The following is a 61,428-nucleotide window of genomic DNA, read 5'->3' on the forward strand; positions in this document are numbered from 1 at the left end:
TTTACACTAGAGCTGATCTGGCACAAGATTTAAAATTCTGAACAGAAAGAGAAAATCACCCAGAACTCTTTCTAACAAGCCTCTCTGTGTAAAACCAGTAAGATCCTCTCTCTCTCTCTCTCTCTGTTTTTGTGTGTCCAGGAGCGAAACTAAGCCGGATTTAACCTTTGTAGAGAAAGGATGGAGCAGCAGAGGAAATCGAGGGATGAAGGGAGAGACAGAGGAGAAAAGGCCGACGGCTGGAGGATCTAGCTCTCCTCAGAAAAGGATCCACCTCAGCCTGCCTTCCGCTCCTCGGAGAGGAGGGGGATTTGTGGGGAATTACATGGAGAATACAGCCAGTTTCATCGCTCACGGAGGGCGACTGCTTCACGCTGATGTTTGCTGAAACAAAACCCGTCTTCAGCGTCTCTGGATTATCAGTCCTGAAGGAGGATTTGAGGGATTGAAGAGTTTGGAAATTTGATTCAAAGGTTGTAAAGACACTTGGAATTTAATGTAAGAGCCACAAACCCTGGAAAATCCATTTCATTGATAAAGTTTGAGAGGGGAACCTGGAGTTTTTCTTCAGAGAATCCGTGTGTTTTGTGAGTAGGGGCACTTGTGAGAACTACAACACCAAATTCATTGGTTATTTTTGTGTCTTTGGATAGAAGAGGAGACTGTCTGAGCTTCTACCAGTCAAACACACCATCATTTAACTGAGCCAAAAAAGTCTAATTTGACTTTTCTTTTTCAATGAAAAGCACAAACAAGCTTGAAGAAGAGGATTTTAAGGAAGTTCTGGGCTGACAGCATCTTTAACCTTCCTGTTTCTGTCCATCTCATTTCGTCTCCATCTCGTGTTTCTTTGGACATATTTGTTTTATCTTTCCTCTTTACATTTTGCCCCCTTTACCCTCAGCAGTGTCTGACAGGGATCCCGAGGTATATAAAGCAGGTGTTGATGACAGATAACAGCTGCAGAGAGGCAGAGGGAGACTCCCATAAAACCAGATAAGGGATGTGCAGTGACAGGAGCGGCAGGTAATACAGGCCGAAGGTGCCGGTGTTTCCACAGAGCCTTGGCTGCCTGTCATCTTTCTGCAGGCTAATTCCACAGTCTGTGGGCGAGGTGGCTGCTTTTAAAGCCAAACCTCTGTTCTAATCTGCAAAAGCCTCAACAGAGGAGAGAGGAAGCGATGCTTCGAAACAAAGCAGCCTGTAACTAAACAGCAGCGTTTCCTAACTTCCAGCTTTACATTTAGAGAGACAGTAAACGCACCACAGTCTATTAAAAGGATCTAAATGAAATACATCTGCAGCTAATGTCAGATGAAGAGCTTTTCAAAGAGAGCGTTAACAAAGAAAACTGAGGGAACCAGAGTCAGTAATCTGGGATCATGTGCAAGCAAATGTAAATATTAGCCTTCTGTAACAAATATAGTGGCTGATCCACCCTTAACTGAGCCAGCGATCATTAAACTGACTGATGCACTGATTGACGCAGATCTGTCAAACAGCTTTTGGATGAAGGCGATAAAGATAAGTCAGAAGAATGCTCAGAGTTGGAAAGAAAAGCCGAAGCTGAACCAGGAGGGTCAAAACAAGCCCAAGTCTTAACATCTTATTAGTCCGAAAGATCAAGAAGAAACAGAAACATGTTTTTACAACGTCAGCTAAAGAAAAGACACCAAACCAACATATAAAAGCACTTTTTGGCTCCAAAACGTGAAGAGCCCACATTTAGCTGCTAAAATCTACAAACAGAAACAAGAAGCACAAACGTTTTTTTAATCTCAAATGAAAAACTCCACCTGCTCGATACTGAGATGAGCAGCTTGGTTCTAAATCATTTCTTAAGCACAAACTTAAAAAAGAAAAATCCTTCCTAAGATGCTAAAAATGCAGTTTTGCTCTTTATCAAGTTTCCCTGAACAAGCATGTTCAGTTCAATAAGCACAAGCTGTGTTCAGATAATTAATAGTTTTTCACTTAAACAAACACATTCAGGTGCTAAAAAGTGCATATTTGTATTATTTCAAAGACGCTTTTGTATTAATTCAGAGCACAAGTAAACAACTGACCCCTGAAGTCCATCTGAAGTGCACAGCAGTGTTTAAACTGGTTTGATTAACAATTTAGTATCAGCTAAAAAACGAATCTTCATATCTGAGCTGCTGGTCTCTGATCTGTTTGGCCGTAAAAACTCTCTTTTGTGATGAATTATTGAGCTGAGCTCTGGTAGCAAATATGAATATTTGCATTAAAATCAGTGATCTTCTTAGATCTTCTTTGATCCCACCTACAAACATAAACCTCACTGATCAGATGCTCTGCTGAAGCCTTCCCTTTTATTCTCCTGTCAATTTGGGGAGAAAGGAAGTCATTTTAAACTCCGACTCGTGTTCAGATGAATTATTGAAGTGAAGTGAGAACTGCTAGAACATCTCACAGCCCGGGGAGTGTTTCTTCTTCTTCTCCTTCATGTCTTATTAATCGTCAGTGGCTTTGTTTCCTCTGCAGCGTAAAAACAAACCTCCGGAGACACACAGCTAAACATTTGACTGAAGGTTTTCAACATTTCAGTCTTTTATAAAGATTATGGGGACATTATAGCGTTGAAAAACACCCACTGTTGGTTTTCTTTTAGCTTTAATCAGTTTTATGGGAGCAGGTGTCACTGTGATTCACACTGAGGGATCTCAGCGGAGCAAAGGCTACGAATTCTGTCAGGAAAGTTATTTTTCCCTCAAAAAAAAACTTTTTCAGATGATTTTTTAGCAGTTTAGCAGGAAGATGGCAGTCATTTTGTAACTGCAGTAGAAATAATACAAACTCCATCATTAAAAGACTATATTGTTGTGTCTCTGTTACTGGAGACCAGAAGCAGGAGAACTACATCTGGAGCGATTTATTTGTAACCAGACAAGTGAAGTTTGGTCACAAAGACATAAAAACAATCATCCGTCCCTCTGCTTTCTTTTGGCCAAACTCGACTCCCAGTGTTGTAAAGAACACGTTAGCTGAAGGCAGCTGCAGGCACCTGAATCAGACCCACCAGGCGACACACTGAGGAAGCACACACACCTCCATCGCTCCAGGGGCTACACTCCTCCTCCTTCATCCCTCCATCACTCACAACTTTTCTAAGAAGCCCACAAACTGTTTTCTATGTTTCAACAGTTTTGAGCACAAACCCGAGAGCTCGTGCCTCTTCCTCCTCCTCCCCTTCCTCCTCCTCCCCTGCAGGGCTGAAACAATCTGCTGCACATGAATAAAAATTAATTTTTCACCGTGATGAAAAGAATCAGCATCTCGCCTCGTCTCCGCCCGCGGGACAGCAGATAAAAGCTGTTTACTGCGAGGAGCTGTTAGAGCAACACAACCAGTCCTTTTGATGAGAAGAACAACAAAATGAAGCTGAACAAAGTCCTGCGCCTTTTGTCGCCTGTTTCATCATTGTTTTTGCCTGCCAGTGCGAAACATTAAGAAACGCAGAGGTGGCTTTCGCTTCTGTCTTCAGAGTGACAGAGAAAACAGCAGGAAGTGAACTCAGCTTGACTCTCAGCTGGGTTTTTATCAGAAGTGACACTTTTCTAAACAGACACAGATTGTTGACAAAGTTTGACTGACAAAAGCCTCCAGATTAGCTCCAGTAAACTTCACGAAGCACATTTGGGGATTTTTAGAAGTAGTGACTTCGTTTTTTGTGGTGAATTTTCCTCTTCTGAGTGAAAAGAGAGACAGAAGTAACCTGTTTTTGTGCGTTTGTGCCAAAATCCCCCATAACAAAAGACTGAAAATTCACTTTTATAGTTCTTTTTGCAGAAGAACCACTGAAGCTGCACAGTTAATAGTAGCGTTTACATATTTGAAATAAACCTGAAAAACTGCAGAGGCCGTTTTTCTCTCACTTGAACTTTCTGGATGAACTTTATAAACTGCTCAGAGTGATTTATGAAAAGAACAAGCAGGACTCTCCTTATATGAAGGATCTTTGTCAGCAGGGAAGGAAGGAATACAATTTTCCCCAACACCAGCATTGTGATCTGTGTGAAGCTCCTTCTGGGTCAAAGGCCAGAGGCTGATAAACGGGCAAACAGCCGGCAAAGACACATCTGAGGACATCAGATCTGAAGGTCAGAGGTCAGACCTGGATTATCAATAAAGAGCGTCAGTCGTTTTCTGCAGAGACAGACGACAGACAGATAAACAGACGACAAGAAACAAGAATAAGAGTGTCGGACGTCATCATGGGCTGCAACATGTGTGTGGTCAAACGTCCGGAGGAGCAGTACAGGATCATGTTCCAGGTAAGAAATCAGAGTCGGGTGGTGGAACTTTTCTCTGACCAATCAAGCGCTGCTCTTATGTTACAGGAAAGATCAGCCAGAAAAGAACAATTCAGCCATGTTTGGACCCCAAACCTTCAGCTCTTGCATTGATTTATTTCCCTTCAGGCAGCTACTGGTTTCACATCATTGCTATAAGAGACTCGAAACGTTTGCAGATAAAACATTTACCTCACTTAGACCTTTATTTTTTGATCTATTTATTGATTTATTTTTGGTTCTGGTGAAAGTCTGAGCAGCCTTCTTCAGAGCTCCTCCTTCACTCTCTAAGCTGGTGCGTTCAAAGAAACAACTGGCTGCTGAATGTTCTCATTATTGAATAATCTGTTGATCGTTTACTTAATTAATCATCAAAACAGCTGATATTTTGCTGTATTCAATGATCGACCGATCGATTAATCAACACATCGCTGCAGGTTTAGTCAATAACCAACCACTCTGCACACTGTGCTTCACAGTAACTGTTTGTTTTAACACACTAAGATGTACTATATAAGCACAAGGACTTGTGAATGTAGAGTGAAGAATTTAAATTGAATTGATGATTATAATCATTGTTACAATATAAGGCCTTAACACCTGATTTGAACTCAGGGCTACTTACAAATTCCGTCCTGAAGCTAAGGTGGTACTGCAGGTGTTGCCTAAGGCCCCTGTCATTTCAGTTTACGTCTTCAGAGGTGCGTTCAGGATTAACCACACACTGAACCTGCAGTCTTCAGGCCCCGCAGGGGTTTACCTGCTTGGTGAGCAGCCTGGAGCAAACACAGGGATGTGAAAGCAATCATCTGGGTTTCAACCAGCTCTGGCTCACACACACACACACACACACACACACAGGGAGACTTTTCACAAGTGCAATGCTAGTTTTAATTCATACAAAGTGAAACCAGCAGCTACCTGGAAGGAAGGAAATGAGTCTGAACAGGGCTGCAGCCTGAGGCCACGTCCTGGCTAATATTTGGGTTTTTGTACAATTACTTACTACACAAGCTGCTTTTATGACTAATTCTGGTAATTTTCTTTTCCTCTGAATAATTTGGTAAAGAAAAAAGAAATGCTGGGGGACAAATAGTTAGAATATTAGATTAAAAAAACATGTAGGTGTGTTTAAGAGACATTGATGACCACAAGAGAGGAGGAGGAGGTGAGGCAAATTCTGCTTTTGTGTGTGTGTGTGCGTGTTTTTGGGGAAGCTACGGCACCATTCATCACCGACTTCGGTCTAGTTACTCTCTGTAAAGGTCATCATGTTATTCTGCAGGGATTGCTGAAAGTCACAGAGGACACAACTGAAATCCTGCTCGGCTGTCATGCTGGTTCGATGCAGTGTGATTCTGTGTGTGTGTGTGTGTGTGTGTGTGTGTGTGTGGACGCTCATGCTTCCGTGCATTAATGCTTATTATTGTTAATCACATTGACATATGTGCTTAAATCAATCCACACACTGTTCACTCAGTATATTTACATTTTTGAACATTTACATTTATTATCTCTGCCGGGTGCAGGTCCACAGGGTGTGTGTGTGTGTGTGTGTGTGTGTGTGTGTGTGTGTGTGTGTGTGTGTGTGTTACTGGACCGATCAGCCTAATATTTTTCGTGCACATTAACGCCGGTCCGCTGAATGAGCTCTCACAGTTTCATCAGTGACTGACTGGCTGTCACTGACCGCCGCTTAGCCACCAGTCGGCGTCACAAACGATCAAAAACAGTTTGACAAGCTTTAACTCTTCTGCTCAAAAACTGGCATCCATGGAAACGTCTGGTCTCACTCAGCTGCTATGTTATGAACCATGAACGTCTTCGCAGGATCTTTTTTCAACAACTTTATTGAAACAGTTGCAGTGGATCCAGCTACAATTACAAACATGCCAGGGGGGACCAAAGGCTGTGATAGAAAGGATGAATCCAATAAAAGGAAATAAATATCTTCGCTTGCAGTGGTTATGTTTCGGTTAGTTCATGGTGAGACACAGCAGACAACCAACTCTGACCTTATCTCTACTGTTCCTTTAGTCCTCCCATCACTCTTTCTGTGGACATGATCCTGATTTCCATTTCCCCCCTGCTGAAATCCGGGAGGCGACATCTGACATGATAGTCCTTCTTCTTCATTCGGCACTATGAGGGGGGGCAGAATTAAAGGAGAATGTCAGTGAGTTTGTCAGACACAGGTTCATCACGGTCAGTCCTCCACAAAAATCTCCACGCATGAGCTGTTTTTAATGGTTTGACACCTCTTTGTTATGCCAGGAGGCGAACAGAACCAGAACTCACACGCACGACTCAAAAGTATCAAAATAAACTTTATTAAGAAAAGACAAAACAAACAAGCACGGTGGCAAAAGCTAATACTAAGGAAACAAAAACAACTCCATAAAAGCAGGAGCGAAAAACAAAACTAAATACAAAAAAACAGAAATACTCAGGCCAAAGGCAATCTATACAAAAGTAACAACAAGAGGAGCAAGACAAAGCTTGAGAAAAGTATCAACACAAAGACAAAACTCACAGACACAGATTCAAGACAAGAGCCAAGGAAACAGGAATGCTGGTTGACAAGACAAAGGTACATGACGAACTGGCACAGGACAAGGGGAGACGGAGACTAAAATACACGAGGTAATGGGGAACAGGTGGAAACAATCAAGGCGGGGCCAGACAATCACAGAGGACAAGACACAGGAAGTAAACGAGAGGAGGACAGGGAATTTCAAAATAAAACCGGAAGTGACAAGAGACGAGACAATAACTAAACTCAAGATCATAACACTCTTCCAGTAGGTCATTCAAATGGTTTGGTTCAAACTCAAAGATGATGATCAAAGATGATTTGGCAGGGAGAGAGGCTCTGATTGTGCAACACAAGAAGACGACAGAGGCTTCAGCAGAATGAAGGAGATGTATAAAAGACAGAGAACGTGAGATATGACACTGACGTTCCTGCTGCAGTCTAAACTCTAAACTACCAAATACTCTCACTTTTTTTATAGGCAGAGCAGAGAAACTGGAGACATTAAATAACATCGTGGTAATAGAATAAAGATGCTTTTAATAAGGAGAGATCGCTCTCTAGGCAGCAGTTACGCCGGCCACAGACAGGAGCTGGAACATTTCCTGAGCTCACTAATTCCAGAAATGTGTCACTGGTGGAAAAAAAAACCCACACCTCACTCCCCTACTGGGGGCCAGGGGGCATTTAGCCCACCCATTTGGTGCAACTTACCCACTGGAGCATCTGTCACCCCTATCAGCAGGATGAAAATGCTACTCATGACTATTTAGGAATAAAAACTGCTCAGTAAAGGATTACTGTAACTGTAAACTGTACTGTTCTACTGTAAAAGAAACCAGCAGGACACAAGCAGTTGTTTCCCATAGCAAGGTCACATGATGTGTGACTCCTACATAACCAACAACCAACGGACCAGGAGTTAATCATAGACCTCACTGGAGCTCTCCGTGGTGCTGAACCCTGGTTTCTGCTGTAGCGGGTGGAGCTCTCCGTGCTGCTGAACCCTGGTTTCTGCTGTAGTGGGTGGAGCTCTCCGTGCTGCTGAACCCTGGTTTCTGCTGTAGTGGGTGGAGCTCTCCGTGCTGCTGAACCCTGGTTTCTTCTGTAGCGGGTGGAGCCCTCCGTGGCGCTGAACCCTGGTTTCTTCTGTAGTGGGTGGAGCTCTCCGTGGCGCTGAACCCTGGTTTCTTCTGTAGCGGGTGGAGCTCTCCGTGGCGCTGAACCCTGGTCTCTGCTGTAGTGGGTGGAGCTCTCCGTGCTGCTGAACCCTGGTCTCTGCTGTAGTGGGTGGAGCTCTCCGTGGTGCTGAAACACCTGTCGCTCTCATACTTTCCCATTAAACACTAACTGAACCTCCTCTGCTCTCACACCTCATTTTAAACACGCCGGACCGAGTAAACATGTGATGACTTGTTTGGAAGAATCAAACCTAAGTGGCTCTGTTGTTAGCTTAGCTGCACTGTTCGTCAGACTGCTCTGATCTTTTGTGAGAGGAGGCAGAGAGACTTCGTGTGAAACTGGATTCTGTGAATGTTCAGCAGGGCGTCGCTGTGAAAGAAAAAAAGAAGCAGGAGGCTGAACTCACTGACTTAATAAATTAAGTCGGTGTATTTTAATAGCAAACTTTTGAAACGAGCTGGAGCTGTTGAAGCGCTCCGGGAGCGACGAGATGTCAGGAAACTCGTCAGGAGGCAAAGCAGAAATGTGTTAAAGCGCTGACCGCACATGTTTATAGAGGAGCTGCAAGCCTGAGCTCACACACACACACACACACACACACACACACACACACACACACACACACACACCTGGGATCCTGATTGATTTGAGCTCCCAAGGAGATACGAAGATTCCCTCAACCCTCTAAACACACACACACACACACACGTCCATAAATATGCCTATACTATATATCTCCCCCATCTCTCTCTCTCTCTCTCTCACCCACCTTGTCTATTTTTTATATTTCTGTGTTCCCGTTTTAAAATGTGACAGAAACTCTTTGACTGCGCCGCAAATCATGTTTTCATGATTTGAATGTAACTAAACATCTTTTGTAATTACATGAATGGGATATTTCCTCTGAGTCCCAGCAGCAGAGGGAGAGTGTGAGGAGTGATTGTTTACATCCATAATTTATGTGTGTGCACTTCTGAAGCCAAACACACACACACACACACACACACACACACACACACACACCAAAGACTTAAGCGAGTACAGCAGGGCAGTCTGGGGGAACCCGACGCTTTTTAAACTTTGATTACATGACTGCATGAACTGTTGTGCAAGAGTAAAACCGCCCAGGAGGTGTTGATACACACACACACACACACACACACTGCTACACACACTCTGCTACACACACACTCTGATACACACACTCTGCTACACACACACACTGCTACACACACTCTGCTACACACACACTCTGATACACACACTCTGCTACACACACACTCTGCTACACACACTCTGCTACACACACACACTGCTACACAAACACTCTGCTTCACACACTCTGCTACACGCACACACTGCTACACACTGCTACACACTGCTACACACACTCCGCTACACGCACACACTGCTACACACACACACTCTGCTACACACACACACACACACCGCTACACACACTCTGCTACACACACTCTGATACACACACACACTGCCACACACACTCCCTGCTACACACACACTTCCTGCTACACACACACACACTCTGCTACACACACACACTCACTGCTACACACACACCCTGCTACACACACAAACTCACTGCTACACACACACTCACTGCTACACACACACACTCCCTGCTACACACACACTCACTGCTACACACACACTCACTGCTACACACACACACACTCACTGCTACACACACACCCTGCTACACACACACTCACTGCTACACACACACACACACACTGTTACACACACACTCCCTGCTACACACACACTCTGACACACACACTCCCTGCTACGCATCTTCTCCTCATGCTCGTCTTTCCTTTCCTCTCCCTCCTCCCCCTGTCCTACACACAGAAACACACACACACACACAGACACACACACACACACACACACATACAGATGGCATCCTCTCTCCTAGCAACAGTTATACTGTTATCATTCCTCAGTGTGCCAAACTGGTTTCACCACACACACACACACACACACACACACACACACACATACACACACACACACACACACACACAGACACACACGAGTTGTGTGACGCCCTCTCACATGGAGCCAAGGTGACAGGGGGCATTGTGTGTGTGTGTGTGTGATTAATGAGGTCTGTAATGGATTCTGATGACCTCATGAGATTTGAAGAGGAGATGATAAGTAACACACAAACACACACACACACACACACACACATTCAGGCTAATTTTAGACGTAGAATTGCACATTGCTGACAGAATCAATAGAAAAATGCATTTGGATGCAGACGTGTCGGGTTTGCAGGTTTGCTGCAGTCTTTTCATTTGGGGGAAAAATTCCCTTTTGTCCCAAAGCCGCTTGATTCCACTTGGTGAACACACAGGTACAAGTAGGACAAAGAGAAACGAAGGAACAGAGAGTGAGCTGTCACACAAACACACACACACACAGACATTATCTTCTCCTCAGAGGGTCACAGAACCTGCATGTCTTTGGACTGTGGGAGAACACGTGGGGAGAACCGTGGGGAGAACAGGTGACGGTGCTAACCACAGCACCACCACCTGTAAACATATACACACATGTATCATATCACTGGACACTAACTTCTATTAAATGAACACTAATAGCACAATATTTAATATGTTTTACTGTCCAAATGACTCTCAGCTTAATGTCAAATTAAAAGCCATCTTTGGGTTTGGGTTTTTCCAGGACCTGTTGCCGTGACAACAGCTCCAGATAACTTTATTTAAAGCGGTTTAGAGGAAACACAGTGTCCAAACGATACAGATAACAGTGAGTCATTTGACTTTTTTCCTTCTTGCGAATGGGATCCGCTTCCTCACTAAGTGTCCCGTTTTGGTCAGCAGGCGCTGCCAAGCCAGCAGCAGTTTCTGTTTTGTCCCACGCTGTCTCAGAGCATTTGAACGTCTCTCTGGTGGCTTTAGGCTCCGTCTGTCTGTCTGAACCTGAACGGCTGCAGGGAGGCGAAGGAAACCTAAACATCTGAAGTGAAAATCAAACGTCTGGAGTCGAGTGAATTAAAGAAGGTGTGTGTGTGTGTGTGTGTGTTGAAGCTGAAGTATAGAGGCTTATTTAATTTCATTTAATTTCCTCGCTGCCTGGGCCTGTCTGGACACACACACACACACACACAGATAAACACACACACTACACACAAAACACATGAAACCACACTCCCCTCTTCTTCTCTTTCTTTTCTTCTCCATCTATTCCTATGCTCTCTCTCTCTCTCTCTCTCTCTCTCTTTCAGCCTGACTATGTTTTGCTTCTTCTAGTTTTCCCTTTCCTCCTCCTCCTTTCCTCCTCCGTGTGTGTCTTTGTCTACATTATTGGTTTTTCTGTCCATTGATCTACCCGTCACTCTCCTTTTCTGTTTTCATATCACTTCTTCTTCTTCTCTCCCCGTGTACCCTCCCCCCCTCTCTGGCTGCTTCCTCCTCCATTCTTGCTTTCACCTGGTCTACAGAATCTGCATCTTTCTCCCCCACCTCTGTTTTGAATCTTCTGCCATCTTTAATGTTCCTCTCCTCTTTTTTCTGACAGCCTCTCTACCCCCCCCCCCCCCCCCCCCCCCCCCCCCCCCCCCCCCCCCCCCCCCTCTCCTGAGCTGGTTCATGTGACACTTTTTGTTGTTGTATATATTAATATGTATATATATATATATATATATATATATATATATATATATATATATATATATATATATATATATATACATACACATATATATGTATATATACATATTTCCATGCCTCATATTGCAGTGATATAAGTGATAAACACATTTACTCAAGTAAAAATTCAAAGTACTTGTGCTTTACTCTGTTTGCCTCTCCACCACAGCTTTAATTACTGGTTACTATCCAGATGGTCTTACTCTTCCTGTCCTGTGAAAACCAAAATCTGGTGATTTTTATTTTTTTTAATCAGTATGTTTGTGTTAAACTGAAGGGTGAAATGTTCCTTTATCGGTTTATTGGCTGTCGTTCTGAGATATGCGGCCTTCAGAGGACGGCGATGTGATGATCCTATGGTGATCTTATCGACTGCCGACCACCTCTGATCCTGGTTCGGTTTCAGGTTTCTTCCTGTTAAAGGGCAGTTCTTCCTGTTAAAGGGGAGTTCTTCCTGTTAAAGGGCAGTTCTTCCTGCCTCTGTAGCCTAATATTATATCTGATGCTGCTCATGTGGGTCTCCCTCTTAATCACAGAGTTCTTTATGCTCTTTATGTAAAGAGTCTTGAGATAACACTTGTTATGAACTGGTGCTATATAAATAAAGATTGACTGATTGATTGACCATGATTCATTGCTGTAGATTAAACTAGCCAATGGGATAATAAGAATAAGAACCACTTAATTGATCCCGAAGGAAATTGCTTTGCCAGAGTATGCAGTTGGCTCAACAATACAAACATTAAATACACATCCAAAGTACAAGTGTAAAAAGTAAAGTGTCTCAAGTGAAAAGTGAAAAAAAAAAACATAGTGCCTAAAATTAGATAGAATATGTACAGTTTTTGAGTAAGGACTCAATCATTTTAAGATGATTGAGTCCTTAAGTATCCCTCCTGCAGAAGGAGGAGGAATTATAAAGTTTGATGGTCACAGGCAGGAAAGACCGGGATGTGAAGTAGATAAAAATGAGCACAACCTTGAACAACGTGAACACGGACAGGGAACATTTTACTGCAACATGAGGACTTTTGGTACTTTAAGTGCATCTTGCTTATAATACTTAGATGATTTTGCTCAGGTAAGGTTCTGAATGCAGGACTCTTACCTCTGGTAATTATTTTCACAGTGTGGTTTGACTCGAGAAAAGGATCTGAGCACTTCTCCCACCACTGACACATGATGCACGGTGTCTGCAGGCCGCTCGCTAGTCAAACTGAATGCTTTTGACTGACAGCGGCAGTCAAGCGCTGTCACAAATTGTTATTCAGTCCCAAAACACTAGCTGGAGGTTATGACTCAAATAACATTAACAACAACTGCTTGTGTGCGACTTTCCCAGCCTGGATGTTAATGTGCTGTGTTACAGAAGTGTTTGTCTTTTTCGCTTTGTAATCAAATACAAACGGATCATTTAACGACAATTAAAAACTCATGAAACTGGAGTGGAATTTCAGGAACGGAGAAGGAGGTTCGACTTGTGCTTTCTCAGGTTTATGGTCTTATGATTGGCCCTTGGATCCAAAGAGCACCTGCTTTTTAGCAGAGTAGTACACGTGTGCAGAGATCCTGGTTTGAGAGTGAATACAAGGATATAATTAAGATTTAAAATGCTTCATTGGAGCAAAAGGTTTGTAGATTTTTGTTTTTGTGTCGCTGATACGAACCTACAGTCTGACAAGCCGTCACAACACCTGATTATGTTCAGTGACAACAGTAAAGAATGATTTCTCTCTGTAGTCCTATCATCTGGTCTCATCAGTCTACCTCTGTCTTTTTCCTTTTCTCACAACCTTCCTTCCCTCCTCTCTCCATCATCTGCTCTCTTCCTCCTCTCTTTCATCTCCCTCATCAGTCTACCTCTCCACCCTCTTCTTGGTTGTCTCTCCAACACATCTCTACTTACTCTTTCTCCCCCTCTAGTAGTCCCTCTCCCCCCACCCCGTCCCCATCCCCATCCCCATCCCCCGCCCCATCCCCCCTCCCTCCATCTCCATCACCCCCTTCTCCTCACTTTGCTGTCAGATTTGTCTCAATGGGATGCTGTTGCTGCGGTAACCGGGGTCATTAAGGGAAGCTGTATTTATGCTTTCTCATAGTGGAGCTGGCAGATCTGCTGTAATGAGTGCACACACACACACACACACACACACACACAGAGGCAGAAAACCCCAACAGCTGCTTTTGTAGACGACTTTACTTTATCGCTGGCACCATTTGCAGAGAGAGAGAGAGAGAGAGAGAGGGAAGAGACAGAAGACATGGAGGAGAGAGAGCGTCGGGCCAGATGCTGAAGTTTGTGTCATTAAGTAAAAATGTGTTCAGCCATTAAAAACATTTAGAGTGAAAGTAAAAACTAAACTGAGCTAAAACTATTAAACTATTTAAACTGGAGGATTTATCTGAATATCACAAATATAGTTACTAACACACTGAGGTGAAAAAGGGTTGTTCAGTGCTGGAGCCAGGAAGTTGAAGCTTAGCTTAGCTTAGCTTAGTTTAGCTTCCTGTCTGCATGCTATGCCAGGCTAACCACGTCCTGACTCCCCCACAACAAATGAACCAGTTCTTTGCTGTGTGCTGGCACATAACTGATATTCGCCACAAAAATCGAATAAGAACCCAAAGAAACTTGAATTTAGAGACAAAAACTACATTTAATCTCTTTACTTGAGATGTCTGTCATCATACGGGGGGAGATAAGTGACACAACATGACACTTGTGAGGTGTCAACCTCACATTAAACTGAAGAGCGTTGGAACAAAAACAGATGTAAACTCTTTGCTAATGCTGTGCGGCTCACCTTATTTTCACAGACAAATAGTTCAACGGCACAAGAGAAAAGAACAAATCCATCCTCTCACATTACACATCGTTTGCTTGTTCCTCTTTAAAAGGACTCACGCTCTCTCCGAGTCATCAAAACTGCATTAGTCTTAATGAGCTGTAGGCTCATTAGGCCGTCAGCAGCGGAGAGAGGCAGCACTCCGGAGACAGAGCCGGCTCGTTTGTATTCAGCTCTGAGCCGAGCACCAGTTGGTTACACGCTGTTACAAATCCCATGCTGCACTGCTGCTGCATCCACAGGAGGAACTGTTAGGATAAACACTGAAGTCCTGATCCAGAGAGCGGGCGGAGAGCGACTTCAGCAGCTGGGTGGCAAAATGTAAAAGGACATTTTAGTTAGTTGGATGAAAATGAGTGCTGAGAGCTTTATTTGATTAGCTGAGCAATAGAATTGATGATTATCTTTAATCTTTTGCTGGTTTTCTTATTGTCCTCTCTGTGCTGAGAGGCTTCAACCCCCCCCCCGACAACCCTGTAGATACTGTTCAGATAATGGAGATAGTTGGATGGACGTTTTTAGTCACTGCACTGCTTCCCTTGTCTGAAATCTTCGCCATGCACTGGATTATGCAGGACAGAGACAGATAGAGCTGATGTGGGCATAAAGAGGCTGATTAATTTGAGTACAAGTGGTGGAATGTAACCAAGTATATGTAAAAAGTACAATTTTAATGTGCTTGTACTTTATTTGAGTATTTTGATTGAAGGCATGGTAAACGGTCTGTACTTGTGCGGCACCTTTCTAGTCTTTAACATTCACATTCACACAGCGTTCACACACTGATGGGAGGTTGTCAGTCCTGGCATCACGAGGGAAATAATCACTCACACACTGAAAACACGAGTCTTTTATTACAGATGTAGCTACTTGACAGTATATAAAGTGGCAGGAATTAACATTATTCTGCATAATGTACTTTTACTGTTAGCGCTGGACGCCTGCACTGTGGTCTAAATACATCTTCTCCCGTTGATGTTTATAGAATATGTATTGTAGGAAAATGCTGCACAGACAGAAATGCGTCCACAGACGTGCTCTCCATCCAAACATCCGCATTAGAAAGAGACGCCATCATCTGTAATGGCAGCTCAGATCATCAGACAACCTCAGGGGGGAAATGACGGCATGGATCAGTGTATTTGCTGTGCAGTTATGAATCTTAAACACATTTGTGTGTTAGTATGCTGATTACTCACAGAGTTAAACCGTGCGTGTTACACTGCCTTGTTCAGGAGAGACAACATTAAGCTCATGAAATTAATGACAAAACCTTTTGAAAGCATTTTCTAAAGCTTTGTGGGACGTTATTCTGTAACTATAAGAAAATGCTCTTGTGTTCCCACTGCTGGAAGCGCTGCCCATGAGCAAGGCACCGAGCTGCTGCTGTGTAGCTGCATGAGCGTGTTGTGTCTTCTCTGATGCCTATGATGTGCAGATGATGGGAGGAAAAACGTCCGCTGACAATGACTTGTTGCATTTTATACCTTTAGGAACGCTTACCTCACCGTATGGTTTCCCTCAGTAGCAAGGCCCAAAGAGGTCTTGCCCTAATATGGAGGGATGTATAGAAATTGTCCCTCTTGGGAAGTCACCACATCCTTATATGGTACTATTCCTCTTGGGAAGTCATCCTGCAGCACCCTGACCGTATATGTTAACACATACCATGCATCCTCTCTGACTCTCTTACCTAAACATTCACAGAGAAGACACACACATACATATAACATAGCAGATGAACATAACATATCAGATACCACAAGCGTAAAAAATTAGTACAAGTTAATGATTTTCACAATCTGAATCTTCAAACTGAACGATGGCGGTGAGGCATGTTTATGCTTTGTGGATTTACATAATAGGCTCGCCACTGAGAACAACCCCGTGAAAGAAATGCGTTCTGTAATATCTGTCAGTGTGAGGCGGAGACGTCTCACACGGCTGAAAGCTAATAACACGCCATTTAAATGATGTATGTGGTCATGTGTACATGCTTTGTTTGCGTTTTCAAGAAATGAAATGGTAATTATGGCCATGATGGGGGGGGGGGGGGCTGAATGTGAATGACAGGCTGAATGTGGAGAGCTAAATTTGAATATGGCTGTTTGATGGACACATTGTGCAGAAAAAGAATAAATAGCAATATTCTTTCTGACTTGCTGTGTGTGTGTGTGTGTGTGTGTGTGTGTGTGTGTGTGTAGAGCAGACAGTAGACAAATAAACTGCTTTGCTCTTGAGACGCTGTATTGAAATTGCTGTTTTCCTGCAGTCCGTGTTGTGGAGCTACAAAGGCAGACAGCAGCAGGAAGAGACGTGCATGTAGGTGTTGTGGATTACTGTTGCGTTGACGGAAGCGTCGGTGAAATGCCTGGAAGGTGAAATGTAAATGTGTTTGGATAATGAATCATAATTAAGAGCATTCGGAGGAAACTCTGGAGGGTTCCAGCAGGTTGGAGATTGTAAAATCTAAAGCACAACAGATGTGTTTCTCCTCTGTGTGAGAGCACCTGAGAGTGGGCGGGCTGTTTTTTTTCTTTTGAATGAATGTATTTGTGTGTGTGTGTTCTTTGATGAGTCTACAGATGTGCACACACTTATTTGAACTATTAAATCTAAAGCCTGTGTTTTTCTTCCCTTTATTGTGGCTGCATGTGGCCTTGTGAGATAAAAACCCTCTAACAAAAATAGTCCAGTTCATCAGGTCAGAGTCACTGATGGTGAAATAGGCTGAAGCTAGATTTTCTCTTTTCACCACTTCATCCAGATCAGGCTTTTTAATCTATTCATGTATCTGTGCAAGCAGAAATCAGCTGGTTCCATTTTGTCCCTAAATCAAAATCAAAACCTCTGTATTTGTTAGGGTTGACTATAGTGACACATAGTTTTTATATGCACGTGTATCTGATTTTGCTGCCAAAGCCATCAAAGTCCATTTAGTCACTGCTGTGGGCTTTCAGTCACCTGATCTTCATTCAGCAGATAGACCTTTCTGTGGATGTTACATTTACATTTTTACAGGGCACTTTTTAGTCTCCATGTCAGCCTTAAAGTTGAGTTACAAAAAGTTCAGTGACAGATACTGAACATGAAACATTACTGGTGCGTTACAAGCGCTACTCAGTCATCTTTCAGTTGAAATACTCTTCATATTCCTGTAAAATGCTTAATGACGCACTGCGAAGGCATTTTCAAAAGAATCTCGGTCTTTTCTTGCATCTTATCTTTTTTGATACATTTCAGTTTTTGTCTCACTTGAGGTTCTTTTATGCACACTGGTGAAAAGGAACAAGCAGATGGAGTCTGTTCAGATATGGTGACTGTAAGTGTTCTTATCCAAGAGGACGGATGATGAGCAGATATTGTAGGTCTTCTGACTCGCTCTGAATGAAGTCGCCCCACAGGGGGCTGCCTGGCCTTTGTAGTTCTCAGTGATGTTCTCATCTGCTCTCTGCCTCAATCCTCAGCTTGACTTCCATTAGACTCTGAAAGTCCAGCGGATTGATGGAGGTGAGAGGTGAATGGAAAGAGAGACTGAGAGATTGATAGTGGAGCGATCTCTTTCTAGTGGTCGTGACTCCTCTCATCTTTTCTCCCACTTTCATCCTCCCTGTCTGGTGTTTTGCATTTTCATCCTCCCCCCCTCTCTCCCTTTTTTTCCATTTTCTCCTTCTCCTTTATCCCCGTCAGGATTCAACCTTCATCTCCTCTTTCTCCCTCTCCTCCTCTCTCTGACCGCTCCCTGTCTCCTCCTTCAGCTCCCCCTCTCTTGGGTATGATTATTATAGTATCTCTGCTTTCCCCTCGGCATGCTGGGAATGAAAATGGATCCCTCGTCCCTCTTTCTCCACAGTGTGTGTGTGTGTGTGTTGATAGATGTGGTGGAAGTGTGCACTGATGGAATGAGTAAATAGTTAATGAGCAGGGAGGGGAAACGTGTTGAAGCCCCAGGAGGCAACGCTGATAGAGCCTCCGTCATATTGAACACATGGCACCAACGATACAGGACAATAAAAATAATCACCATCGGCTCCATCTGTTCATGTGCAGGAGGGATGGGAGCGGTTTGAAGCAGCCGGCCTGTCACCTTCTGCTTCAGCTGTTTTTCTACTTGTCGATACTTTTATTTGAATCAATGCTGCCGTCTGTTTACATGTCAGGTTTTATTGTGAGCCGGCTGAGAGGCTGGTGATGGTTGTGTCCGTTTGTTGGTGCAACACGTTGCTCCAAAGTATGTCTCAAGGATCTGAGAACTGGTTTTATTACTTATGTTTTAAACTACCTGAGTGGATCAGACTTGTGTGATGATTATGTTGACCATTAGGAAAGTAGTAACTAGTAACGTTCCCTCGTCTGAATGTCGAGTTGATGAGAGACCTGACAGAGTCTCCGGTCTGTGATATCTCAGGCTAAAGTGATTCAGTAAATATATATTTGTAATATTCATTGGGTGTCAGAATGAATTTCCCAGGTCCAATAAGGGTTGGGTCCATCATTTTTGACCTATAAAAACATTTCTTTTCGAGTGCAACGTTTTCCTGTGGAAGGAGGATGAATCTCAGTACTGTGCTTGAATGCATCCTGTGTGCGCACATGAAGCACCGACGCTGCTGCTCTGCTGATGTGCTCCTACTGTGTGAGGGGACCATGACAATCACGATCCAATTTCATGATAATTCATAGTTGAATAATTGTGGAGAAATTGCACTCCAAACCATAAATGTGAGCCTCATAATGATGCCAAAGGAAAAGTCAGAGGATCACTAAAGTCAGTAGGATTCATCGTCTGTACAACATTTCATGGCGATCAGTCCACTAGTAATATAATAATGGGATATTTCAGTCTGGACCAAAGGAGTCGACCGCCTGACTTACCAGCATCAGTGCCATCCCTACAGCTGCACTGTTTCACTGGTTCAAAGTAATCATTTACCAAAATAAACGGGCTGCCAGCACTTTAATAAGCTCATAATAGGCTGCTAATAAAGAAAATGTTTACAGCTTCATTAGCATATTTGATCTCTTTCACTTGTCTTTGAGACACTGAAACTGCAGGATCCATGGATTATAAATCAGTCAGCATTAGGAGTAGTAAGAGACCAGCAATTTACCTTGACTTTTAAATTATGGACGCTTGAGGAGAGACTCTATTACCCTTCATTACTGGACTATTGATTACTACACTGACCTGCTACAAGCAGAGCTGTCCTGCACTGAAGCGTCCACATTTTGATCCATAATTCTTCAGACAATATTGACATGACATCAACATTTTCATGTGTTTTTTAGGAATCAAGAGAGCGTTTCTGTATTTCTTCTCTACCTGTTTGATGCTGACGATCAATAACCTTCATCCTGTTCGGCCAAATAGAAAGCACCATTAGGTGAGAGCCGGCTCTTGTTTGGAAGATAGCAGATTATTTCCAACAGAAGTCAACAGTCAGCTCTTTTCTCCTGTTCAGTTATTAATTTCACACTTCACTTAGCTGTGATTTCAGTCGTGCTAATGTGGCAGAGCCCAGTCGGGACTCTTATTGTTACCGTCCCTAAAACCACACATGCACACCAGTATAATGAGCAGGATGGCAGCAGGCGGCCGGGGAGCGTTGTAATTACCATGCACGGGAAAATCACGCCCTCGCAGTCAATTGCCAAATCCACACAGACACATAAGCACAATGATCCTGGTGTAGTGAATATTCAAATCTGTCGGCCCCATCCATTAATCCATCTATCTGCCGATCCATTGTCTAAACACAGATGCACTCACTTACAGCCGCGGCCGCTAACAGTGAGGCTGTTACCGTCAATTACAACAGAGATAAGGCTCCTTGTTAAATATGCTGAGGGGGATTCGTCACTGTGGAACTTTCTTAACCAAAAGAATCGTGTTTGTCTTTGCCTTCGTCTCACCACAAAGGCCCAATGACCAGGCCGCTCTGAACACATGTGGACGGCAGCTCAGAGGTCTGCGGGCAAGTGAAGCGATTCTCCATATAACCACACAATAAGGAACACACACACACGTACACACACACACACACACACACACACACACACACACACACACACACACACACTCTGTTGTCTCCCAGAGAAATGTGTTTTGTCAGGGTGGAAAGTCCAGGCCGACCTATTTAATGGCAGATGAAACACAATCAGTGACCAGACCACAACAGGCCTGATAGATGATTGTGGTTATTGAGTGGGTATTGACTGGCTCAGGCCTTATGCTCACTGACACACACACACACACACACACACAGTCACACACACACTGCCAGACGACCTGCTGAGGACATGTAATGCATAACAATCAGCTCTGAAACAAAGGCAGGGAGGAGGAGAGGTGTGTTAGACAGAGCTGTGTGTCTGTGTGCAGCCATGCAAGTATTCATGAGCTAATGTATGTGTGTGTGTCACCTGGAAGTAGCAGGTTAGTGCGTGCATTCAGGGCCTTTCTACATGTCTGATGTGTGTGTGCTTGCAGTCATTAACTGCATGCTTGAAAATCTAATAAACACACACACACACACACACACACACACACACTCATAAATAATTACCTCCATGTTCATTTGCGAGCGTGTATTTCTCTTGGTTTTGCCCCCTGAGTGATGGCCGCACACACTTGCTTGTGCTTGCAGCTGCATTACGAATGCTGCTGCGTGTGGCCGGCGGCTCGTCGTACATAAGCTAGTTATGAGCTGTTGATTGAGGCGGGAGAGAAGCAGAGGTCACAGAGCGCCCTGTGAATTAGTAAGAGTTTCATCTGACGTGCCCCCGCGGGTGTTCGTCCCGTGGTAACATGGAACTATACTGGAGTCTGGGGAACTGATAATAGACTGTTCTTAAATAGATCTCGCATATGAATCAGCTAAATGTCTTGGGCCACCAGAGGGGACGCACAGACTGTAAGACAGACACAACACTGATGTAATATCCTATCAGGTGTTTAGGGCTGTCATGAGAGCAAACAGTTGCTTCTGCATTCGTACTTTATGACGTTTAACTGACTGTATGATCCTTTTCATGCAATTCCTTTTTAAAATGCATTCAATCAACGGAAGTCTGTGGAGTTATAAGAAAGAGTGCAGCCTGTATGTGTGAGGCAAAGTCTCAGGCATGTAAGTTAAGTTTCTCCTAAATTACGAGCAAGCTGATGAACGATATCATGAATGACTCAATGAAAAGCACGCGGTAAACAAACAAATCTAAAAGATGTCCTGTCTCTGTGTTTCCCTTCTCCACTCCAACATCTTGCTCTCCTCCCAACCTCCTAACATCATCTGTCTCTGTCTCCCCCCCTCTCTCTCTCTCATTAGCAGAAGGGCTGGAGTAACTCCCTGCGGCCGATGGACAGACAGGGAAACATGAAGGTAGGACACACTTGGATGTTTCCATCCGTCAGCTCTCAGTGATCCTCTCCACTGACTCTCCTGTCCTACATTGTCCTATCAGTCATCTTTAATAAGGTTCCGCTCCCATAAAGCTGCTGATAGATAGAGAATATTGCCTCCCAGACTGTCACCTGTGCTGCGTTTAATCACTGATTTATCTGAGGGAGGTTTGATAAGTGTGCAAAGTCTTTTGGTTCTCTGTCATATATTCTCATCTGCATTAAAAGCCTTCTATGCTCGGTGGCTTGATGCTCTCGCTGTTTGCCTCAAGACCAAAGTATGTCACACATTTATACCTCTCGAACAGGAAGAGTACAAGAATAGTTAATCAAAAAAAGTACTTTACAGATGTTCTGCTCGAGTAAAAGTAAACTGCATTACATTAAAAAAAAGAGGGTGATAATATTATATGAAATAACTGGATATTTAAAACACCTTTAGGCTACAATACAAAGTTCATTAAATGAAATTATATGAATAATAGATTCCTTTTCTATAGTAGGACACATGCAGCCTGTGCATGCAATTGATTGCCAGTTATAAATCATCTAGAATCTAAGAATTAACCAGAAGAAGAAAATCAGACTTAGATAAAAATGAGCAACAATGAATAAAAAGAGCTACGGACACAACAACAACAAGCATTACTGGGCTGCAGAAATAAAACAAAGGTGGATTGTCTTTAACTCCAGGGAGACCACAGATCTCTGAATGATGCAACCACCTTGATTCATTATTAGTCAGCCTGTGACCTTCCATTCTTCTTTCACTCTCTTTCACCTCTGGTTTTTTTAATCAGATTCCTCAGTTGTCTGATTTCTGAATTCTGCCTTGAATCATCTTTGTTCTTCTGCTAGAAGGATTATTCTTCAGGCCTCACCTCTCGCTGCATTTGGGAAACTTTTGCCCATCAGCAGCTGGTGATGTAGCCACGTTGGTGTTCATGTTACATCGCTGAAACAAGACATGATATATATTATGGATCAGCAAAAACATCTGCGCGCCAACACAGGGAATGCAAAAGTAGTTGAGAAAACAAAAATCCCAGCTCATCAACATCGCCTATTTTATTGTTTCTCCACGTGGACTGTCTTCATTCCTTATTCACTCTTTGCTTGTATGTATGAATTCTGCTCTCTTAACTAAATCTTGTAAATCTCAGGTCAGAGGACGTCGGCCCTCTCAGCTCCCACTAGACAGGCCACAAAACTCCCAAGAGCCAGTGCACCAGCCTGGGTCGGTCCGCAAGAGTCACAGGAGGAAAGGTGAAGCATGTTTTACCATTCAGCCGGCGCTTTCACCTCCTTTCATGGCACACAGGTGCTGCTTCTTTCTTCTCTGCTCTCTTTAAAGCTCTGAGAGCTGCTGTCAGACAGGAATCCTCTTTTTCTCGTCTCGTCTCATCTTTAATATCTCTCTTCACTACTTCTCACCCAAACCTCCCTTTATCCTCTATCTGGTCTTTCCCACGTTCTTGCCTCATTACATCTCGTCTAATATTTTCCTTCGTTTTTCTCTTCGTCCCACCTATTTTCGGCTTCTGTTGCGCCCTCTTCCTTGTCACATTTCCTCATCCCTTTCATCTTTTCCCTTTCATATGTCCTACCCTAACTCTTCCTCTCATCTTTTCCCTCTCATAACCATCAAATAGCTCTGTGTTATCATTTGACTTTTACCATCTTTACTGATGTAACTGCAGCGTTTTATCACTTCTGCTTATCTGCGTCAGGATCAGTCTCATGTAATCTGTTTCCCCTCCAGCCTGGTGTTTTTTCTCCTTAGTTCATTCAATCAAACCTTTGCATAGATAAAAATATATGCACACAAGATGCAGTAAATACAGCTTATTTAGCTTTATGGCTTGAGTTTTATGTTGTTTTTGTTGGCCTCATATATTTTACCTATATTTAAAGTCCCCATCGTACTGGAGCCTGTCATAAACCAACAGCTGCTCCTCCAGTTCAAGTTAGATAAACCTCAAATACTGCAAGTCTGCTGGACAGGATGTACTAGAAGGAAAGCTCTTTAGAATAAACGAAAAGTCTGATGAAATCACATTGTAAACCGTCTGAGATGCTGATGGTTTGTAGTCTGGCGCTCTGTCAGAAGAGTAACGTCTCCATTTCCAAATACAGTGCGTCACGGCTTCAGTTAATCGACTGTGGACTGTGACTGTAAAGGCCTCAGTAAAACTTTTCACGTGTGCAGCTGAGTGTGACATGATGAAAGGTTAACGCAGGGCAGGATTAGAGCTTAGAAACGTTTACTGTGTTTTTAAGGGTTCAGTGTAAACTCAGCACAGTTCTGTGTCTTTGCCAACCTGTCCCTCCCCCCTGCTTTAAGGCACGCTGGTGTGCAGCGGTAACGGCACCGGCAGCAGCTCCATCTACTCTGTTGCCATGGTGGCGATCCCAGACTGCGTCGACAACGCCACGCAGACAGACATCAGCTTCCAGAACATCGTGACTCTGGGGAAGAGCAGAGGTCACCACCACCACCACCACCATCACGGCCGGGGAGGCGGCTCCTCCTCCCCGCCACCCCCTCCACCCTCCCCTCCCCTCCCTCACCTCATGGGACCATATGGGATCAATGAGTTGTATGTCCTGATCTGTTGTCTTTTTGGGTGTCAAGAACAATGACAAGTCTGCAGACATGAAGAATCAATAATGTTAGATATGATGGGGATTGATTTTTCTGTCCTCCCCTCTCTCCCCTCAGTTGTGTGTTTGAGTACAATGACCCCGATGACTACTTTGATGTCACAAACCATGAGGTGGACAGGCAGGATGACCTGGAGTATGAGGTGAGAGCTCTGCTGCTGCTTTATCACCATAGACCAAATGTCATCAAAAATTAGAAATATAATAAACCTTTATAAAAGAAACCTTTTTTTCAAGTACTGAGCTGCTTGTAATGAGCGTAAACGCCTCATGTTCCCCCTCCCTGAAGGGAAACTACTGGCTACCCCAGATGCACATTTGAGACTCCATGAAAAAAAAAAAAACTCATTTAGCCCGATGAATAAAAACCAAGCAGACCAGCCAGCTGTGGTTCCTTGCTGAGCTGTTTTCAGGGGTTCTCACTCATAATGTGCAGGTAAAGACAAGAAAATGCAAAACAGTAATTCAATATATTTGAAGAACATAAAAAAAATGCAGCTGAAGTTCAGGCTGTTTAAAAGAGTACCATCCACCTCATTTTATTTGATGCAGCAAATGCATTTGGATCGATATAACCATCCACACCGGCCATGTAATGGCTCACTCTTTATGCGCATAACTCACGTTTCCTTTACAAGCACATTTAACGACTTGGGTGCCAACCTGCGGTGACTGTATTTGGCTGACAGCGCTGTCAAACACTTGTGAGTGACCAAACAGGAAAACTGCAGCTGCTGCTCATGTGCTGCTTTTACAATGCAGCTCAACGTGAAGGCTCAGTGCCATGTCTGTCAAACCACGCTCAGGGCTGTGTTCACAACCTCATGACCATTCTGTTAATTAGTCTATATACAAAACCAATTTCCCTTCCTGGTTTACAGTTTTTAGTATCAACCTTATATTTTCCTGCCACAACATCCAGAGTGAAGAAGTCAAAAGGTAAGTGAGACAGGAAAGGAAGGAAGAAAAGTGTAAACATGAATAAAGAGGTATAAAAGAAAGATTTGGAGGACAGGAGGAAATATTTGGACAAAGAACTCAGGAGAGAACCAATGAAATGAGACCTGGAGGGAGGAAAAGGAAAATACAGATATTTTTGAACCATCCGCAGCCTTCAGAAATGCTACTGAAACAAATTGACTTCCGCAGGCTGTCATGTTTGGTGGAGAACACAGGCTGAGCGCTGGCCGGACTGGTCTTAACCTTCAAACAGAAGCTCTTGGCTCAGTGTACAAATGCCTAATGGACCACTGTTTCGCTGAATGGCACTTTCTTCTGTTTCTGCTCCGCTGGCTTGCTGCTGTCTCCTGAGACAAACGCCAGTTTGGTCATTAAAGAAGTCAGCAAAGTAGAAACATTCTTCCTCTTTCTGCTTGTACACCAAAGAGACTTCCTGTTCTCCCCAAATTATTTCCTGCTCTACCTTTTCTAATTTATGTTCCTTCTTGTCTCCTACTTCACTCATTTCCCCAATCTCCCTCACCATTACATCCCCCTAAATTACTTCCTAACATCCTCCTTTCTTTGGTTACAGCCTTCATTTCCTCCTTAAATCACCCCCTCCCCTCTACCATCCCCCCATCGATGCCCTCCAGCCAAAACATGACAGGGTGGTTGCTGCAAAAGATGGTCCAAACCAGTCTTTTATAGTTTCAGCTAACTGATATCTGATGGTCGTAGCTGCTCTTCTGTAGCTCCAGACAATGATTAATGCTCTGAAGACCAGCCACACAAAGATTCTTTCCATCAGCATAAGTTTTTGAATCTTTGACAGTCAGGAAGGAGCATAAATCTTATGACTTTTGCATGTTTTTGACATCAAAACAAAGAATGGAAAACAGGTATATTCCCCTCTGTGACAACGATCAAAGTGGCAGAAACTGGATCTGACTTCAGAATAAACTGAACCTAAATCCTTCAAGTATTTAAAGAAAAGTTCTCGTAAGAAGCAGAGAATCACACTCTTGGGAAGGAAAAACATTACAGAGGAAAAGTCAACACACAGGTGGAACCAATCAGGGCGGGGCAGACTATGACACGGGCGGGAAAACACACACCAGGGCAGGAAGTAACGCGGACAAACGACGGACACTCAAACTACAAAATAAAACAGGAAGTCACGAGACAACAGACTGAAACAGAAACACCCGGCTCATGTCCAGATGTTCAAAATGTTCATTCAACGGTCCTAACGTGTGCCCCCACCTTTGGTAAATGTTTGATGGTCCAAGCTGGTCTTTGGTTTAAGCTCATCTCTTTTGAATGAAGACTCTTTGGTCCATTCTACAATGGACTCTTTGTGTTTGATGATGTTCTGAGGCCTAAGATGGTCTTTGTGGCCCAGGACGGAGAAATATGACAGCATGCTCTTGTGACTGTTTAACATTAGCACGTTAGCCAATAGCTAGTGGCCACTACACCACCTGGCCTCCACCTTTGCTTGCTATGTTTTTGAAGTGAACTGTTGTAGTTAAAGATCGTCACTCGCTCTTCCTTCCCCGTTCCTCCAGGAAGTGGAGCTCTACAAATCCAGTCAGCAGGAGAAGTTGGGTCTGACAGTCTGCTACAGGACGGACGACGAGGAAGATCTCGGGATTTATGTTGGAGAGGTAACGACAGAAAGCATTCAGCCTGTCTTCATACCGTCATTCTGCTCTAATGCATCTCATAAAAAGGTGTTTCTCCTGCTTGCACTATTTTTTATTCTTTTAATTAATCACTCGTCTTTTATTATCTTACACATTCTTTTCATTCTATTACATCTATCTATTAATCACTTCATTCATTATCTTCTCCGTTCAATCCTTCATCGATCTGATTACTCAACTCTGTCTTTACTCATTCACGGATTCATTCAGTCGTTATTAATTGATCTGTTTCTTAATTCATATCCATATACTCCTTAAGTGCACTGCTTGTCCTTCTCTTTCTCAAACTTTCACTTCAGGTTAATCCAAACAGCATAGCAGCCAAGAACGGACGCATCAGAGAGGGCGATCGGATACTACAGGTACACAAACACTAATTCAGTCTCACTTCTGGCTACTGAGTCTTTGTCGGGGACCAGAAGTGAATTTTTGTTGTTTTGTTGTTGTTTCTGAGGTTTGAAATGATCTCCAGTGTTTTTGGACCTTCGGGATCAGCTCAGTACATTTTCTGCAGACTGAAAATACAAACTTGTCCTCTGTAAAAATTAACTGGCTCTGTGAAGGTTAATAATAGTTTCAAATCAAACTATGTAAATTTATACCTGGAGCCCCGGGGACGGTCTTGTCCAATCAGAGAGAGCTGTCAGCAGCCCAGTTACTGCTGTCCTAAAAATAGACAGAGAGAGAGAGAGAGATGGAGGGGGGGACAACATTGTCACCCTGTGTTACCACCACACTGTTCAGCTCATCTTTCTCAGACAATAGAAACCTCTAGAAAATTCTTGTCAGTCAGTACTAACACAGATTATTCAGTGTTTGCAGCACAGTACAGTCCTCTGATGCAGCAGTGAACCAGCTGTCTGTCTGTGTAAATACACACTTTGCATCCTAATGAGTGCTGCAAAGGGTCACACCCTTCATGGCCCCCGATCGGATCGCTGCAATGATACCGACTCAAATGGATGCAGGTAGCTGGTCACCAGTGCAGCATGAGAGCGAGGCCGGTGCTCCAAACATGACCGACACTGATGAAATGAAAGAGCAAATCTAGTTTCCAGGAGGACACGACGGGTAAAGACCACGGAGAGAAGAACAGCAATAAAAGAAACTGAACACACAAAATAAAGAGATGACGTGAACGCACACTGAGAACAAACATTTATCATCTTTTTATATCCCAAACAGAACTCTATCATAAACTTCAGGAAATGAATTGACATTGCTATTTATACAGAATTATGATATTCTACTTTTTCATCTTTTTATTACAACCTCTGATATTTATTCAGCCTTTTAACTACGATCAACTTGAAACGCTGGAAAAAGTCAAAAGTTTAAAATTCAGCTTTACTCTTCTGTGTTGCTGTTGTTACACACTTTGACAGGACTTCATTTCTCCAGGTGAGCAAAATTCAATTAACCAAACAATGTTCACAGCTAATGAAACGCTGGCAGACCCTGTGCCGTTATCAGCCTGCTGCTGAACAGGGAAACTGTCTTTATTGCCTCCAGCAGGCATTACACCTCCAAATAAGCAGTCTTCAGAAAAAATATTTATTAGATGAGCAAATACCAAGTGCTTTGGGGCACAATCTATGCTCTGCAGTCAGGTGAAAGGAGTTTTTTGGGATGTTAAACAGTTTGATTTGGATGGAAAATGGATCAACCCTGATGATGGCAAGATGAAAAAGTTAAAACTACTCATACTAAAATCAATAATCTGACACAAGATGTAGATTTAAATGATTATTTATTCAAAAATAATTGTACTGCTTCTGCAATCAGAAGTGTGTCTATAGTAATGATCAGACCATCAATGCCGAAATCGACCAATCAGAATATTTTCCTGCAAAGCTGTGTGATGATATTGGATTTAAGATTCAAGGGATTAAATTTGTATGATAATTAATACAAATGCATGACAAAGTTGCATAAATTGCTCTGAGCTCGTGCTTTTTACTTTGTAAAAGCAGCTGACTGTGGAGTTTAATCAGGAGTTCTTTTTTTTTTTTTACATCTTGTTGAAACAACGCTGTGAAGCAACCCCCCCCCCCCCCCCCCCCCACACACACACACACACACACACACGAGCTGACTGCTCTCTCTGAGCGTGACGATGAAACACGAGTGCGAATACATTTCTCCTCCTGACATTTCTCTCTTCGCTCGTTACCTTCTGACCCCTCTGACTGAAGCGGTGTTAGAGGAAAGGTGAAGCCGAATTGTGACAGGAGCAGACCGGCAGCACCTGGCATCGCCATGGTTACTGGGCAGCGGATGGATGATGCCAGTGCCGGTTCCCATGACAGCCGTCACCACAGAGATGAAGGCTTTTTCAGACAGATGTGGCGTCTCCCTGCGAGTCAGGGGAGCACACTGCTCTCACACACAATACACCCAAATATGCACCTGTGACATGCAGGCTTTATGATTCATATTTATTATTCTGCCGGTGGATAGCTGGCGCTGACAGTTTACTTTCGTATTTGAACAGAACGCCCTTAAATAAATCACAGTTGTTGAAGCGAGAATTTAGTGTTGCTACGACTGTTTGTCTCTCATTTTTCATCATTTTCAACTCAACACAAACGACTACAAGCGATGCTGCTGTTTGTCTTAGTACCTTAAATAACAGAATCCTTTATGATGATGATACAAGGAGCTCCAGCTGTCAGACAAATGTAGTGCAGTGAAGTAAGCAGCAGGAAATACTCAAGTAAAGTGCAAAGACCTTAAAATTATCCTTAAGCACCGTCCTAACAATTTGAAAAGACCTAAAACCCTTGGAGATCAAACTATTTCATAATGATGTTCACTGTTAGTTACAGCTAGACAGTCTATTAGAGCTACAACTAATCATTACTGTCATTATTGGTTATATCTTATATCTTAATGATAAGCTAGAAAATAATAAAAAATGCCCATATATGTTATATTGTCCAGCCAACAGTCTGAACCCCAAAGGTATTCAGTTTCCCATCGCATGTGACAAATTAGTGATTATGTTTCTGTCTGACTAGTTGAATGATTGATGTTTTGTTTCTGTCCCTTTGGTTCAAGTCCCTTTAAGTAGATTTTTTCATATTGGAGCGAAATGAAAAGGGGGAAAAGATCAGGTGGTCATATAAAGTCATTAGTGGGCTCAAACACAAAAAATACTGTGGTTATAATCCCCTTCATATTGAAGAAAAGCTTAAATTAAATCTGTGCATGTGGCTACAAACCTGTGCATTTAGCCTGCACATGTCTGAGTTTAACACTTTAAACTATAGTGACTGGTCTCTTTTAACCTCTAGATCAATGGAGTGGACATCCAGAACAGAGAGGAAGCAGTGGCCATTTTGACCAGAGAGGACAGCATCAACTTCTCACTGCTGCTGGCCAGGCCCGACATCGAGGTAGGCTCACACGGCACACCATCACCTCCACCTGCTCACACACCATCACCTCCACCAGCTCACACACCATCACCTCCACCAGCTCGCACACCATCACCTCCACCAGCTCGCACACCATCACCTCCACCAGCTCGCACACCATCACCTCCACCTGCTCACACACCATCACCTCCACCTGCTCACACACCATCACCTCCACCAGCTCACACACCATCACCTCCACCTGCTCGCACACCATCACCTCCACCAGCTCGCACACCATCACCTCCACCAGCTCGCACACCATCACCTCCACCAGCTCACACACCATCACCTCCACCAGCTCGCACACCATCACCTCCACCTGCTCACACACCATCACCTCCACCAGCTCACACACCATCACCTCCACCTGCTCACACACCATCACCTCCACCAGCTCACACATCACCTCCACCTGCTCACACACCATCACCTCCACCAGCTCACACACCATCACCATCACCTCCACCAGCTCACACACCATCACCATCACCTCCACCAGCTCACACACCATCACCATCACCTCCACCAGCTCACACACAGGCCGACACACTGATCATCCACACAGTCTCACAGCTTCAGTATCTTACCTAAGGAGGAACCAGGGATCGAGCCTCGTCCACTGATCGATCCGATTAGTGGAGTCTCCCCAGGCTGCAGGTAACCATGGAAACCATAGTTACAGGCTAAGTCTCACTGCTGGTACCTCCTCCACACAGCAGAGGTTGGTACTGTACGAGGCAGATCTTCATCATCCACTCCACTAATGTCAGCAAATGTTTCTGTGACTAGTTTAACTGACCTGCAGCGAGCTAATGTTGGCTTGAGCAGGGTGTCCCTCCCCCAGGGGGCCCAGCTTCAGGTGTGACAGTGTCTCCCCTGTTTCATCACTCAGCTCGCCGGCAGCCTACTTTACCAACCTACTTTTTCCTCGTATCGCTGCAGCTGCTGCTGCTGCTGCTGCTGTTGTGGGGGGCCGACAGGAAGATTCATAAGAGTCACAGTTCGGTTCACAGTGTGGTCACAGTCCTGGTTTCCTCCTGGGGGGAAGCTATGTGTTCATCCCCATCTGCCCTCTGGTTGTTTATTAATCTATCTGTCTATCTAACGGATGTTTTAGCCAGACATTTGTTTCCTTGCTTCAAATATTGATCACTTTTGGAAGCCCTGAGACCTGTTCTACCATCAGCAGTTGATGGCCCTGATAGCTGTAAACATTTGCTGTAAATGTTTGAATGCGTTCATACTCTGAATATTACTGTGATGACCTCACAATATTTCCATAAACGCCTCCTTAAGGCGAAACCTTTACTAGAACAGTCCAACTTAGATTCCCCCTGAATGAATGATGTGTGAATGAGTGACTGAGGATGTAAAAGGACTCAAAAGATACAAAGACAAACCATTTATCTTGTCTCTCTAATTAATTCATTGTCTTTGATATGTTCAAAGACAAGACGGTAACAGCATAACCAGGAGCAAAGCCACATCGTAGATCTAAATGTGGACGATCAGCTTTCTCCATAACGGGCTGTCGACTGTGGGACACTGGCTGGAATTAAGTTCAGATATAAAATCTTTTACATCAAAGGTGAAATGCTGCTAAAAGGAAACCAGAGCTGCGCCCATTTTCTAATTGTACTAATCATTTTTGGTGCATGGTGTATGGACTCTCATCTAGTTTCAGTCACATTTACTGACATCTGTATATCTGACTGCACTTCATATGGAAAAGCCCAAACATGGACAATCTCTGTGCATCCCATCAGTGCTGAGCTTTGTGTTGGAAGACATAAAGGCTTCTCTGAGATAACAGCCTGACTTAATTAAAGGCCCCTCTGATCTATACACTTAAAGTGATTAAAGGCACTTTAACTCACTATTGGAGACTTACAGTATTTCATAAATGATGGTGATGTTCTATGAAAAGTCAAATGTATAAATGCTGCACAACATGAGATCACAGTATGCTGTAAATAACTTCAAATGAACGTGTTAAATAACGACACTCATCTCCTCAGTGGTTCTCTTCACCAAGTGCAGATCACTGGTCCTCAATGGTCAGAACATCTCATTTCAGTCTGCATTCACTCACATTCGCTGTCAGCCCTTTTTTCTTCACAGCATAACGTCATATACATAACATTATGTGTGTATTATCACACACACACACACACACACACACACACACACACACACAGCGATGATAAATGTTTCTACCATGACAGCAGGTCCCAGAGAGTGTTTTCCATCTGCTGACAGAGGAGGAACCGCAGGACGGCATATTCATACATGTCAGTTAAAACACACACATGTACATGTACCCCCACCATCCCACACACACACACACACACACACTGATGAGCGTGCACAGCAAACTGAATAAATGAGCCGTCACTCGGTCAGTATTTAGACAACTCTGACACGTCAGCCAGTCAGATCTCCTCGTAACGGGGGCACAGGGAGTGATGGATGTTTTATCGACTAAGCAAATAACAAATGAGGAAGTGATGGGGGAGCAGCTATGATGAGAGTGACACACAAAGCAGAAATATATGATATAACATATAGATATTCTTTAAAAACTATGCAGATGCAGATCCACACATCTGTGAGTCTGACCCCAGAGCAACATCTCTGGACAGACACTGTCCTGATCACACTCCTGCCCCTGATAGGAGGAACCCTTTTTAATGGCCTCCTGTAGCGCCACCCTCAGGCCAACCTCTTTATACTGTACATGTACAATAGTAATGAACTGCAGTCTCTAAAGGACACCAGCATGAGTTTAAGTCTTAAAAAAGAAAGAGTTCAGTTTGTCTAACCAGTAATGTTGTTAGTTGATTTCTCTACATGTGGAAAATAGACGGTTGTTTTGTGATTTATGAGTAATTGGTGAAATATTCATGCTAACAGACAAACAGAATGCATTTTACAACAAACTGCTGTGAAGCTGACAGAAGAGGAGGATGTAAAGGTATCAGAGATAGATGAAATGATGCAGAGATGAAGGGATGATGGATGAGGAGAGGAAACGGAGGAGGGGACGTTTATCTCATGTAACCTAGTTTCTTCAGTCAAGGTCACACACACACACACACACACACACACATATCACACAACTACAAATACACAAGAAGATGGATTCACAAAGGTTCACACACACACACACACACACACACACACACACACACACACACACACACACACACACACACACACAGACGCCTGAGAACTAGTTTCCAACCACATAAAAATAGAGAAACAAATCTCACAAGTGCCTTCAGCATTCTGTTATTGTGAGACAAGCGAAATCTCTTTCATGAAGATAAGATCTGCCCCGAGGCAGGTAACCTTGTTGATTTAATATTTACCCAGACCAGATGCCAGGATGCCTCAAACCACCTCAATCAGAAAAGCAAAAGATGGCAAAGAAGTTTTTTTTTCTGAAATGAGGTCTGTAGTAAGTCGAGAAGGATCAGAATGAGCTGAGGGTACAAGTCCTCACCTCTCTTCAGTCCCAAAGAAAAGGTGTGTTCACTTCCTGATCTGGGAGCCAGTGTCCAGCCCTGTGCAACAGGTGCTCTGAATAACCCACTAATCACCTCAGAGGAGTTTTCATATTCAGCTAAAATTATAAAATGTTCATTTGTTAAGACTGAATGCACAACTCAAATTCTAAGTTGTATTTTTCTCTCAATAAACCTAATAAATGGACCCAAAACCAATCAAGTCTGTTAGAACTCTCTACCATGTCTGTGGCTCTCAGCTCCACTAACTTTTCAAGACAAATCTTTAAAACTGCATCAGAAATATATATAGTTTCATTTAATTTAATTTAAAACAACTGCTCACTGTGGCCAGTGCATTTGCTGGGGACTATTTTCAGCAGCGGATTAATCCACATTTGGTGCTGCAGTGAGTATTTGAGGCAGCAGGGTGGTGTGAGAGAAGTAAAGTACAGTGTGTGTGTGTGTGTGTGTTCATGGTGACGGAGGAACATGCCACTTTGACACATGCATGATACATGTTAGTAGGTACATCCGGTGTTTTCTTGAATCTGCACGTCCAAATGAAGTGAACAGAAAGAGAAGTGTGAAGCCTTGAAAAAGCCCTTTAAAGATACAAGGACACAAACATCTGACACCCAAACCTCCTGTGCCTGTTCACAGATATGACATTATATAACGATATGATGTTGATGAATTAACTCCAAGTCAGTAAATCACTTTCTCACACTGACGCACGAGGCTGCAAAGAAATCAGCTGCACTGAATGTGGGACAGCAGCTCCTATTCAGCGATCCTGTTTAAAGAGAACAGAACCGAGAGCCACTGACTGGAAGAGTTTTTCACTTCATTGGTGTTTGACTGCATGAAGCTCCGGTCGGATTCTCAGCTTGTATTTGTGATCATTTGTGAGCTCAGAAAAAACAACACATTGAAATAAACAAAATATCTTCCAACCCATATTTCTATCGAATGTGACACCTCACACTGCACCAATATAGTTTGGATTTAATACAGTGGGGGGGGGGATGATGTGTCTTGGCAGTGTCTTTCAGTGTTGGCCATGCTGCCGGTGTCGCCAGAGGGATGCAGACACAGTTTTGGCACAGAAGCTGAAAACGCACGTCAAAGAATTTTCCTCCTCACATACTGCCGTGTGATGACGACCAAACTCTGCCCACATTATTCTTTGTGTTGTCAAAATCTGAGCCAATAGGCCCACAGTGAAACATGTCGATTAGTGGGTGGAATACATTCACATTTGATGCAGACGATCGTGGTTCTCAGAGGATGAATCCTAATGAATTTGATTCAGACTGAGATGAATGCTCACATGACACACCATCATGGTAAAGACATCAGTGGTAACATGCTGAATGTACATGAAGTATGTATGTACGAGTCATTAGGCTGGACGTCTAATGACTGTGACGATAAAAAAGTCACGGCCATTTAAAATAAGTGTGATTTACAAGATTTCAGCCATTTGCGAACCAAATGAACTTTATTCTCACATGTTTTTTTCTCCGTTCTTCCAGAACGACAACCCTGTTGATCCAGAGGAGGACATGGAGCTGACCCTGGAGGGAGGGGGATTCCACCCAAACCCTCGAGCGTCTTCCTGCTCCGTCACTTCCTCTCATCTGTCTGGCTACTATCGCCTCTGCCGGGGAGGAGGAGGAGGAGGAGGAGGAGGTGGTGGTGGCAGCGGCAGCCTTGCCGGCCCAGGAGGAGGAGACAGAGAAGATGCAGTGGGTGATGTGGATGTGGAGGAAGAAGAGGATGAGGATGGGGAGGAAGGTGAGAAGGAGGAGAAGGAGGACAGAGGCCCGCCTGTCCCCCTCCCTCCCCTGCTGAGCCTGGCTCCTCTGCTGTCCAACAGCCAGGAGCTGGACAGCGGAGTGGGCCGCACCGACGACAGCACCCGCTACGAGGAGTCGTCCGAACACGACCTGCTGGGTGACCAGACCAGTGCCTGTAACACCAACACCACCAACACGCCAGGCAGCACCAGGAAGTTCAGACCAGGACCCAGTCCCAGGTGGTCCAGGGGACTCACACATTAAGCCCATATCTTTATTATTAACATTTTAAATTCTGTTTTACCCCATGAGAACCACAAGAAGCACTTTTAGATTCATACCTGATAATACTCTTTAGTAGACCACAGTTAACCCCTCTGTGTTTCCTGTACCCAGGCCCAGTCCTAGACCCAGCCCAGGTCTTGGCCCCAGTCCTGGGCACGGCCGAGGAGACACCACCCCTCCTTTCCTCCACCTGCGAGACCTCCAGCTCAGCTCGGACTCCCTCCCTGGCTTGGACTGGGCAGCTGGTGGAGGGACGGGAGGAGCAGCCTACAGCCCCCACCACCATCACCACCACAAGGTAAATTAAACTCAAGTCTCACATGTGGTGATACGATGAGAGACAAACTAACACATCGTTGGTTCAGAGCTTTTTATTGGGTTTGTTGACGAGCACAAATATATAGAACACAGCTTGGCTTCTGCTTTTAACAACTAATACGACCCCGGTGACGTCCAGAGAGATGCACTGCGAGCGCGAATGTGCTTTGGCGTTGACAGAAAAACCCGCAGGCTGCTGTGTGACGTGGTCCGCTTCAGCTGGGCTGTCAGTCGTCTCATAGCAACAAGAGCTGTGACCAGTTTAGGAGCCGCTGGATAAAAAGAGCTAAAATGTCCTAGATGGTGAAGATCTCTACGGAAGCTGTCAAAGTGCTTTTCCCTTTCACCCAAATGTCTGTATGGTTGATGTTTTCACACCTTAAAGCACTGGTCTTTTTTAAAAAAAGTGAAGTGTGAAGTCTAGATAACGCATCTACGCTTCCTCCCAGTGCACAGAAATAAAACCAAACTATCCTAGATGCATGCGCTGCCATCTGGCACTGGGGACGTCATTTGGAGCTGAAGCTTGAGATGCAGTATCGAGGTCTCAGCCGTACATCTGCAGAACAATCACAGTTACGGAGAGTTAAAGACGAACTTATGTCTCCTCCCAATGTCCCTGCTCTCTGTGCTCATCCAGAAAGTCCACAACTGGCAATCATGACAGTACTACTACTACTTAAAACCAAACTTAATAGAAAAATAGGCAGTTGAACATACCAAGAAAAACCTAACATGACATAAATCATCTTTGGGAAACATGTATTAGTTTGGCCAATGTGCCAATGCGCTAACATGGAGGGAGGGGGGCTTTATCAGTCTACGGTCTGTGTGGTGCTGAGCTGAGTACTGATGTCTGGTGTTTAGCTGATAGGGTTTACCATGCTCACCATCTCAGTTGGGCGTGTTAGCATGCTAACATTAGCTCCTTAGCATCAAACACAGAAGAACAGCTCATCCATTCACCGTGAACGTCTGAACCAACTTTCACGACAATCCATCAAATGCTCTTACAAACTGTACAATGAACTCAACTCTGAGAACCTGATCGATCCTCAAAGCTTCGTTTACATAAATCTTTTCCTTCTGCACAGTTAATCGTCCTCATAAGAGTATAAGAGTATAAGGTATTTCAATAAATAAATAAGGTATTTTCTCCAGTCCAAAAGTAGATTCTAAATTTAGATTGTGATGATTAGTGGAAGCTATGAAAGGAGGCCTAACGCCTGACATCTGACCTGCAGCACTACCACCACCTTCACCACCAGCCCCCTCTGATGATGATGATGCCAGGTCTGACGGAGGAGGAGTGCCAGAGGTACCAGGAGCTGCTGGAGATCAGGTGCCAGTACGAGAGGCGCAACGACAAACAGCAAAAAGAAGCAGGGAGGAAGGAATGTGAGGACGGCGAAGCAGAGGTGAAAGACCAGCGAGAGAGAAGAGAGGCCGCGATGGAAACAGAGGGGGAAGCTTCTTCTTCTTTTTCTTCTTCGGCGGTGGACGTGAACTGCAACGCGACTTTAAGCGAGCACGAGATGGCGCTGATCGAGGAGGAGCTGCGCCACCTGGAGTTCAAGTGCCGCAACATTCTGCGAGCACAGAAGATGCAGCAGCTCAGGGAGAGATGTCTGAAAGCCTGGATGATGGAGGAGGAGACGGTGGGAGCTGGAGCCAGGCGACCGGAAGCAGGTAACCACGACGGCAACCGAACACGGATGCATCCCAGAAATTCCCAAACCAAAGTTCCTTCTGTTTAGCAGCCATGGAAATGTGATTTACAAGCTGACAGCAGCATTTTCAGAGGAATATTTGTTGCTTTCTTTCTAACTTCTGACTTCTAAAGGGATAGTTCAACAAGTTGTGTCTCTTGCTGCGAGGTTGCCAGGCAACCAGCAGAAACTCCACATAGACACGGCCTCATTTTCTCTCTTTTTTTTGGTACAAATTAAAGAGCAAAGATGTAACTCAGTCATTAGTGAGCGCTGGAGGTGACAGGTGCAGGTGTTACTCCTGTAAGTTGATAATTTGACACTAAGATACTTTACTTACAGGTCTGGATAATGATGATGATGATGATGATGACATTGATGATAACGACCCTCATCGTCACGAGTTGTCGGCCATCAACGAGCTCCCAGAGCGAGAGCGGTCAGACGACAAGGACAGCACCAGTGCCTACAACACTGGGGGGGAGAGCTGCCGGAGCACACCGCTGGTCAGTACCGAGCAGATCCCACCTCCCCAGGAAGAGGAGGATGAGGGAGGGAAACGACTGATGTCTCCACCACCTCTTCTCCCCCTCGGTCGCCTCCCCCCTCTCAACTCACCCCTCACCCCGCGGCGCCACCAGCGGGACAGAGACAGAGAGAGACGCCACTCCAATATCAGCTGCTCCTTCTCCCCCAGCACCTACAGGAAGTATGAAACAGCCAATGGCAACATGGCAAACGGCTCAAGCTCCACCCCCTCTACACCCTCCAAATTCAGGTTTCTGTCGAGGTTTTTGCTTTTAATATTTAATCTTTGTTGAATTGCATGTATTTTGATGTGTTGTATTGGAATAATAGTGGATGTTATGTGGTGTTTGTTTCCACCATCAGGTCTCTGACCAGAGAGGCGGGGTCTTCTTCAAGAAGGGGCGTGGCTGATGGAGGGCGGGGCTCCAAACCAGGTACACGAGGCCCGTCTCTCCAGTCAAAGCACATCAAATCCTCCGCAACCCCACAACTGTGCTTTAGTTAACTAACACAAGACCAGTCTGTGGGTGTGGGCTCACTCTCAAAAATAAGGAGCAGCTCTCAGTAGCTGGTTACGTCCTCAATAACAGTTAACAGACACAAAAACTCCAATAAAAGGATCATTTTATGGTCAAGAAGTCTTTCAGGGGCCCTAAAATTTGTTAGTTACACCTTCGTTCCTTTATTTGCTCCATTGAACTGATCCAAACTCAAATAATGGAAGAAAGTACAAACCAATTTTCAGCTTTTAAAAAATATATTACATACAAACATCTCTTAATTGAAGAGTTTGGTCGAGACGTGCTCTTGGAAAGCATCTCACTGTTACGAATTGCTGCCATATACACATTTAAATGAGCCATGCCAAAAAAGGCTTTTATGTTAAAATGAAAACGCTGATTTTTCTCTTTGTGAGAAACTGTCACACTTTCAGCAGCAACAACAACAACAATAAAGACATGACATTATGATTCTGCACTCAGGTTTCCTAAAACAATAAAAGTGCCACAGAAATGTCAGACACACAGATTTCGGTCATCAAGCTCTTCAAATATCCAGTGTCAGCATTACACTAGAGGCTGGCTGTAATGTGTCCTGCCTTTTGTAGCAACAACACTTCACTAAACCGTCTAAACAGTCTGCTCGCTGAAATCAGTCATCTGATGTTTGCTTGTATGTTAAAGGAACCCTGTGGGCTGTTTGACCACCCGCAGCGCTATGGAGAAACCTTTAGTAAGCCTGTCCACATTTTGCTGTCAAAAAGTAAACATTGTAGGGCACTCTATCTCGCCTGGAAACATCTCGCCAGTGGCTGGCTAGCTTTGCATGTCAAACTGCCCACCGTGGGGGCAAATGAAACTGGCGTTAACCACTAAAATGTTTTCCTGTCTGTCGTGAAAGGAGGCTACATCGTGCTTGGCAGTAAAAAGACAAGAAATACAGCAATGTACCAGTAAAAATAGGGTGGAATCAGCTTTTCCAATGCAGAAATGCAGTAAGATGACTCTTTTTTACTACTGATGATCACAGTTGGAGCCACCGACAGGCCTGGAGGTGGAAGCGCAGAGTCCAGTCCCTATTTTAACAGAAGACACCGCAGCCACAGCAAACCACTGGAGCGCTACCAGAGCTGCATGACCCTGCCCTCTGAGGGCCTGGTGGACCCACTGGACCGAGTGAGAGACAGAGCGAGGGCCGAGGGCGAGGAGAGAGGGATGGGTACGGGCAGCAGCGGCCCGGCAAGCCCCAGGAGTGTCAACAGCGCCCCCTGTGGTCTGGAGGAACACCACGCAGGTGCTTCGCGGTTAGGACTGGCCTTACCACTCGGGCTGACACACTCATCACCAACTGCCTCGCCACAACGCATGGAGTGGAAGGTAAATGGTGTGATGATGAAGAGAAGTTAGCCTGGTGTTTCATACCCAGCTTCTCTCTCTTCTCACTGTTTATAACCATATTGATTGTAGAGATGAATGAATTTGGCTTCTGCAAAAATTAAGTCCCAAAATCAGCTGGAAAAAAGCCCTTGTGTGGAACTGGTTGAGCCTCTGGTTGCCGTTCATTTCAGTGAACTGGAAGAATTCCCATGCAGGGATTTGAAACCTGCTTGGTCGCCTCTACTGTATGTTGTTGGATGCTAAAATCTGTTTTCATCAGCTGTGTCACATGAAAATCATACCTTTTCCACATCAAGTCAAAACAGAAACCAAATTACGAACACTGTAATGTGACTTTGGGCTCCTTATGGATTTTGTTTTGTAGTTGTCGACTCACAATTCCTGACTATTTAGCAGACTGAGATCCAACATCTTTCCAAAGCAAGATTCTGCAAGTTTATATAATATATAATAACATATTTTGATATCAGGAAAATATTCTTATCACCATCATGACATTGATTTCCATCACATCCACCAGTCTTAATCTATATTACACTTTATTACACACAGTGCAATCCCCACCAGCTGAGCCTGGGGAGCTCAGAATCCAAACCATCTCGTAAATCCAGCTTCAGTCCTTGACAGTAAAGCTAGAAATGCAAGGGCAAGAACAACTACTTAAAGAGAGCTTAAATGAAAACTGTCTTCCTCTGAATGCTCACTTGACTCTGGACGAGAGGCGAGCAGCATTGATTTGTCCTCTTTCTGTGCAGGTAAAGATCCGCAGTGACGGCACTCGCTACGTGGCCAAGCGGCCGGTCAGGGATCGTCTCCTGAAGGCCAGAGCCATGAAGATCAGAGAGGAGCGCAGCGGCATGACGACTGACGACGATGCCGCCAGTGAGATGAAACAGGTAGAGTCTGCACAGAAATCACAGCAAGTGTTCATTTCAGGGTTCAGAGGGTTCAGAGAGAAAAGAGACAAAGAGACCGGAGGCCTGACAGCGACTGCACCTCTCAGCCAGCAAAGTATTGATCATACATGCAGCCCCACAGCTGTATGCTGTGTCAAGGACACCGTGGAGTTTAGACTAGAAAAACTGTTCCACAAAGGCTGACAAAAATCTAATTATTGCAACCTGCAAACCTTTAAAGTAAAACAGACTCCTTCTTAAGAAATAATGACCCAAAATAAACTTCAGCAATTAGCCAGTTAAAACAGGAAAAAGATATGACACATTTTTCATGGTTCCAGCCTCTCAAATGTAAAGACCTGCTGCTTTCCCTTTGAATTAGTCTAATAATATTGATGTTTAGACACAGGTATTGTGAAGGAGTCACTATCTATTTCACTATTTTCACCTTTTTACACACCAAAGGACCAATGGATTGGTGGAGACAATAATCAGCACAACTCCAATAGTAATGTTCTGGTTTTGCATGAAAGCATGAGTAATAATAATCTAATGATCCGAGTATTTTTATTTTTAATAATTACATTTTCCTGATTACACATATTTTCAGTACATCTCACTTCATCATTATGATGCTTTACTTAACTTTATCTGGAACAGAATGACTTTGATCCCTTAATTCGACACTGGGGTTGCACAGTGTGACAAACTGCTCACTAACCCAGTGATAAACGCTCCGACAGGGCCGCTACTGGAGCAAAGAGGAGAGGAAGCAGCAGCTGCTGAGAGCCAGAGAATACCGACGAAGAAGAGAGTTCATGATGCAGAGCCGCCTGGACTACCTCAGAGGAGACAGGTAAAGGTGACACCTAATGTATCCCTGCAGTCTGCATTATGGTGTGAAACCACTGTGGGGACATATTGAAATAGATCGTCCTGTCTTGGTACTCTTGATTTACACAAAGGGGTTTGGTGGAGCTCAGAGGTTACTAGGACATACTTACATGATCTTCATTGCTCTTAAATAGTTGTGATCTTTGTGGTTTGAGCTATGAGTTTAATCATCTCTATGTTCTCGACCACATCAAGAGAAGTGAAGATTAATGTCGGCGACACAATCCTCTTAACTGTCTGTCCTCATACGACGCCATGCGCTGTGAAAGTACAGAAAATGTCCCGAAGACAAACTTCTTCTTAACCCAAACCAATAATACATCAGTCAGACTCATTTCATAGAAGCTTCTGATTCACTGAGACTTTTCATCTTTCATCTCTTCCCCCAGTGTGCACCCTCCAGAGGCAACCAACCCCCCCAAAATAACCTACAAAACAATGTAGTAGAACTGTAGAGCTGGTTTAGCTGCACAAGAATCAGATTTTCTTTAAAATGTGCCAAAATCTGCAAATGTACCAAGCAAACTTCTACCGGTTTCAGCACAAGAAGTAAAACAAAAAAACTGAATTGAATTACTCTTAATGCACTGGCATGTTTATCCAGGTAAAAAAAGAGTTTTAAAAAAGTCCTGAAATATGATATACAGTGGGTACGGAAAGTATTCAGACCCCTTCACTTTTTCCACATTTTGTTATGTTACAGCCTTATTCCAAAATGGATTAAATTCTTTTTTTCCCTCGTCAATCTACACACAATACCCCATAATGACAAAGTGAAATAAGTTTTTTAGAAATTTTTGCAAATGTATTAAAAATAAAAAACTGAAATATCACATGTACATAAGTATTCACACCCTTTGCTATGACACTCATAACTGAGCTCAGGTGCATCCTGTTTCTACTGATCGTCCTTGAGATGTTTCTACAACTTGAATGGAGTCCACCTGTGGTAAATTCAATTGATTGGACTTGATTTGGAAAGGCACACACCTGTCTATATAAGATCCCACAGCTGACAGTGCATGTCAGAGCAGAAAGTCCCGAAGGTCCTGAAGAGCACAGTGGCCTCCATTTGTAAATGGAAGAAGTTCAGAACCACCAGGACTCTTCCTAGAGCTGGCCACCCATCCAAACTGAGCAATCGGGGGAGAAGGGCCTTGGTCAGGGAGGTGACCAAGAACCCGATGGTCACTCTGACAGAGCTCCAGCGTTACTCTGAGGAAATGGGAGAACCTTCCAGAAGGACAACCATCTCTGCAGCACTCCACCTATCAGACCTTTATGGTAGAGTGGCCAGACGGAAGCCTCTCCTCAGTACAAAGCACATGACAGCCTGCTTGGAGTTTGCCAAAAGGCACCTAAACGACTCTCAGACCATGAGAAACAAGATTCTCTGGTCTGATGAAACCAAGATTGAACTCTTTGGCCTGAATGCCAAGCGCCATGTCTGGAGGAAACCAGGCACCGCTCATCACCTGGCAAATACCATCCCTACGGTGAAGCATGGTGGTGACAGCATCATGCTGTGGGGATGTTTTTCAGCGGCAGGAACTGGGAGACTAGTCAGGATAGAGGGAAAGATGAATGCAGCAAAGTACAGAGACATCCTGGATGAAAACCTGCTCCAGAGCGCTCAGGATCTCAGACTGGGGCGACGGTTCACCTTCCAACAGGACAACGACCCTAAGCACACAGCCAAGATAACGTAGGAGTGGCTTCGGGACAAGTCTGTGAATGTCCTTGAGTGGCCCAGCCAGAGCTCAGACTTGAACCCCATTGAACATCTCTGGAAAGACCTGAAAATAGCTGTGCACCTACGCTCCCCATCTAACCTGAGCTTGAGAGGATCTGCAGAGAAGAATGGGAAAAATACCCCAAATGCAGGTGTGCCAAGCTTGTAGCATCATACCCAAGAAGACTTGAGGCTGTAATCGCTGCCAAAGGTGCTTCAACAAAGTACTGAACAAAGGGTGTGAATACTTATGTACATATGATATTTCAGTTTTTTATTTTTAATACATTTGCAAAGATTTCTAAAAAACTTTTTTCACTTTGTCATTATGGGGTATTGTGTGTAGATTGATGAGGAAAAAAGAAGAATTTAATCCATTTTGGAATAAGGCTGTAACATAACAAAATGTGGAAAAAGTGAAGGGGTCTGAATACTTTCCATACCCACTGTATATATTTTACACTTTGTGTGGATATTAACTTATGCACACATCATCTCAGCGTGATGGCACCAGACATGGACCATGTTCATACAAAATATTTCTCCAGCCTTCAAAATAATGCTTTTATAAATACTCATATAAATAATAATAAGTAATCTGAGTCATTGGTTTAAGGCGTGAGTTGCTGGACTACAGCGTGGTAATTAAGATAAGACATGATGTTGTTCACCCAGCATGTTAGAGGTCTACATCAGTGTTACTTTTTGTTTCTCTGTCCAGGGACTTTTCATCGACAGGGGCCGCTGAAGACCCACATTCAGCCCAGTTTCACCCCCGGCAGGACTCCCCCAGCAACAACATCCTGTTGCTGAGCCAGAAGAAGATCACGAAGAGGAGGAATCGCCGCATCCTTGACAACTGGATCACCATCCAGGAGCTGCTGGCTCACGGCTCGAGGTCGCCCGACGGAAAGAAAATATACAACCCTCTGCTCTCTGTGACCACGGTGTGATCTGGAGACAGAAAGGGGGAAGAGGAGGAGAGAAAGAAACAACAGAAACTTTAAACATCAACGTTTCAGGTTTGCTTGAGCTGGAAGGGAGATACAAACCTGCTGCGTGTAGAGGACTTAATAAGGAAGGAGGAATAATTTCAAGAAAGGACAAAGGAAAAGAGGAGAAATCTCAAACCTTTTGGTGTGTGACAGAGAAACTATCCTCCCAGCTGTCTGTGATAGTGCCAACAAGCAGAGTGACAAAGGGGAGATGGAGGAAGCTACAAAAGAGAAAAAGTGCAGCAGGAGACTGAAAACTAGGAGTTAAAGTCAAACAAGCCTAAAAAAAAATCAGGAATAACCTGAAACTATATCTGAACCTGAAGTGAAATTACTTCTAAACTTTTCATGTCAGAAAATAAATCCTGAAGTCTGAATCTGGGAACAATTCCCAGATTCAGACTTCAGACTGGTTGTGTTTTTTTCCGGCACTCAACTGGATCCTGATGGGCGTCACAGCCAAACACTTGAACCAGGTTTTTTTCCAGCCTCTCTCCTTTGTGACGTCCCTTCACATTTAGTGAGGACACAGTTCTGTTGTGATTCACCTTTGGACCTGATGAAAATGCACCAAGAGATGTGAACTGGCTCGGGGTGAAGGCAAAGACTCATCTGTGTAGGTTAGAAATGTTTTAACTTTAAAAAGTAATGCTCCTCGCTGGACTTGATGAACTTTACTTAGAAGTGAGAGGAAGAAGGAAAGCGGCTGGAGGGAAACGGCAGCAGAAGTGGAGCTGGTGGCTTTTTGGTCAGAGACACTCAGCAGAATGTGTACATACGATGACGACCTTCGAAAGAAGAACTTTTGAAATGAATGTACTCTGTTTTCACGTCATAAGAAACTTCAAGATTCAAGAGGAAAAGTTCAGTGATTTTTTCTTTTGCCGAGTTTTGCTTCAGAATCTAAGTTTCTTTATTTTCTGACACAATACATGTAAAGAAAGTTATTGAGTGTTATCAGTACACGCAGTGGAAGATTGTAGATTGACAGATTGTAGATTGTGACAGAGTGTTGTTTTACTTTTCAGCCGTCTTTTAATTCACCGGTTCGTCACTTGTAAATGACTTTCCCAGAATGCCTTTTTGAGAGTCCTGACAGGAAACGAGGACACCTGACCCATGCATTACATTTTTTACTGTTAGCTCTGTCTCTTTGTGACTTCTCTGGGAATTTCTGTCTTAAAAAAAGGAATTTGTAACATTTGGCAGAGGGATGTGCGGTTTGTGTCCATCACTGTATTGGACCAGTGTAAAACGAGATATTATCACAGAGTAATGAAATGCATGAATTAAGTATTGAACGTTGTGGATTATTGGAAATAATTCTTGAATCTAAAGTGGTGTAGTGTACAAACCCCTTGTGCAGACATTTTTAGTAGTGAAAGTGCAAAAACTGCTGAGTAAATTAAACTAAAATAAAGTGAAATGAGATGTACCGAGTGTTCTGTGGTCATTCAGTGTTCTGTGTCTGGTTGTCCAGAGAAAAATATATAAATATAAGACAATCAAGAGGCTCAAATAGGTTTAGAAGGTCTCTGCAGGTGTTGGGTTAGATAACCTGCATCAGATCAAATGAGCAGAAGAACATCTGTGGTTGAAAAGTTGTCGTGTCCTCGTAGAGGAGATCAAGAATCATGAATAAAACAGTGTGTGAGTGTTTCTGTGTGTTTCACTACATCCATCCTGTAACTAAACGAACTTCACTGTCCCAAGTACTTCTGTTGATTCCTGTGTGACCCACATTATCTGACTCCCATGTATTTTGTCCCCCTTGACCTCCATGCTGCATTATCTAAATCTGCAGGCGCATCTTTAAATCTAATCTGAATTTACCCTGCAGAGTCTGTCCACCAATTTAGCATTTAATCACAAGTGGAGAGCAGAACGTTACACCTTATTTTGTGCTCATTTAGAAATATAAGCGGAGGCTTGATTAAGTAGAGAGAGAGAGAGAATTAATGCTGGTAAACAAGTCTTTTTCAAGTTAGTTATGTACTAGATCTGACCGGGTTTGACCAGGACATAGCAACAGCCTCACAATACGAGTCCAACACTGGCAAAAGCTGCGTTGGAAGATGATTCGAGGTGGAGCTGAATGTTTATTCAATAACCATGACTGCCATTGTCCTGCATTCATTTAGCTCAAAGGCAAAGTGTCACCAATTCAATTCAATTCAATTTATTTTATATAGCCCAGTATCACAACAGTTGTCTCACAGTGCTTTACAAAGTTCACTGAAATAAACAAGGAGTGTAAGCGAACAAACAACCTAATAGAGTCCAGCAGTCGATGAGGCCAATGGATTGGTCACCAGTCTGAACTTACTGTCATTTAACCTTCAGAGCGTCCGGTGACGATTCACCAACCAGCACAGATTACAACCATCTGACCCTCAACATTAAAACTACACTGCAGACACTGCAGGTGGAGGATGGGGACTGAGGACAAGAGCTTTGAGTTTACATTCACAGGCAGGGAAGTGGGCGTTATAGACTTTTTGTTTAATCTCAGAGTAGGTATGTTATTTCACTCTGTAAATACTTCAAGTGATGAATGATGATTAAACTCTAATACTCCCTCCAGCAGGTGGTGCTGCAGCACCTCAGTCACCTCATGCCTCACTTCTGGCCCCCAAATCAAGATGGTAACAGACAAAGCTTCAAAAATCAGCCCACAAGCCAGCGGGCGATGTCACAGCGGCTGCGTCCACTCAAACTTTATCTTTGCCTCATTCTGAGCTACTTTTATTCATTTTTGTAACTATCACCACTCCTGGTGGGCCTTTTCTGTTTCTTCTTCTGCTTTTAGGTGTGTGAGGTCACAGCTTCCTCCAGGATACACCTCTGGTTGTGCTGTTTTTTTTTTTTAAAGTAAACTAGGACAAAAGCCAGAGCAGAATATAAAAAACAATGACAAGAAAAATATAAACCAATGCACGATGACAGAGGAGAGCGTGTGGGGGGGGGTGAAGGAGGGCAGGCGGGAGAGAAAGCTGACAGATGAGAAGCAACATTCAGGCCAACAGAGAGAGAGGAACTATAGTTGTTAGAGCCGGAGAGAGAGGATGAGAATCGTTGGTCTCCCTCCATCCATCACAGAGACGACAAACTGAATGTGTGTTAGATCTTCTCCCACAGAAGCTCCAGTGGTTCTACTGCAAACAATCTGAGAGAAGGAATTCCACTTTAAGGAGAAACCTGCTGATCTTCTAAATCATTCATCCTCCAGCACTGATTGTATCTACTAACTAGTAATGTGTGTGCAGTCTGATATATCCTCTTCCTCGTCCTTCATCACCGTGAACACACACTCTGTAGTTAATCGCCAACAAACGCCACATCTCCTACTGTCTGAGTGACATTTGTGGGAAACTACATTGTCTGGTTTTTCTGTTTGGGGAACAGGTTGATTTTAGTCTTTTTTAGACGCCAGAGAACACAAGAGCAGAAATCATTGGATATTACACTCTTACCTACATTCTGCTACAGTGTTACAGCCTGCTTTCAATACATCACATGCATTAGGTGTAAAGTCTGCATCTAAAGAACGGGAACTGGGTCAGATTTCTAACTTGATTTGGGTTTTTTTCTAGTTAAAACCAACCTTAGCGTGCAATAACCTTTGATTTGCATGTGCAGTGTCCAGTCGATGGGTGTATAGAACCATTTAAAAGTCCGTTCTCATAAAACTAATGAGGAGGTAAAAGCCTGATGAGAATCTGTGGTCCACAGTGACAGCTGCTGGTTCAACGGGGAACAACCTGGGAACAGCTTGTACATGTGAGGACCGGCAGTGATGGCGACTTTTCCATTTAGGTGTCCCAATAAGCCGTGTCAGTGAGCCACCTGGAACTGGAGAACCTAAATGGAATGCAGCCCTGACATGTGCTTTTCCTGCTTCATGTCAAAATGTCAACTGTGGAAAAAGTCCTATAGTTTGTTGTGGAAAGCAGAGAAACTCATCAAATGATAGCAGAGGGCTGTTTGAACACGAGAGGAACATTACTGGAAAACTCAGTTAGTTTATTTCTAATCATAAAATATTAAAAAGTAAATTATACAACATTTCAGGTTAAAAAAATCTGTCTAATCTGTTTATATCACTAAGATGACTTTCTGACTGGTGGACCATGTTCATTAGAAGCAGCAGTGATCAGAGTGAGAACATGTTTTCCTTTGAGTTCATCTCTTTATGAACATAAAACCTTCCCCTAGCAGTGACCCTGACTCCCATAATACGCTTCAAATGTACTGATTATAAAAACTCTATTTAAAAAACTGGGTTATTACAAACATTTTAATTCTATTCAAAGTAGCTGATCTTCAAACAAGTGAACAGCAAATTTTACAGATCATATTTTGCACTTGAGCCTTTGCAAAGCAAACAAAATACGGATCCATACTGGAACAGGAACGTTATTCTGAATGTGGTTGGAGCAGCTCTGGTGCTGATGCCTGCTGGTCCGCTTCGTGGATTCTGTCCGTTTGGGAACTGGAGCAAAGCTCAATATCTTGCACACTGAAAGAGTATAATGAACAAGTCACATTACATCATCCAGTAACACTCACAGGACCCGAGCTTCTGTTCTGTCATTGTTGCAAAACCCTAAAGTCCACAAAAATGTCCATTATATTCAAAAACAAACGCCCACTTCTCCAAAAAGACACAGCCTCCCCCTGCCACTGTCCATGGTGCTGAATCAGCTGGGGGCTTTTTCTGGCCTTCCACCAAGAAAAACAGCAATTCTACTGTCAGACAAATGTCCCAATAAATAGTGGGCGTGTGGCCCAGTCACCCGAGTACTCAGGTGAGGCCACATCGCTGGATTATTGTTGGTTCAGTCTCTGTGAGGATGGGACTGGATAACCAGCTGTTGGACAAATAGGCTTTTGGTTCAACGGGACATTTTTGGACGATTTTGGATTTCAGAGTAACGGGCCGTGGGAACCGTAGCACGGCATCTTTCATTCTATAATTATACTCTGATCCGCCTCAACTGAAGCCCAGTGCAACACTTTGAGATCAAACTCATGCTTACAGTTTGTGATGGTTACGCCCGTGTCAGAAGCAGAACATCACATAGTGTTCGGGGGAATTTAATGTACTTTAATGCAATCTCTGATATACACTATTGCCCATAAAGTTGGAATAAAATGTTTTCTCCCTCTTCTCATGAAATGATTGTGACAATGTGATTTATTCTTGATAAGTAAAGTTTATATCTTCTCAACTTTATTGATCAAACTCTTCCAAACATATCACAGTGAAACTTAAACCACAATGAACCCTTGCAGACTGTGGATTCAGGCTTTAACTAAATTGGGGGTATTGAACAATTATTCCAACTTTATGGGCAACAGTGTATATCTGGTCATCAGTCTTCATGCATGTCCAAAATGTTGCATTTCCATCCACCTGTTAAAATCAGTGGAAACTACAAGAATTATTCAGGGAGAATCTTGAACTATCGCAAAAATGTTCATGCGTTGGTGTGTCGATAAAGGAATAATGCAGCAAACTGTTATGGAAGCAGATTTAGTGAATGAATGACGCACATGAAGCTCAGTGAAGCTCCTGTAACCTTCATCATTTTAACACATGAAACAAACAGAAATGTTTCCAGCCACCGTTTTTCACCATTTAACTGTTTGGACATCACTAAGCACTCGTAGAAAACAACACTGGTATATGTTCACCTATAAAGCTCTGCTGGGCAAACTCCCAGAATACCTCAGCACCCTTCTCACTATCAGCTCTAGTAGTGACCATCTGCGCGCCTCCAAGTGGTTGCTTTTGAAAGTCCCCCGGATTCGAACAGACTTTGGCCAAACAGCGTTCTCCCATCATGCACCATGGTCATGGGATAATCTTCAAAAAACTCTTAAACTAGAAACATTCACATCCATTAATGAGTTTAAGAGAATCATAAAGAATGCAGTGAAGGAGGAATGTCGTTGTTGTTCTTGAGGCCACTATCCTTAAATAGGTGTCACTCTGTTTTATTGTTTTACTGTTTGTTGTCTATTTGTGTATCATGTATCTGGTTTATATAGCTTTTAATTTTGTATGGCTGCTACCTTGGCCAGGACTCCCTTGTAAAAGAGATGTCTAATCTCAATGGGACTTCCTGGTTAAATAAAGGTAAATAATTAAATAAAAAACTGTCGCACTTACCTTTCATCCACCCTTTCGACCCCTCTGAGCTCCACCTGCTGCACAGTGGACATTGTCTTTTGCTCAATTTCTTGAAATACAGTTAGAATTTGCCAAACATTTTTTTATGGAAACTCGTCCAGCTTCTATTGACATGCAGCTTTACACCTGGCACCGTAACACAACAATAGATTCAACTTGTCCGTTCACGTCAACCTCAACTGTGCTTTGGCATGAAAACTATCAAAACTAGTTCTGGAGGCTGAGAATGAAAAAGCAAACAAAAAGTTACCTCGACGTCTTCACTGGTGGAGGATTCTTTGGGGTTTGTTCCTGCAGAACAACAGCAAAAGGTTTCATTTTCTTCAGTTTCTCTATTCAAAATGTTCATCACTCAAAGATGAGACCGAGATAGAAGTAAACTCACCACGACAACTCCTTACTCCCGTCTTTTTATAGAGAATCAGCAGGATCGCAACCAGCAGCACAACAGCCACACAAACAACCACTGCAACGGTGTGACCTGGAGGGCACACGGAGACGAGCTAAATATCGTCTTTCAGGATTTTCCACAACAGGAAGTCTCCAGACTCATTTTGATAAACGCTGTATATTCCATTTATTGTGCCATCTTGACTATCCCTGCAGCTCCATCCAGGTGGAGGTGAACGTAATATTTACTGAAGGTGTCCATGGTGTATATTTTCTACGCAGTGCCGTTACCATAACTCTCATTTTACCTCCCACCCTCTGCATCAGACTGTGGGGGCCTTAAGCAGCTCCTTCAGTGAAAGACTGATACACCCCAGGTGTAAGAAGGAGCGCTGCAGCAGGTCCTTCATTCCCACAGCAGTCAGACTGTACGACGCTGCATTATAGCCTGCTGCACCAACCACATCCACCACTAAATGCACTTTATTAGTACTCAAACTCATGGACAGTGCAACAATCCATAATCCATATAATGTTTCCATCCCATCCCACCCTGCTGTTGTTTCTTTATAATTATTGTATTACTTGTGTATATAATGTTTCTTTTGTGTATATGAGGTTTTGTCTGTATATATTGTTTATTTCATTTATGTCTGTCCTTTGAGCTGCAGTAACAGCGAAATAAAAAGTTTTATCTTTATCTTTTTTTATCTTTAGGACGACAACATTCAGAACTCTGCACATGTAGAATCAGGCAACCTCATTCTTGTTTGTATCTGTACATGAGACAATAAAATGACTGAACCTTGAATACATTAATGAGTAAAACTGTTCGGCTCCCCTGAGGACTTTAACAAAGCTGGCCATTTGTGAGACTGTGTGGCGAAACCCCCACCTTTGCTGGTGGGGGTTTCTCTCTCTCATTACAGAGAATGTGTTCGATGAGGGGGAACCTGAATACAACAGTGAAAGTTATAGTGAAGGGGAAGAATTCAGAAGTGTCTATGCGCCACTTGTACCAACACGTCCCGATGACTCAGACTGCTGCTGCTCAACAGATCCTTTGACAGTCGGGGCGATGCTTCGAGCTGTGAACAAGAGGAAGGAAACATGATCAGACCCAATGATTTAGTGATAGAAGTCCTCAGAAAACACTTCTATGGACGACAGTGAATTAAAACAAAGCCTTTGCTGATACTGGTGGTGTTTAAGATACAACTTGTCACAAGTTACTGCTTATTTTTTGTGTAGTCGCATGTGTTTCTTAAGCTGCAGTGTGTTGAGCCCTGAGGCTGCAACACAAGACCGGAAACATGAAGTGCGCTTACCTGCACTTGTAGGCATAACAGGCACAGCAGGGACCGGAGGGAACGCCGTGCAGCTTCCTGAACTGGGGATCAAACTGTGTGCTGTTGGTTCTCGGGCTGACAGAATGAATCAGACACTAAATATACATGCACAGGCACAAAGAAAGACAGATTTTCATGACTTTTAGTAGAAACTCACCACCAGTCACTTTGAGCTCCACCGCCAGGCATGGGTTTGGTGAGGAGAGCAGGTCCAATCCACACCTGTACACGCCTGAGTCAGACTTGGTCAGGTTTGCGATGGTCACGTAAAACACTCCACTCGTCTTACGTTCAATCCCGTATCGGCCGCTCCACCCTTGCAACTCCTTGGTTTGAATGAGAACATCTTGTCTTTTGCACTGGTCCTTACAGAAGAACAAGGTGAAGAACTCAGCAGGAGAGAAAGAACATCTGACTCTGACGCTTCCTCCTTCGGGCTCAGCACAGCCGGTGACTCCAGGATCAGTTCTCATGTCACACATCGCTGTGGAAAAGATGAACAGGAAGACTTCATGAAAAACAGACTGCAAGTTAATTCAGGCCAAAGCACGTCGAGGGAGACGAGCTGAAAAAAAAAAAAACTTGAATCTTAACATCACAATTTCAAAGTAGGATTTGATCTTCTTATAGTTTCCATGGAGGTCGGGATGAAATGTTTAGACGAACTAGTTTCTACCTGATTTTAAAACCCTGATTCATCAGATCAGCGTTATTGGAACCGTGATTAAGATGCTCATGCACTGTAAAATGTACCTGATCACTTTACTTAAAAGGTCCCGTATTATGCAAAATGCACTTTTGAATGTATTCAACATGTGTGCCCCTGGTGTGTGTAGAAAACACAGCGTTTAGATTTGGCTCCCTTTATGATGTCATGAGGGGATGTGTTGATCATGTGACCTCCAGCTGGCCCACTGAAAACCCCCTGAATCCACCTCGCTGTCCTCTATTGTTCTTTCCTCAGTAACACCAGATGATGTGTGAGCGTTAATCAACGTGAAGCTGTTCTGGAAGGACGTCCAACTACCTGGTATGGACTTCAAAAAGAGCAGAAGATGGAGCCAGCCAGTTTCTGCTCACTGCAAAACCAAGCTTAGTTCAAGTCAAACTCATCAGCTCACAACAGGGAGGATTCACCACAGAACGCTCACCATCTGTGACTCTGACTTCAAACTCCCGCTGTGACTCTGACAGCGAAGCGTTGCCCAAACCACACCTGTAGCGGCCGGAGTTAGAAGAGCTCAGCTGGGAGATGCTCACGTAGAAGAGATCGATCTCTGCGTCGTATTTAATGCCGTATTTGCCGTTCTGAGCGTCCAGGTCACTGGTCTCAATCAGAACTTTGTCTTTGTCGGATTCTCTCTTTGTGAAGAATCTGCTGCCTGGGGGGGGCCCAAAGAAGCAGCCAAACTCTAAAGTTTCTCCTTCGGTTTTTGTAAAGGTGGGGACGGCACACACAGCCCCTGCAGAGATAGAAACACATACATGATCAGTCTTTCCTGGCAGCGGAGGAGGAATTGTTCAGATCCTTCAGTTAAAGTCTCGACCGTAAAGTTCTCTTTTGTACATAAAATCAAAATCTCACATGAGCTGGTAAGTACACGTGTCGGGACAACATCTTACTTTTTTATCTTTTGTAATGAAACAGAACTCATTTCAAGTACAAACACCCCAGATTTATTCTCAAACGATACGGCTGCTGCTATTCTATAGTTTTTTGGAATATCCCTCAAAGACCAGAAGCAACAACATGCTGGCATCTCTCTCAGGACGTTGGCTGCCGGTCTGTGGCTCTCAGCTCCGAGCCCGCCGGTTCCTGCCGAAGTCTGAAATCTTAGAAAAGCTTCATCTTGAACTAAAACCTTTGAGAAGTCATTCGGCATTGAATTCGTCTCTCCTTCCTGTGGCATTAGGCGATGAGGTGAAAACGTTCGGTTTTACTTTCCCATGCGACTCCGCTGATCCCGTCCCTGGGCCCAACTTACCCCTCGCACACTGCTGCCGCTCAAAGCCTTCGTCCGCTGGCTCGACGCCTGGAGCTGTGAGCGAGAATGAAGAGCCAATCGTTTAGAGGCCGAACTCCTCGAAGAGCTTCATAAAAACAACACAGACACACTACGGTTCACTACATCTAGTGTGCTAGAATGCTAATGTTTGCCAGCACTAAACCACACACAGCTACACAGCCAAAAAAGCTATTAGTTTTACAAGAATGTGCTCATTGAATGGATCAAAGTTCTAACAAATTAGCCTTTAGGACCACGAATGTCAGATTTCATGGTAAAATAGTTGAGATATTTCAATAAAGAGGACAAAGAATCAACTTTTCTGTTTATGACGGCTCGCTACTTTGTTCCCCCGATGCTGCGGGTGCTGTAAGTACAGTTTGATTTATGGACACATGGTCACTGAATGCTGAATGCTGGTGAGGAGCTGGAGCTCTATCGCCAGATAGCTGATGATCTTCGCTTTGGTTTGATATATTTCCATAAAAAAACAAAGCACACACATCTAGTGCAGGCGAATACTAGACGTATTTCTTGTGCGTTCTCCCCTCTCGATCCCTCTCTCTCTGACTGCTCAGTGCTTTGGTTCAGGGTGGTCTTTGTTACGTCTGATGATGGAGGTCTGGTGGCTCAGTTTTCTGTTTTTGTTTGTTAGTTTCTTTAATGTTTAGGTTGGGGGGGGGGCACAGTCCCTTCGCTTTGGCTCATTTTTGGTAACTTTTGTTTCTGAAGTCTTTCTCTGTGTTTCACCACATGTGCAGAGCCGAGCAGCAGCAGGCGTCAGTCCACAGCATGAACTTCATACTGCGGCGACAACAAGAGTGTCCAGACCGAGCTCAGCACCAACGTCCTCTGGAAACACTTCTGTTGTCGTTGTCTGAATCTGCAGTGTGTTTTCTAAATGCTGCACTGGTGTTATCAGAGTGAAACGTTTTCTTAAATTGCTCAGTTTGTCTATTTGCATGTTTTCCTAAGTGACAGTGTGTGGAACTCTTTGGGCCACGGAAGAAATCAACAAGATTGGAAAATAATGTGTGTATGAAGTGTGCTTACCTGCATCTGTAGGCACAGCAGGGACCGGAGGGGACGCCGTGCAGCTTCCTGAACTGGGGATCAAACTGTGTGCTGTTGGTTCTCGGGCTGACAGAATGAATCAGACACTAAATATACATGCACAGGCACAAAGAAAGACAGATTTTCATGACTTTTAGTAGAAACTCACCACCAGTCACTTTGAGCTCCACCGCCAGGCATGGGTTTGGTGAGGAGAGCAGGTCCACTCCACACCTGTACACGCCTGAGTCAGACTTGGTCAGGTTTGCGATGGTCACGTAAAACACTCCGACCCTCCCGTGTTCAATCCCGTATCTGCCGCTCTGCCCTTGCAACTCGTCAGTTTGAATGAGAACATCTTGTCTTTTGCACTGGTCCTTACAGAAGAACAAGGTGAAGAACTCAGCGGAAGGGAAAGAACATCTGACTCTGACGCTTCCTCCTTCGGGCTCAGCACAGACGGTGACTCCAGGATCAGTTCTCACATCACACATCGCTGTGGAAATGAACAGTAGAGATTTACTGCTGTCATTTCCTGTTTTGTAGACTTGCGGGAGTTAATTACAGTGAGGGCAAGTCTGCAGAGCCTTGAGGCGTTTTTTTTCCTCAGAGAATGTGAAGCTGAATGTGCATCTTGCTTCTATAACATCAGAGTTCAAAATCAGAGAAAACGTACTTGATTTCAAGTAAAGTGAACTCGTTACAATTGACAGTGTGTGTTTGTAGCTGCCGACACATAATGAAGTAGAAGCCAGAAGTGCTGCTGTGAAGCTGGTGAGTATTAGGCTTCTGTTCGTGCAGCCAATGAGACACACTGGCTTTAATTCTCTTTTGTGTTATTGCGAGCTATGCAGAATATACGTCCACTGCAAATTAATCAAGAGAGGAAAGCTGGCAGAATAGTTCAGTGGCTCCTGTGAGCTCTAAACTTTAAAGCTGAAGCAGCAGATTTGTCCCGTACTGAAGGAGACTTTAGCTTTTGGTCAAAATAAAGTGAAATTCCTTTAATTGAACAGTTATCTGTGGCAGTGTTGGGTGGCATGATCGTCTAATCTGCAGTAAAAAGCACTGGAACACAAACTTTGCAGCAAATCAGGGCCGAGCACAAAAGCACGATCCACTAAGTCAACAAGTTTGGACATCTAATGCACTCCCTCAGCTGAGAAGAAGTGACTCAGGCTTAGGAGAAGTGCTCGTAATGAATCTGGCCAGGAAAGTTTGCAGTTTAAGTTACCATGGCCATGTGGCCTGGTGAAAAGAGGTCACTGACCCACCAATCTGGCTTCTTAGCAAACCCACTCAGGTAAGATATCAAAGCCTTCATGGTTCATTCTGGTAAACAGGTGAAGGATCCATCAGAAGAGAGAAAAACAGGGAGGATTCACGAACCATCTGTGACTCTGACTTCAAACTCCCGCTGTGACTCTGACAGCGAAGCGTTGCCCAAACCACACCTGTAGCGGCCGGAGTCAGACGAGCTCAGCTGGGAGATGCTCACGTAGAAGAGATCGATCTCTGCGTCATATTTAACGCCGTATCTGCCGCTCTGAGAGTCCAGGTCACTGGTCTCAATCAGAACTTTGTCTTTGTCGGATTCTCTCTTTGTGAAGAATCTGCTGCCTGGGGGGGGCCCAAAGACGCAGCCAAACACTAAAGTGTCTCCTTCGGTTTTTGTAAAGGTGGGGACGGCACACACAGCCCCTGCAGAGATAGAAACACACACATGATCAGTCTTTGGTGGCACTCAGATCCTTAAGGCTGCTCCTATTGTAGATTAATCTGAACATTAACAAAGATCAAAAACCAACAACGTGTTCGCCCGTCTTGCTGAAGACGTAAACCTCATCTGTAAGGGACTAATCCACATTTGGTGCTCTGGTGAGTACTTGGCACAAAGTAGTCTAAATAAACCACTGCATGCCAGAGGCGATGACGAGAAAAATACATCAGGTGTACAAGTGTTCTAACATAGAGGTGGAGTTACGTTTATCAACTCAGGACACAGCGAAGCCTTCTCATGCAGAAGATTGTCAAAAGATGTAATGCAGCAAAAAGTGCACCTCCCTCTGAACCGCCGTGGTGAAGAAGCATAAGATAGAAACATCAGAGTACATCCTAATATCTGGAAACTCACAGCAGCGCTCAGAACTACAAGCTGAAGCTGCTAAACTTAAACTGACATAATGAAGAACTGTGAAGCAGTAACATGGAGTCTGCTTTGATCCACAACGTGGTTACAGATCCATAAATCTGAAATACTAATAACTAATACTTAATGATGACGTACTAAACACCTCAGAGAAGCAGTGAACCAGTGAAACATGGTACATCATTCAAACCCAGCAGGTTATTCACACTGTGTGGTTAAGGCTTCATAATGGGGAAGATCATTTTATGTCCATTATCTAAACAGCAAAAATTAAAAAAAACATATGCAGCGTTTGTACGACTGTTTAATAATAATAATAATAATAATATAGTTACCTGATAGTAAGCAGAGGAGCAGAGCATGGGGGGCATTCATTCTGACTTGGATCCTTCGCAATTCGCAGCCCCTCCCAGAACAAAACAAGAAACCAAAAACTTAGATCTGCTGACTCCGCCACCCAAAAGGGCCTCTGGTGCACGTCTAACAGCGCGCGCAAAGTGCGACACAAGACGCGCCCCCACACTTTGATGACAGCAGCCGCACTTACTGGAAGTGAGAGCAGTAGTGATGTGCGGATCGATCCTGAAATATCGATACCGGATCTTTATGCTCTAAAATCGATTCTCAAATCAAAATATCGATACTTTTGATACTTCAGTCATTTGAGGTAATGTATATCCTTAACAGGAACACGGTGAAAAGTGACTAAACTATTGAGATCTTGTCTAAATGACACGCGGTTGGTGGGAACTACTTTTTCTTCCTCCTGGGTAAGTGGGTCATGCGTAAGCGCTGCGGCACGCTGCTCCGTGCTCTCAGTCAGTCAGTCTGTATTGTTCCTTAACAAGAACCTGTGTTATTTACATGTTCAGTATTTTCATGTTAACATGTTCATGTAACATGAATTAAGACGCAAGTTTGCATCTTTATAGTGGTTCTTAATAATTAAAGAAGAATTTATTTGAATGTTTTTATAATTGTACACATTTTCTTTTTTTCAGAGAAACACCATTGTCACATATTTTGTATGATTGTGTCCTCCCTTTGGTTTTTCTATTGTTGTATTAACTCGGCTATATTGTAAATGAGGCCACTACCTCAATATACTTTAGAGTTTAAAATAAATAAATAAACAAACAAATTACTCTGCCTTATATTCTTAAGGAAGCTATGATTTGAAATACACTTCTTTTTTTAGATTTAAAAGACATATTAGGTGTAGTTGCGTAAAATATAAGTATCGGTATCGGTAACGCCGATACCAGCCTGAATTTTACTCAGTATCGGATCGGAAAGGAAATCTGTGGTATCGAACATCACTAGTACCTTTATATATTATATCAGAGCTGCTGTAGTGTATGTGGATGTATGTGGGTGGAGCTCTATGGACAGTTTCTTTTTAAAAAAATCATACTCACTGTGCATGCCTGGACTCCCCCCCCCCACAATGGACCCAACTGCACGTGACTGAGGCAAAGCTGATGCATTCAGTGAATTAATTACAAAAGCTGGGGTACACTGGCTGGTGGAGTAACGAGGCAGGCAAGGGTCAAATCCAAGAAGACACACAACAGGAAAACAGACCAGATTTGGGGGCAGGCGGGGATCCAAAGTCCAAAATCAGGCAGCGGATCAAAACAGGCTGGTTCAGGTCTCAGATAACAGGCTACTGTGGTATCTGATATGTTATGTGCATCTGCTATGTTATATGTACAGACCCTTTCCAAAAAATTAGAATATCATGGAAAAGTTTATTTATTTCCATAATTCCATTCAAAAAGTTAAACTTTCATAGATTATAGATTCAGGGCCCACAATTTAAACGATTTCAAGTATTCATTTGTTTATTTTTACATTAGAATACTGTGAAGAAATCACCATTTACTTCTCAGTTTGTGCAGAAAAAAAAGAAAGAAATTAGGATCACATCAAATCAATCAAAATATGGTATTTTCAAAACGATATGTCAATCTTCAATACTTGGTTGGGAATCCCTTTGCTTTAATCACTGCCTCGATGTGCCGTGGCATTGATGCAATCAGCCTCTGGTGTTGCCTGGGAGTTATGGAAGCCCAGATTTCCTTGATGCTTGCTGTCAGCTCTTCTTTGTTTTTGGGTCTTTGTTTTTGCCCCTCATTTTCCTCTTGATAATATCCCATAGATTCTCAATGGGGTTGAGATCCGGCGAGTGGGCTGGCCAGTCAAGCACTGTGATGGCATGGGCATCAAACCAGGTTTTGGTGCTTCTGGCAGTATGGGCAGGGGCCAGGTCCTGCTGGAAGATGAAATCTGCATCTCCATACAGATCCTCAGCAGAAGGAATCATGAAGTCCTCTAAAACATTCTGGCAGACTGTTGCGGTGACCTTGGATTTAAGAAAGCAGAGTTTACCAACACCTGCACCGGACATTGCACCCCAAATCATGACTGACTGTGGATATTTCACACTGGACCTCAAGCAGCTTGGGCTCTGTTCCTCACCTGTCTTCCTGCAAACCCTTGGACCTTTTTTCCCAAATGAAAGGCACACTTTACTTTCATCGGAAAAGAGGACCTTGGACCACTGGCCAACAGTCCAGTCCTTCTTCTCCTTGGCCCAGTTGAGACGCTTCCTACATTGGCTCAGGCTCAGAAGTGGCTTGACCCGAGGAACCCGACAGTTGTAGCCCACCTCCCGGATGCGTCTGAATGTGGTGGTTTTTGAAGCTGTGACTCCCACCTCATTCCACTCTTTCTGGATCTCTGCCAGATTCTTGAATCTTCTCTGTTTGATAATCCGCTGAAGCCCACGGTCATCTCTTTTGCTGGTGCATCTTCTCCTGCCACATTTTGCCCTTCCACTAGACTTTCCATTGATATGCTTGGACACAGCACTCTGAACAGCCAGCCTCCTTAGCTATGAACTTTTGTGGCTTACCCATCCTATGGAGGGTATTGTTGTGCTTTAACAAGTGGTAATGTTCAATTGGGCTATCAGAAATAATTAATAATTATCAAAGATAATTAATAATTAT

The 61,428-nt window shown here is 43.7% G+C and overlaps 2 protein-coding genes across 3 annotated transcripts; one reads left to right on the top strand and one right to left on the bottom strand.

Moving 5' to 3' along the window:
• The first annotated feature begins 4,235 nt into the window (after positions 1-4,235).
• LOC139210025 (PDZ domain-containing protein 4-like) lies at positions 4,236-45,229 on the top strand. The gene is made up of 17 exons (XM_070839976.1): positions 4,236-4,295; positions 21,901-21,954; positions 23,138-23,240; positions 24,319-24,574; positions 24,697-24,781; positions 27,149-27,247; positions 27,586-27,648; positions 30,583-30,684; positions 35,753-36,255; positions 36,413-36,599; positions 37,864-38,308; positions 38,671-39,106; positions 39,220-39,290; positions 40,387-40,733; positions 41,510-41,650; positions 42,394-42,506; positions 44,998-45,229. Exons 1-17 carry the CDS (start codon positions 4,236-4,238, stop codon positions 45,227-45,229), a joined length of 3,297 nt encoding a protein of 1,098 aa, XP_070696077.1.
• Positions 45,230-49,297: 4,068 nt separating this feature from the next.
• On the bottom strand, positions 49,298-58,832 carry LOC139210155 (polymeric immunoglobulin receptor-like). 2 transcript variants are annotated; one of them, XM_070840139.1, is made up of 13 exons: positions 58,750-58,832; positions 57,655-57,966; positions 56,435-56,761; positions 56,266-56,352; positions 55,192-55,245; positions 54,358-54,669; positions 53,364-53,690; positions 53,186-53,281; positions 52,877-52,945; positions 51,853-51,948; positions 51,718-51,758; positions 51,447-51,484; positions 49,298-49,790 (listed from the first exon to the last, which is right to left on the bottom strand). In XM_070840139.1, the coding sequence occupies exons 1-13, from the start codon at positions 58,787-58,789 to the stop codon at positions 49,688-49,690; spliced, it is 1,902 nt and encodes a 633-aa protein (XP_070696240.1). In that variant the 5' UTR covers positions 58,790-58,832; the 3' UTR covers positions 49,298-49,687. The 2 variants fall into 2 exon arrangements, 1 of the variants encoding a protein (XP_070696240.1); XR_011585235.1 differs by lacking the exon at positions 49,298-49,790 and having other exon boundaries at positions 52,881-52,945.
• Positions 58,833-61,428: the final 2,596 nt, after the last annotated feature.

This window comes from Pempheris klunzingeri, chromosome 11 (genome assembly GCF_042242105.1).
Source record: "Pempheris klunzingeri isolate RE-2024b chromosome 11, fPemKlu1.hap1, whole genome shotgun sequence".
In the NCBI taxonomy this organism is placed as follows: domain Eukaryota; kingdom Metazoa; phylum Chordata; class Actinopteri; order Acropomatiformes; family Pempheridae; genus Pempheris; species Pempheris klunzingeri.

What these genes read in the sequence shown, in the direction of transcription:
- LOC139210025 (XM_070839976.1), top strand. Translation starts at nt 4,236, where the DNA reads ATGGGCTGCAACATGTGTGTGGTCAAACGTCCGGAGGAGCAGTACAGG. An exon ending in TCGGGATTTATGTTGGAGAG is followed by an intron (nt 27,248 to 27,585) that starts GTAACGACAGAA and finishes CTTTCACTTCAG; the next exon opens with GTTAATCCAAACAGCATAGC. An exon ending in TGGCCAGGCCCGACATCGAG is followed by an intron (nt 30,685 to 35,752) that starts GTAGGCTCACAC and finishes CCGTTCTTCCAG; the next exon opens with AACGACAACCCTGTTGATCC.
- LOC139210155 (XM_070840139.1), bottom strand. Translation starts at nt 58,789, where the DNA reads ATGAATGCCCCCCATGCTCTGCTCCTCTGCTTACTATCAG. An exon ending in GGAGCTCAAAGTGACTGGTG is followed by an intron (nt 56,353 to 56,434) that starts GTGAGTTTCTAC and finishes TCATTCTGTCAG; the next exon opens with CCCGAGAACCAACAGCACAC. An exon ending in GGAGCTCAAAGTGACTGGTG is followed by an intron (nt 53,282 to 53,363) that starts GTGAGTTTCTAC and finishes TCATTCTGTCAG; the next exon opens with CCCGAGAACCAACAGCACAC.